The sequence below is a fragment of the Triticum urartu genome, chromosome 6 (assembly GCF_003073215.2).
Source record: "Triticum urartu cultivar G1812 chromosome 6, Tu2.1, whole genome shotgun sequence".
Lineage (NCBI taxonomy): Eukaryota > Viridiplantae > Streptophyta > Magnoliopsida > Poales > Poaceae > Triticum > Triticum urartu.
In genome coordinates this window covers 487,790,253-487,862,341 of record NC_053027.1, presented here as the reverse complement: position 1 = coordinate 487,862,341, position 72,089 = coordinate 487,790,253, and positions in this window count along the sequence as shown.

The window sequence follows — 72,089 nt, the reverse complement described above, 5'->3', positions numbered from 1 at the left end:
GCAACTAGGTTTGCTCTTTCAAAGTTGGTGAGTCAACCCTCGAAGTCGACATGCATTTCGCGGCGACCCTCGTCATGACCCCATCCAGCGAGCCTGCCGAGGTGCCTGTTGACGGGCAGACCAACGGGTTTCTCGATGACTAGATAATTCGTGCAGTAGGAGATGCACTCTTCGGTCAGAAAGCCCCTGGCTATGCTTCCCTCTGGACGTGACATGTTGCGAATGTATCCTTTGATGACACCATTCATCATTTCGAACGGCATCATGCTGTGTAGGAACGTCGGCCCGAGTTGGATGATATCCTCCATGATATGGACAAGCAGATGCACCATAACATCGAAGAATGCAGGTGGGCAGTACATCTCAAGCTCGCATAGTATCACCACGATCTCTTCCTGTAGCCTTCTGAGTTGCCTCACGCCAACCGACTTCCGAGAGATGACGTCGAAAAATTGCATAGGCCAAATAGCGTTTCACGGACGTGCGCATCCATGATCCCATGGATTGGAAGTATCTGCGTCATCAGCACGTGACAATCGTGAGACTTCATCCCGCTGAACTTCTGCTTCGCTGAGTCTAGGTATCTTCTTATCTTCCCCGCGTAACTGTAAGGAAGTTTAACTCCTACGAGGCAGGTGAAAAACTGCTCGATCTCCTCCTGACTTAGAGTGAAGCACATGGGAGGGTAGTCATTTCCGGTCTTCTTGGCCTTTTTTCCTTTGCGATGACTTTCCGTGTCCTGCTTCGCCTCGTTATCATCATCATCATCGTCATTAGCGTGAAGCTCCTCCCTGATGCCCATTGATTTCAAGTCTGCCCTTGCTTTCGGCCCATCTTTGGTCCTCTTTGGCATGTTTTTTTTGAATATTTACTGTGAGGCAAAGCCCCACAGCCCTTTATTAAAATGAAATAACTGTACAAAAGTACAAAAGGAATATATACAAGAGCTAACAAACTAGTCTAGAAAGCTAAAGAACCAGAGTACATTAACCTACCTAGACTAATTAGACTAAAGCATTTATCCAAGCTTTAAGCTTGATGCTGCTATCCTCCTTGAGCCTATGAGATAGAAGTGTGAGATCATGTACAAAGTTAGACCTCCAAGCAGCAAAAGTAGCTCTCTCCCCTCTAAAAGTTCTTCCATTGCTGAGGATCCAAATGTTCCAGGCAGCTGTCAGCATTACTTCAAAGACGAAAGTATGCCTGAAACTTGATCTAGCATGTTGGATACATTGCAAAATGTCCGGCCCTCTTGGCCAATCAATAGAAAGACAGTTCCAAACCCTCCGACTGAAATTGCAGTTGAAGAACAAATGCAGCCTATCCTCATATGAGAGTTCCTAACAGATAACACAAAGATTATCATCCAAAGTGGATCTCCAGTGCCTGCGGATCAGGAGGTCCTTGGTGTTAAGCCTGTCAAAGAAAAGTAACCAGCCAAAGACTTTGATCTTCAATGTGCATATGCTTTTCCACAACCATTTACATGGTTGAATTGTGGGCAAATGTGAGTGCGTTAAGGTGTCGAAACTCTTGGCTGAGAATGCACCAGATTTGCCCGGCCAGACCCAAACATCCGGTATGTTAGTGTCCCTGTCCAAGGCCATTATCCAATTCTCTAGCACATGCAACTCTTGAGCAGCCTCATGAGACAATGGAAAGAAGAACATTGAAAAAATATCCTGTGATATGAGGAATTCATGCACTAAAACCTTGTCATTGTTAACAAAGGAAAATAACCTTGGCAATCTCCAACATAAAGGTCTAGAAGATCCACCAATATGCCAAGCATCAGTCCAGAACAGAGCAGAGTCACCCATGTTGATGTGCACTGAGGCAATAGGTGTGTACGCATCATGGAGATTGAGGATATCTCTCCACCAAAAGGACCCCACCGGGGTTGTAGCATGTGGGACACCATCAGCATAATAACTGTTCCAGATGAGGGACACCCATGGTATGTCAACCTTATTATAGAACTTATGCAAATGCTTGAGTACGAGCCCTTTGTTTTGGATGTTTAAGTTAATCACACCAAGACCTCCTTTATCTTTTGGCCGACAAACTAGATCCCAAGCAGCCAAAGATTGCTTTGGAGCATCAGAACTCCCCCTCCAGAGGCATTGTCTGAAGATTCTGTCCAACTGTTTGATAATCCCATGAGGGATTTGCAAGCTACAAAGAAAGTAAATTGGCATGGAAGTCAGGACCGAAGTTAGGAGCTGTAAGCATGATCCTTGATTGAGCATGCATGAGCTAGCAGTCAAATGTCTCTCGAAAGTATCCACTAAAGGCATCAGATCAACAATCCTGGGTCTAGTGGTTCCAAGGGGCAGCCCTAGATATGTAAAAGGGAGTTGGCCAATCCTGCAGCCAAACAGAGCAGCTAACCGAATTGCTTCACCTTCATCAATGTTGAGTGGGATCATTGAGGACTTTGCAAAATTGACCTTGAGACCAGTAGATTCTTGAAAGGTGAGTAACATGTTCTTGAGAGCCACCAGCTCCTCATCTCTAGCTGATAGAAAGGTAACAGTATCATCAGCATACTGTATAATGGGAAACTCCTGGTCATGGGTGGGGATTGGGAGTGATAAGACACCATGTGTCAGCATTTGATTAATCACAGATTGTAAAAGGTCAGCTGCAATTACAAATAGAAGAGGTGATAAAGGATCCCCTTGTCTGACCCCACATTTGCACTTGAACTGCTTGCCAGGGATGCCATTTAGCAACACAGAAGAAGACCCTGTAGAAAGGATCTCTTTGATCCATCCAATCCATTTATCATCGAAACCTTTGTGTTTGAGCATCAGCAAAATAACCTCATGATTAACAGTATCAAAAGCCTTGGCAAAATCTAATTTCAGAATAACAATAGGCCTCTTGGACTGTTTGCATTGATGTATATACTCAAAACTCCAAGCCAGACAGTCCTGGATTGCTCTACCCTTAAGAAAACCATACTGATTCTTATGGATGCAGTTTAGAATCACCCTTTGCAACCTATTAGCCAGCAACTTGGTGAGAAACTTCAAGCAGGTGTTTGTAAGAGAAATGGGCCTAAAATCATCCGGTCCCTCAGGAGATAACATCTTAGGGATAAGGGTAATGAGAGACCCATTAATGTTTTCCAGAGAAACTTTCCCTTCATAAAAGTCTTTGATCAAACTTAAGAAATATTTCTCAATGATCGGCCAACAACGCTTGACAAACATGCCATTAAAACCATCAGGCCCTGGCGCCCTGTCAGTTGGCAGCTCCTGCAAGACCTTTTTAATCTCAGCATCACAGAAGGGAAGCGACAATTCCTCCAAACCAGGGATAGGCTGGATGAGTGTGCCCAGATCATAGCCCATTGAAATGTCCTGGGCCTGGCCCATTCGGTTTTTGAAGGAAGCCCAGAGGATTCCCGCCATTTGATCATGATCAGAAACAGGATCATCCATCCCCTGCGTTTTTAGACTAGCTATAGAGTTTTTCCTCATGCGCTCAGATGCCATGGCATGGGAATTTTTTGGTTTTCCTCACCCACCTTGATGTACCTAATCGTACACCTCTGCTTCCAATAGATATAGTGGAGCTTCAACAAATGCTCATAATGCAGCTTGACTATTTTCCTGAAATTGAACTCAGATCTAACTAGTGGCCGTAACTCCTCCAACTTATCAAAATAGATAATAACTTTACTGCATTCCATAGTTAACTTCTTAAGGTAAGAGAGGTTTTTAATCCAAACTCTTAAGTCATACCTGAGCTGTTTAAATTTCCTAGTTAAAACTGCGGATGCATAGAGATCAGAAAAAACAGGGGCCTCCCAAGATTTCTTGACACACTCCATAAACCCTGGCATTTCAACCTAGTAATTTTCAAACCTAAAAATCTTGGACTTGGGAATTTTAGTGTCGATTGAAACCACACATGTCACATGATCCGATGAGGTTTTTGCCAAAGGAAAGACAACTGTATTAGGGTAGTGAGAGATCCAATCAGAGGATGTGAAGAACCAATCAAGCTGTTCCAAGAGAGGGATTTGCTGCATATTGGACCAAGTAAAGCTTCTACCCTTTATTGGCAATTCGACAAGTCCAAGACGGCCAATGATTTCATTAAAGAGAAAGATGTCATTTATATCTCCTCTTGGCAGATTTCTATTATCTAGAGAGCGGATGAAGTTAAAATCACCAAGGAGCAACCAATTCTCATCCAAGGGGATAGTTAGGTGATATAACCAACTCACAAAATCGTCTCTAGGTTGACCATCACATGGCCCATACATAGAAACCAGAGTCCATCATTCTAAGTTATGAACAGACTTAAAAGAAACAACAATACTGAAGCGCTAGCTTTCCACTAGCTCCCCCTCAAATACTGAAGAATTCCAAATCACCAAGATTCCACTAGAAGCACCCACAGAAGGAGAGAAAGCAAATTGATCAAAACGCCTAGGGCAGAAGGACCGAATCTTCCTAATGTCGAACTGCTCACACTTAGTTTCCTGCAAACAAATTATGGAGCAGTGGCTCTCCTCTATCTTAGCTCTAATGTCACGCTGTCGAGCATCAGAGTTCAGGCCACGCACATTCCAGCACAACACATTCCAATTACGAAACGATGTAGTCTCCATAGATAACTAACAAAAGACAATAGAGTCGAACTGCGCTGCTTAACAGCTCAGCTATAAGTGCCGCAGAGTAACACACAGCCACAATAGACAAGTTCAGAGCAACATAAGACAAAAGTAAACCAAAAGAACAAACGGCCAGGTGTTTCCATGGTCCCAGCAAATAACTCTGTAGATCACTCATCATGAGAACTGTCGTCTTGTGGAGCTTGTTTAGGAGAAGCCATATGCTTCTCCACTAATAACTCCTCCGGAGCGATCCCAAGTGAAGCACCGATTGCCTGCATTGTAGCGATGGGCGTCGGAGGTGGCAGCGGAGTGTCTTGGCCTGCATCCTTGTCAAGCTTGAGCTTCTTGGCCTTGGGGCGACGGAGAGGAGTAGGCTTCACAGGAATTGCAAAGGTGGGCTTCATGCCAGTCCTTTTTGCACAGCTACGTGTCATCCTTCCGACAGAAAAATCAGTCAACTCCTCAACAATATGAACATCTCGCTTGGAGCGACGAGCTTGTCTTGGTCTCTTTCCCAAGGGCGAGGGAGTGATAGTTGTGAACTGAAAGTCATCCTGGGAATGATGTATTGCTTGAGAGACAGGGTCCTGCAAATCATCTGGTATCTCTTGAAGAACAACAGAGGAGCGTGGCTGTGTGCAGAAATCAGACTTATCATAGGCCAGGGATTGCCAGTGTTGCTCCAAAAGGGGGGAGCTCATCTTAACAGGCACGGGTGGGAAGCAAAGACCTGGCAGGCAGCTTGGAACATTTTTTATGAAGAACTCTGGCATCAAAGACTTGAAGGATCTTTCCCAAATCATTGCTGGCGGTAGCACTGGCCCATAAAATACCCTGACAATGCCCAAATTAATAGGATCTAGAGGGCCTGCTGGATGAACATGGACCAAAGGCTGTTGATCTTCTTCCATGTCAGCATCATCGTTAGAATTCATTGAAGGATTGAGGATCATGGAGTTGTGGTCTTGTACGATTGGGTCGTGTACAGGATCTTGGTCAGGCTGGATAGCATCCTCCCAAGGGCCCCAACCATCGTCATTGTTCAAGTTATGTCCCAGCTTGGCACATCATTGTGTCCTTGCTCATGGCCAGGGGGCACCGCATTCCAACCCAAAGCAGGGTAAGGTGGCATGGCCCAGAAGGGCTAAGGGGGAGCATTAGCCCCTGGCATAGGATATGGGTTGCCATCCAGGGGCATTGAGTCCTCATCGGCGGTAATCAAAGCATCCACAAAGTCACCATCCAGGATATAGTAGCCAGCCGTCCAAGAAACTAGAGTACCGCCCCAAGTGGCAAATTCCCTAAAAGTAACAGAGCGTGGAACCAACACGTTGTGAGGGAACGAAGCGCGAACCAAAGACCTGACCTTCCGACGATATGTACTATTCTAGTAGTGGAACTGACCAAAGGTGCTAACCATATCTGCAATGCACTGTGTATTACGATAATCCAGAGGTATGCCAATAAACATCAACCAACCCTGCATGTGTCCATGTAGAGCTCTAAAACCGTCTCCTTAGTTATGCAAAATAAACCTGACAAAGAACTCCTAACCATCCTCATCTAAACCCAAAGGAAAAGGTGGATGCGAAGTGAAGGAGGCACAGACCACAGGATCTTCCATCTCGAATAAACCAACTCCTTGATACCAAGTTTGAGCAGAGCGGACAGGAACATGCATGGTCTGGATTAAGAAGTTGAGCACCTGCTGTCGACGAGCACCAACCAGATGAGCCGGGGGTGCAGGCTCCACGATTCCCACCATGTACTGCTCGTGCGCTCGGGGGGAGGGATCGCGGGAGTGTAGTGGGTGCACGGCAGACGATCAGCACCACCATCCACAATGTCGAAGCCAGCCGGGATGAAGCGAAAGGGATCGATCTCATACACCGCCATTGGAGGGGGCGGGCTAGGATAAGAGCTTGGTGCTGCTTGGTGATATGTGGTTTGGGGCGGCGGGTGTGTCGATGGCAACGCCATCGGAGTAGCAGGAGGTGTTGTTTTTTTGCTGCTGAGGCATTTGTTCTTAGGAAACCGAAGAGGCCAAAGAGGCAGAGTAAATTTTCTTCCTCTCACGATTTCCAAAGCTAGGTGATGGGACTTTGGGCACCCAAAGGGATAAGTCAGGAGCACGGCCGGTGCAATCTTTTTAAATATGACCAGAACGAAAACAATTTCTACACCATATCAGGTTCGTGCAGGTCTCTGGCGTGTGGCGCATGCCCAAACAATTTTGGCAGTCCCAATAACTTGCGGCTAAATCCTCAATCATCTCATCAAAACTCTACAGATCATCAACAATTTCTTTCGGAGAGGGAAACTGATTCGTCGGCGAAGATGGGCTATCAACTTCATCATCCGATAGGCATATGGGCTGGGCACTAGAGCCCAAAGCCGTGATAAGGCCCAAAGATGCAACTGAAGGCAATACGGGTGGATCTACACTTGCCGTGGCAGGTAACAACAGACCGCCCGAGCATCCAGACGTACCGCATGCATGGGATAAACCCTGCGGGGAAGGCGGTAATGGTCCAAACTGAATGATTGGGCACGCCGGCGGCGAAGATGCCGACGACGGAGAAGATACTGTCACCGGCGAAGATGCCGATGACGTGGAAGGAAGAGCTTCATGCACAGAGACCACGTAACCTGCCTCCCGGACAGTTGTGACCTCATCAGACGTAGGCCCATAATTATAACCTTTTTAGCCGGGTATTGCATGAACGTGGCAAATTGAATATGCTTGGAATGCTTAGATCTAGTTGATTGAGAATGGAGAGAAGATTTCCCCGGGACATGTTGCATGGCTTCCAAGCCTAACCTAGCTCTCCTCTTAGATGGACTGATCAAAGTCCACTCCTGATCACATTCAGATTGCCATAGCCAAAATTCCTTTACCCAATCAGGGCCACCATGACCCCAAAGATGAAAGAAACATTTGAATTGCAGGAAGACAAAACTCCTTTGATGCAAGATAAAAAACCCAACTTCTTTGCACGAAACATTGAAAGAGAAGACACGATCATGCAGTTGAGATACCTTGAGAGCAGAACAATATCCACCAATGGCTGATTCAAGTGCCAAGCCCACATTGTCTTTGTCCAAACGGAAAGAATGCCGTGCAAAAGAGGCCACCATAACGAAATGACCAGATTGGTCTGTGGGATGGACCGTGCGGTGGAACAAGCGACCGATCTCATGCGCCATGTCCATCCCCGCAGAGAAATCCAAACCTAGGGAGATGGAAGCATGTACCGCCATTAAGATGACAACCAAAAGAGGGGGCAGACGACGCCGAACACGATGGCCGGATCCAATGAGCGATCTCACAGTTAGACGTAGAGATCGCCGGCGGTGAGTGGACGAGGGTTTTAGGGTGGCGGCGGGCGGGTGGGTGGGTGTGTCATCATGTATCCTTCTTTGGCATGTTGAGCAGGGTACCAAGCAGACTCTCACACATGTTCTTCGTGATATGCATGACATCAAGGCTGTGAGGCACATGATGGATCTTCCAGTACGGCAAGTCCCAGAAAACAGACATTGTTTTACATACCTTCAGCAGCGGCTCTGGCGCCTTTCGCTTCTTTCCCGGCTCTGGCGCCTTTTGCTTCTTTCCCGGCAGTGGGCAATCTTTTCAATTTTTCAATAGCTCATCTATTTCCTCACCGCTCCTCGTACGCAGGCATCTTCGGGGTTCGGTTTCACCATCGAACAGATCCTTGCGTTTTCTCCATGGGTCATCGTTGTGAAGCCACCTTCGATGTCCCATGAACACGGTTTTCAAAGACCCGGGATCTCTATCTAGCCGGCGATACGTTGTGTCATCCATGCACCTGACGCATCCAGAAAATCCATGGACCACCTGCCCCGCGAGATATCCGTAACCGAGATAGTCGTGCACCTTCGTGAGCAGTGTGGCTCTCATAGGGAAATATTCTTTCTCTACGGCATCCCATGTATTGGCTGGCGTTTTCCACAGCGTGTCTAGCTCCTCTTTCAGCAGCCCCAGATACAGATTGATGTCGTTCCCTGGTTGTTTCGGCCCTTCAATTAGCATACTCATGTGAATGTACTTCCTCTTCATGCACAACCAGGGGGAAGGTTGTACATCCACACAAACACAGGCCAGGTGCTATGTGTGCTTCTCTGGCTGCCAAACGGATTGACTCCATTGGTGCTCTCGCCAAGCATGATGTTCCTTGGATCATCCCCAAATTCTGGGTGTCCGAAGTTTAACGCTTGCCACTGGCTCGCATCCTTAGGGTGACTCAGCATCTTGTCTTTTTTATTTATCTCCTGATCATTTCCGTCATCTTCTCGCTTATTCTCCTCCCTATCCGCGTGCCAATGCAGGAGCTTTGCTAGCTTAGGGTCCGCGAAATACTGCTGCAGATGAGGAGTGATCGGAAAGTACTGTTGGAAATATGCCATAGAGGCAATAATAAAAGGATTATTATTATATTTCCTTGTTCATGATAATTGTCTTTTATTCATGCTATAATTGTGTTATCCGGAAATCGTAGTACATGTGTGAATACATAGACACCAGCATGTCCCTAGTGAGCCTCTAGTTGACTAGCTCGTTGATCAGAAGATAGTCATGATTTCCTGACTATGGACATTGGATGTCATTGATAACGAGATCACATCATTAGGAGAATGATGTGATGGACAAGACCCAATCCTAAACATAGCACAAGATCGTATAGTTCGTTTGCTAGATTTTTTCCAATGTCAAGTATCTTTTCCTTGGACCATGAGATCGTGTAACTCCCGGATGCCGTAGGAGTGCTTTGGGTGTACCAAACGTCACAACGTAACTGGGTGAATATAAAGGTATACTACGGGTATATCCGAAAGTGTCTGTTGGGTTGACACGGATCAAGACTGGGATTTGTCACTCCGTATGACGGAGAGGTATCTCTGGGCCCACTCGGTAATGCATCATCATAATGAGCTCAAAGTGACCAAGTGTCTGGTCACGAGATCATGCATTACGGTACGAGTAAAGTGACTTGCCGGTAACGAGATAGAACGAGCCATGAAATCCGAGATAGGATCCATGTATGAAAACGAAGTGTGGACTTTGACTAACTTGCCCGTTGAGCGGTGAGCCAAAGAAAATAAATGGATCTTTAAGAAGAAGACAGACGCGGATGGTAATGTGACCATCTATAAAGCTCGGCTTGTCGCTAAGGGTTATCACAAGTTCAAGGGGTTGACTACGATGAGACTTTCTCACCGGTAGCGAAGCTGAAGTCGGTCCGAATCATGTTAGCAATTGCCGCATTCTATGATTATGAGATATGGCAAATGGACGTCAAAACGGCATTCCTTAATGGTTTCCTTAAGGAAGAATTGTATATGATGCATCCGGAAGGTTTTGTCGATCCTAAGAATGCTGACAAGGTGTGCAAGCTCCAACGCTCGATTTATGGGCTGGTGCAAGCATCTGGAGTTGGAACATTCTCTTTGATGAGATGATCAAAGCGTTTGGGTTTATGCAGACTTATGGAGAAGCCTGCGTTTACAAGAAAGTGAGTGGGAGCTCTGTAGCATTTCTCATATTATATGTAGATGACATACTTTTGATGGGAAATGATATAGAGCTTTTGGACAGCATTAAGGCCTACTTGAATAAGAGTTTTTCAATGAAGGACCTTGGAGAAGCTGCTTATATATTAGGCATAAAGATCTATAGAGATAGATCAAGACGCCTCATAGGTCTTTCACAAAGCACATACCTTGATAAGATATTGAAGAAGTTCAATATGGATCAGTCTAAGAAGGGGTTCTTGCCTGTGTTGCAAGGTGTTAAATTGAGCTCAGCTCAATGTCCGACCACGGTAGAAGATATAGAAGAGATGAGTGTCATCCCCTATGCCTCGGCCATAGGCTATATTATGTATGCCATGCTGTGTACCAGACCTGATGTAAACCTTGCCGTAAGTTTGGTAGGTAGGTACCAAAGTAATCCCGGCAAGGAACACTGGACAGCGGTCAAGAATATCCTGAAGTACCTGAAAAGGACTAAGGAAATGTTTCTCGTTTATGGAGGTGACGAAGAGCTCGTCGTAAAGGGTTACATCGACGCTAGCTTCGACACAGATCTGGATGACTCTAAGTCACAAACCGGATATGTGTATATTTTGAATGGTGGGGCAGTAAGCTGGTGCAGTTGCAAGCAGAGCGTCATGGCGGGATCTACATGTGAAGCGGAGTACATGGCAGCCTCGGAGGCAGCGCATGAAGCAATTTGGGTGAAGGAGTTCATCACCGACCTAGGAGTCATACCCAATGCGCCGGGGCCGATCAAACTCTTCTGTGACAACACTGGAGCTATTGCACTTGCCAAGGAGCCCAAGTTTCACAAGAAGACCAGGCACATCAAGCGTCGCTTCAACTCCATTCGTGAAAATGTTCAAGGTGGAGACATAGATATTTGTAAAGTACATACGGACCTGAATGTAGCAGATCCGTTGACTAAACCTCTCCCTAGAGCAAAACATGATCAACACTAGAATTCCATGGGTGTTTGATTCATCACAATGTAACTAGATTATTGACTCTAGTGCAAGTGGGAGACTATTGGAAATATGTCCTAGAGGCAATAATAAAAGGATTATTATTATATTTCCTTGTCAATGATAATTGTCTTTTATTCATGATATAATTGTGTTATCCGGAAATCGTAATACATGTGTGAATACATAGACACCAGCATGTCCCTAGTGAGCCTCTAGTTGACTAGATCGTTGATCAAAAGATAGTCATGATTTCCTGACTATGGACATTGGATGTCATTGATAACGAGATCACATCATTAGGAGAATGATGTGATGGACAAGACCCAATCCTAAACATAGCACAAGATCGTATAGTTCGTTTGCTAGAGTTTTTCCAATGTCAAGTATCTTTTCCTTAGACCATGAGATCGTGTAACTCCCGGATGCCGTAGGAGTGCTTTGGGTGTACCAAACGTCACAACATAACTGGGTGACTATAAAGGTATACTATGGGTATCTCCGAAAGTGTCTGTTGGGTTGACACGGATCAAGACTGGGATTTGTCACTCCGTATGACGGAGAGGTATCTCTGGGCCCACTCGGTAATGCATCATCATAATGAGCTCAAAGTGACCAAGTGTCTGGTCACGGGATCATGCATTACGGTACGAGTAAAGTGACTTGCCGGTAACGAGATTGAACGAGGTGTTGGGATACCGACGATCGAATCTCGGGCAAGTAACGTACCGATTGACAAAGGGAATTGTATACGGGGTTGCTTGAATCCTCGACATCGTGGTTCATCCGATGAGATCATCGAGGAGCATGTGGGAGCCAACATGGGTATCCAGATCCCGTTGTTGGTTATTGACCGGAGAGCCATCTCGGTCATGTCTACATGTCTCCCGAACCCGTAGGGTCTACACACTTAAGGTTCGGTGACGCTAGGGTTGTAGGGATATGAATATGCAGTAACCCGAAAGTTCTTCGGAGTCCCGGATGAGATCCCAGACATCAGAGGAGTTCCGGAATGGTCCGGAGGTAAAGAATTATATATAGGAAGTGCTATTTCGGCCATCGGGACAAGTTTCGGGGTCACCGGTATTGTACTGGGACCACCGGAAGGGTCCCGGGGGTCCACCGGGTGGGGCCACCTATCCCGGAGGGCCCCATGGGCTGAAGTGGGAGGGGAACCAGCCCCTAGTGGGCTGGTGCGCCCCCCTTGGGCCTTCCCCCTACGCCTAGGGTTGGAAACCCTAGGGTGGGGGCGCCCCACTTGCCTTGGGGGGCACTCCACCCCCCTTGGCCGCCGCCCCCTTGGGAGATTGGATCTCCAGGGCCGGCGCCCCCCCTGGGGACCCTATATATAGAGGGGGGAGGGAGGGCAGCCGCACCCTTGCCCCTGGCGCCTCCCTCTCCCTTCCAACACCTCCTCCTCTTCCGTAGAGAACGGCGAAGCCCTGCTGCGGTGACTGCTGCATCCACCACCACGCCGTCGTGCCGCTGGATCTTCATCAACCTCTCCTCCCCCCTTGCTGGATCAAGAAGGAGGAGACGTCACGCTGACCGTACGTGTGTTGAACACGGAGGTGCCATCCGTTCGGTGCTAGGATCTCCGGTGATTTGGATCACGTCGAGTACGACTTCCTCATCCCCGTTCTTTGAACGCTTCCGCGCGTGATCTACAAAGGTATGTAGATGCAATCCGATCACTCGTTGCTAGATGAACTCATAGATGGATCTTGGTGAAACCGTAGAAATTTTTTTGTTTTCTGCAACGTTCCCCAACAAGTACCACACCACTTTTCGAGGAGCTTTCTTCCTCTTCGTATATCGAGTGACGCCGCACACCGTACATATGGTAGACTCCGCGTGCTCGTCCCGATAAATGATGCAATTGTTCATGCACACATGGTATTTCATGTGCGGTAAATCCAGAGGATACACGGTTTTCTTCGCCTCCTCGAAACTGGTCGGGCACTTGTTCCCCTTGGGAAGACGTTCGTGCCAGAATGACATGTTCTCGTCGAAGCATGCGTCGGTCATTTTGTGTTTTACCTTCATCTCCAGAGCCATGAGCATTACTTTCAGGCGGGTATCCTCGGGCTTGCATCCTTCATACAATGGAGTAACCGCGTCTATCTCCAGTTGATCCAGCTTGGCTTTCTCTCGGGCGGCAACTCTTGCGTTATCCGTCTGCTTGAGAAGCAGCTCTTGAATATGATTGTCCTGCACCTAGCCCATTGATGGTCCATTGTAGTCTGCTCCGGCATCTTCATCTTCATGATCATGAATTCATCTTGATCTTCCTCATTGAGGGAGTCCTGGATTAGGGGGTGTTCGGGTAGCCGGACTATACCTTCAGCCGGACTCCTGGACTATGAAGATACAAGATTGAAGACTTTGTCCCGTGTCCGGATGGGACTTTCCTTGGCGTGGAAGGCAAGCTTGGCGATGCGGATATTCAAGATCTCCTACCATTGTAACCGACTCTATGTAACCCTAACCCTATCCGGTGTCTATATAAACCGAGGGTTGTTGTCCGTAGGCGATTAACTCCATATACAACAATCATACCGTAGGCTAGCTTCTAGGGTTTAGCCTCCTTGATCTCGTGGTAGATCTACTCTTGTACTACCCATATCATCAATATTAATCAAGCAGGACGTAGGGTTTTACCTCCATCAAGAGGGCCCAAACCTGGGTAAAACATCATGTTCCCTGCCTCCTGTTACCATCCGGCCTAGACGCACAGTTCGGGACCCCCTACCCGAGATCCGCCGGTTTTGACACCGACAGTGGTGCTTTCATTGAGAGTTCCTCTGTGTCGTCGCCTTTAGGCCCGATGGCTCCTTTGATCATCAACAACGATGCGGTCCAGGGTGAGACTTTGCTCCCCGGACAGATCTTCGTCTTCGGCAGCTTCGCTCTGCGGGCCAATTCGCTCGGCCACCTGGAGCAGATCGAAAGCTACGCCCTTGGCCATCAAGTCAGGTTTGGAAGCTTAAACTGCACGGCTGACATCCGCGGAGACTTGATCTTCGACGGGCTCGAGCCACGGCAAGCGCGCCACACTATCTCGAGGGGCATGATCTAGCTCTGCCCCCGGACAGTGTCCTGGTGGCCGCACACGCATCGGTTCCGACCCCTAACTCAGAGCCTATTGCGCCAATCGAGGATGAGTGGTTGGACGTCACCTCGGGGGCTGCGATCCCGAAAGCGATCGAGCCGAACGCTAGCCCCGCACTCTACACGACCCGTGACTCCAAGGATCCGGACTCCTCCCCGGACTCCGAACCCCCCGCGCCCCTACCAATCGAATCCGATTGGGCGCCGATAATGGAGTTCACCGCCGCAGACATCTTTCAGCATTTGCCTTTTGGCGACATCCTGAACTCTCTTAAGTCTCTCTCTTTATCAGGAGAGCCCTGGCCGGACTACGGTCAGCGAGGGTGGGATACGGACGATGAGGAAATTCAAAGCCCACCCACCACCCACTTTGTAGCCACTGTCGACGATCTAACCGACATGCTTGACTTCAGCTCCGAAGACATCGACGGCATGGACGACGATGTAGGAGATGAACAGGAACCAGCACCTGTAGGGCGCTGGAAGGCCACCTCGTCATATGACATATATATGGTGGATACTCCAAAAGATGGAGATGGCGATGGAACAGTGGGGGATGACGCTCCCAAGAAACAGCCAAAGCGCCGGCGTCAGCGACGCCGCTCTAAATCCCGCCAAAGCAAAAACGGTTATTCCGGCACGGGAGATAATACTACCCCGGATAGCGCCGAAGAACACCTACCTCAGCAAGATTCGGCACAGGAAGATGGAGAAGCCAGCCCTCATGAGAGAGCGGCAGACCAAGAGGTCGAGGATGATAACTATATGCCTCCCTCCGAAGACGAGGCAAGCCTCGATGACGATGAATTCGTCATACCATCAGACCCCGCCGAACAAGAGCGTTTTAAACGCAGGCTTTTAGCCATGGCAAGCAGCCTCAAGAAAAAGTAGCAACAGCTTAGAGCTGCTCAAGATTTGCTAGCTGACAGATGGACTGAAGTCCTTGCGGCCGAAGAGTATGAAGTCGAACGCCCCTCCAAGAGTTACCCGAAGCGCAGGCCGCTACCCCGATCAGAGGAGGAAGCACCTACATCACCAGCGCATGACATGGCAGACCGGCCACCTCGCGGCCGCGACAGAGAGGCCTCTCGGCCCTCCACCCAAGCCATGCCCCGACGCCGCTCAACTAAGGCACGGGAAAATGCGCCCGACCTGCGAGACATACTAGAGGATAAGGCAAGACAAACAAGATCGATCTACGGATCGCGCAGGCGCCCTACGGCATGTGACAATGATCTTCACTCCGGATACAATAAATCCGGCCGGGCTGAACACAACAGACATAGCTCTTCCGAGCTGCGTCGTGATATAGCCCAGTACAGAGGCACCGCACACCCGCTATGCTTCAGGAATGAAGTAATGGATCATAAAATCCTAGAGGGTTTCAAACCCGTAAACATCGAATCATACGATGGCACAACAGATCCGGCGGTATGGATCGAGGATTATCTCCTTCACATCCACATGGCACACGGCGATGATCTACACGCCATCAAATACCTCCCACTCAAACTTAAAGGACCGGCCCGACATTGGCTTAACAGCTTGCCAGCAGACTCAATCGGTTCTTGGGAGGACCTGGAAGCCGCATTCCTGGACAACTTCCGGGGCACTTACGTGCGACCGCCGGATGCCGACGACTTAAGCCACATAATTCAGCAGCCAGAGGAATCGGCCAGACAATTCTGGACACGGTTCCTAACAAAGAAAAACCAGATAGTCGACTGTCCGGACGCAGAGGCCCTAGCAGCCTTCAAGCATAACATCCGCGATGAGTGGCTTGCCCGGCACCTGGGACAGGAAAAGCCGAAATCCATGGCAGCCCTCATGACACTCATGACCCGCTTTTGCGCGGGAGAAGACAGCTGGCTAGCTTGCAGTAACAACTTATCAGAGAACCCTGGTAATTCGGATACCAAGGTCAAAAGTGGCAGGACACGTCGGAATAAGCAAAAACGCCACGTTAACAGCGACAGCAATGAAGACATGGCAGTCAATGCCGGATTCAAAGGCTATAAATCCGGTCAGTGGAAAAAGCCATTCAAAAAGAATACTCACGGCCCATTCCAGTTTGGACTGAATACTCGATCGCTTGTGCCAGATACATGGCACCCCCGAAAGGCCAGCCAATCACACTAACAGGGATTGTTGGGTGTTCAAGCAGGCAGGCAAGTTAAGGGCCAAAAACAGAGACAAGGGGCTACACAGCGACGACGAGGAGCCCAAGCTGCCGAACAACAATGGATAGATGGGCTTTCCCCCACAAGTGCGGACGGTGAACATGATATACGCAACCCACATTCCCAAGCGGGAGCGGAAGCGTGCGCTACGGGACGTATACGCGATGGAGCCAGTCGCCCCAAAGTTCAACCCATGGTCCTCCTGCCCGATCACTTTTGATCAAAGGGACCATCCCACTAGCATCCGTCATGGCGGCTTCGCCGCATTGGTTCTCGACCCAATCATCGACGGATTTCATCTCACAAGAGTCCTCATGAACGGCGGCAGTAGCCTGAACCTGCTTTATCAGGATACAGTGCAGAAAATGGGCATAGATCCCTCAAGGATTAAGCCCACAAGAACGACCTTTAAAGGTGTTATACCAGGTGTAGAAGGCAACTGTACAGGCTCAGTAACACTTGACGTGGTCTTCGGATCCCCGGACAATTTCCGAAGCGAAGAGTTAATCTTCGATATAGTCCCGTTTCGCAGTGGCTATCACGCCCTGCTCGGACGAACCGCATTCGCAAAGTTCAATGCGGTGCCGCACTACGCATATCTCAAGCTCAAGATGTCAGGCCCTCGAGGAGTAATTACGGTCAACGGAAACACCAAACGCCCCCTCCGTACAGAGGAGCATACGGCGGCTCTCGCAGCGGAGGTACAAAGTAGCCTTCTCAGGCAATTCTCCAGTCCGGCCATTAAAAAGCCAGACACTGCCAAGCGCGCTCGGAGTAACCCACAGCAGGACCGCCTGGCACACTCTGAGCAAGCATAGCAATGCGGCCCCAACCCTAGCTCTCGCGACATAGCGAAACCAGTACCTCACGTACATAACTACGCCCTTGAAATACCACGGGCACAGGGGAAGGGGCACAATAATGGCAAGCCCAAAATACGGCTTAAAACGTACTAGGGGCTGCCGAATTCTTTTTTTAATTTTTTCTTACTTTCAGGACTCCATACTTCGGACGACCTGTTCGGCAATTCGACTGCCGCACAAACGATGCAAGATCCAGGGAGGCAGACAAGCCATGCCGCATTATGGAACTCCCAGGTGGTCTCTGTTACGAGCGGTATACCTGTTTTAAATACAATTCCGCGGCCTGCGCCTGGTCAGGACATACTGAATAGTCCAATATCTTTTGCTTACCGCACTATTTGTATCGTTCGGCTTTGATAAATAGCCTCTCTATAAACAATGCTTAGCTTCTTGTCTATTTTTTGCATTATCTTCTTTTCACATTTATGTTTATTAAATGGCATGATTGCACCCGTACACCATGGTACGGAAAACACGCCAGGGGCTTCAGTACCCCCCATAATCGTGTGAGAAGTCCGTACACTTTCACAAGTGCGGCACCCCGAACTTATAGCACTATATGCATTGGCTCCGAATCATGATTTGGGTCAATAGTTGGGTTTTCCCGGCTCCTATGTTTTGGTGCCTTACGTTCCGCTCTATCGGCTAAGGTAGCACTAGGAGAACCACTGCGATTGTGCCCCGGTTCAGATGGGTTAAGCACCTCAGTGGAGAAAGCTAAAACTGACTTCATGATGTGGCGAGAGACCGGTCGCTGTTCGAGAGGTTTTTCGAGTCCCTAAAGGCTTATGCCGCTTCGAGCAAGGAGCTGGCTTTGTCCGACCAAGGCGTGGATAGAGCCCCGAACTCGGTCTTCCGAACTAGGAGCTTCGCCGAAATTTAAAATTATAGAGTTCTATGGCTAAGTGAGAGTGTTCAAGCATTATAGTTCGATTGCCTGGTTCGTTGTGCTGAGCGCCTCCCTCGAAGGACCCAACTATGGGAAAAAGAGCGCTCAGGTTTATCCCGAACACCCCAGCACTAGTGGCACGGGGGCAGAAGCCGACGACTGGCCATCTCTCAATTTTTGATAAACGGCCGCACAGAAAGTAATTTTTAAATTCAATAAGCATTGCTTAGAGCATATGAACAAGTTTTTAGTGCACAGGATAAACACGAGCGAGTTCATTCAAATAACACATCCTTGGTACATTCATCCGCCACAAGGCGGGCACCTGCAAGAACATCCTTGTAGTAGTTCTCGGGCTTGCGATGCTCCTTCCCCGGCGGCGGCCCGTTCTTCACAAGCTTCTCACCGTCCAGCTTACCCCAGTGCACCTTTGCATGGGCAAGAGCCCGACGGGCACCTTCGATGCAGACGGAGCGCTTGATGACCTCAAGCCTCGGACAGGCCTCCACCAGCCGCCGCACCAGCCCGAAATAGCTCCCATGCAGGGCCTCTCCGGACCACAGCCGAACTATGAAGCCCTTCATGGCCTGCTCAGCCGCCTTGTGGAGCTCGACCAGCTGTTTCAGCTGGTCACTCAAGGGCACAGGGTGTCCGGCCTCAGAATACTGAGACCAGAACACCTTCTCCGTCGAGCTACCCTCTTCAGCTCGGTAGAATGCGGCGGTGTCGGATACGCTCCGGGGAAGATCTGCGAATGCCCCTGGAGAGCTCCGGATTCGGGTAAGTAACAGGTAGTTCACTTTTATATTTCTGCTTTGCATAAAGAATGCCTTACCCGCTGCTATCTTCCTCATCTCCTCCAACTCTTGGAGGGCCTTTTGGGCTTCGGCCTTGGCAGACTTGGCAGCCTATAGGGCCGTTGCAAGCTCGGATGCTTGCGCCTTTGACTCTAGCTCCAAACTCTCATGTTTTTTCATGAGAGCCTGAAGCTCTTGTTGCACCTCGCCGACCTGAGCCCCAAGTCTGTCTCGCTCGGTGCGCTCCGCGGCTGTTTTATTTTCGGCCTCAGACAACGCCTGCTTAAGGGTCACCACCTCAGTCGTGGCCCCTACAATAAGCAGTACAATCATGTTACTCTTTTTGCAATCAAGCCTTTTTATAGGCACTTTTTCTGTAAGGTATTTCTTACCTTCTTCCTCCTCGAGCCGCCGCTTGGCAAGGCCGAGCTCTTGCTCGGTCCGCTCGAGGTCCTGCTTCAGGACACCCACCTCCGCAGTCAGTGCGGCGGTGGATAGCAGCGAAGCCTGCATACGCATATTGACTCTTTTTTGTTAGACTCCTGCGATATTTAATAGATCCTCTATTCGGCTTTTCTTTCCCAACGCCAAACAGAGCATCAGGGGCTACTATCTATGCGGTAATATTTTTACATATTTTTACTTACCTCGAAGCCTGTTAGAAGGCTAGCGCAAGCTTCAGTCAGTCCGCTCTTGGCGGACTGAACCTTCTGGATCACCGTACTCATAATAGTACGGTGCCCCTCATTGATGGAGGCATCGTCAAGCACCTCCAGCAGATTGTCCGGCACCTCCGGTTGGACGGAGGCCGCCGGCTCAGAAGGCTTGCTCCTCTTGGAAGGAGTTCGCCTACCGCGGTCCGGAACTGTGGAAGATTCCGGCGCGGTGTCCGGCACAAAGCCGGACTGAGAGCCCTAGGGAACCTTATCTCCTTCACCCCTAGAGTCCGGTAGGTTGCCTTGCGACTCCTCCAGGACCACCTCCTCCTGCCCCAGAGCTTGTCGCGACGCCACTTCGGCGTCGTCTGCAGTGCGGGGGGAGACAGCGGGCGGAACTGAGTTCACGTCCGATGAGTCCAGGGAGCCGCCCGATGATTCGTCGAATTTGGCCCGGGGCGGACTGCATAATTACATTCGACATTAGGGAAAGCTGTGCAACAAAGGAACATCATGAGTTATTCTGATATCCAAACTTACGATTTCGCCAGACGCTTGGCCCTGTTTGGCCACTCCTCCTTGCCCTCTTCGACGTTGGGGGTGTAGTCCGGCGGAGGGGTCTTCCTTTTCCTAGACCCCTCGGCCTCCCCCATTGGGGTGGCCTTCCTCTTCTCTCCTCCCTCCGCTGGGGGGGGAGAGTTTTCTTCTTCCTCCTCCTCGTTTTCGCGGGAGGAGGGCGTCTCGGACTCGTCAGATGACGAGGCCGACACCACCATGTTGCGGGCACTCTTTCGAGTCCCCGTGGTCTTCTTCTTCTTGGCCTTCTTCTCCGGCACCACATAAGGCGCTGGAACCAGCAGCTTCGCTAGTAGAGCTGGCGCTGGGTCTTCGGGCAGCGGAGCCGGACAGTTAATCGGTCCGGATATCGCCCGCCAAGCCTGTCAAAGGTAAGGGAGTTTAGATCCCGCATAGATTCAAACTATGAAAAAAGCTTAACATCCTGTAAAAGGTGTTGATGGCATACCTCGCTAGCGTGACGCTGCGAGCTGTATCCGCGGTCCTCGGAAGCGGATGCGGGAGCCTCGGCACCCTTGAATAGCATCTTCCAGGCGTCTTCGTGCGTTGTGTCGAAGAGCCTACTGAGGGTTTGATACTGCGCCGGGTCGAACTCCCACAGATTAAAATCCCGTTGTTGGCACGGGAGGATCCGGCGGACGAGCATAACCTAGATTACATTAACAAGCCGGACTGGCTTGTTCACCAAGGACTGGATGCATGTTTGCAATCCAGTCACCTCTTTTTCGTCACCCCATGACAGGCCCGTCTCTTTCCAGGACATAAGCCGCGTAGGGGGTCCGGATCAGAACTCGGGGGCTGCGGTCCATTTCGGATCGCGCGGCTCGGTGATATAAAACCACCCGGATTGCCATCCCTTTAGGGTCTCCACGAAAGAGCCCTCGAACCATAGGACGTTGGCCATCTTGCCCGCCATGGCGCCTCCGCACTCCGCCTGGCTGTCGCGCACCACCTTGGGCTTGACGTTGAAGGTCTTGAGCGAGAGGCCGAAATGAGGGCGGACGCGGAGAAAAGCCTCGCACACGACGATAAACACCGAGATGTTGAGGATGAAGTTCGGAGCCAGATCGTGGAAATCCAGGCCGTAGTAGAACATGAGCCCCCGGACAAATGGGTGGAGTGGAAAACCCAGTCCGCGGAGGAAGTGGGGGAGAAATACTACCCTCTCATGGGGCCTTGGGGTGGGGAGAAGCTGCCCCTCTTCGGGAAGCCGGTGCGCGATGTCCTTGGACAGGTATCCGGCCTTCCTTAGCTTCTTGACTTTGCCCTCCGTGGCGGAGGAGACCATCCACTTGCCTCCCGCTCCGGACATTGCTGGAGAAGGTTGAGGTGGGAAGTGCGGGCTTGGGCGCTGGAGCTCGGGTGCGCAGGAGATGGATAGGCAAAGGAGGAAGAAGGCGTAGGTAAAAAGGTGGATCCTTGTCCCCTTATATGGGCGGATGCGGTTGTGCGTCCCCACCTGCCTAGTAAAACTCGCTTGCCTCCCAAGCGCCGTGATAAGTGGCGCGGTTGGATTACCCACGTCCGTATTGATGAGAATCCCGTAAAAGGGGGGTACACGATCTCTGCTTTGACAAGACGTGCCAAGGAAACCGCCTCGCAAAACACGCTGAGGTGGAAAAGTGAAAACGATTCAAGTGAAGGACTTGGCTGTAGTGTGATGACGCACTGCGGAATACGTCAGCAGATTTGATTTGTGTTAATATTATTCTCTCTATGGCAATATGTGGAAGCTTATTTTGCAGAGCCGGACACTACTCTTGGTGTTTACAATCTTCTATGAAGGACTTGGAGGAGGAACCCGCCTTGCAATGCCGAAGACAATTTGCGCGCCGGACTCGTCGTCATTGAAGCCTGGTTCAGGGGCTACTGAGGGAGTCCTGGATTAGGGGGTGTTCGGGTAGCCGGACTATACCTTCAGCCGCACTCCTGGACTATGAAGATACAAGATTGAAGACTTCGTCCCGTGTCCGGATGGGACTTTCCTTGGCGTGGAAGGCAAGCTTGGCGATGCGGATATTCAAGATCTCCTACCATTGTAACCGACTCTATGTAACCCTAACCCTATCCGGTGTCTATATAAACCGGAGGGTTGTAGTCCGTAGGCGATTAACTCCATATGCAACAATCATACCGTAGGCTAGCTTCTAGGGTTTAGCCTCCTTGATCTCGTGGTAGATCTAATCTTGTACTACCCATATCATCAATATTAATCAAGCAGGACGTAGGGTTTTACCTCCATCAAGAGGGCCCGAACCTGGGTAAAACATCATGTTCCCTGCCTCCTATTACCATCCGGCCTCGATGCACAGTTCGGGACCCCCTACCCGAGATCCGCCGATTTTGACACCGACACTCATCATCATGTCCGGCATCACCATTGTGATCATGTCCTGGAGATTCTTCATCTTCTCGCCCGCCCTCGCCGCGGTGGTTGTCTTGCTGCCCTTCCTCATTTCTTGCCCGGCCCCCATGGACGACTTCATAGTCATCTTCATCACCTTGCCACCGATAGCCATCCATGAAACCACGCAAGAGCAGGTGGTCCCGCACCTGCCCGGAATTCGGGTCCGCAATAAGGCTCTTCAGCTTGCATCTTCGACACAGACATCTTATCTCCGTCTTGTTCTTTTAAAGCATCTCGGCCTTCACGGAGCTCAAAAACCTATTCACGATGCCTTCGGTCATCGTGCGGACCATGGTCGCCTGCGGGGTAGAGCAAAACAATATTTTAGAACCAAGAAAAAATTTGGCATGACTTTGCCTAAAAATAGGACCAAAAAGAATGCATAGTGCCAAATTCTCGCCGAAACAGAAATGAATCAACATTCCGGCAAAATAATGGCAACTATCACATTTCAAATACCGGTACCTGCAAACAGAAACATATAGGCAACACCACAAACATATGCAACACCACAAACATACGTAGATCTAGCTAGGCCATAAAAAGTGCATGTGCACGTTGTTGGAGGGAGAAAAAAGTAGATCTACAACATAAAGAAAGCTTTCCCCTTACTTACCAATAAAAAAGGTAATTTACCCACTTAATTTGGGTGAATCTATGGTGCAAATGAGGTGAGGAGGAGGAGGCAGTCGAGACAAGCTTGGAGGAGGAGGAGTAGGAGAGAATGAAGTCGGGAAAGTGAGTGTGGTAGGTGGCTGTCCAAAATATCTAGCTGGTCTCAGGTTACTAATGGCGCACCACCTACAAATGCGCCATTAGTAACCCACCTGCCAGGGGTGCGCCATTACTAGTTTTGCAAAAAAATATAATTCTCAGTAGTGGCGCACCATGGGTGTGCTGCGCCATTACTAGTTTGAGCTAGTAATGGCGCACTTCGCCCAGGTGCGCCATTACTACTTTTGAAAAAAGAGTAAAAAAATTGTCAGTAGTGGCGCACCGAGCGTGTGGTGCGCCATTACTAGTTAAAACTAGTGCGCACTGTGCCCTGGTGCGCCATTAATAGTTTTAAAAAAATTGCTAGTAATGGCGCACGGTGTGTCTGGTGTGCCATTAGTAATGAGGACACTAATGGCACACCCGTATCTGGTGCGCCACTGCTATATAGTAGTGGTGCACCACATACATGGTGCGCCATTAATGTCCATATCAGCTATAGCCCTTTTCCTAGTAGTGTTGCAATATCTCAAATAAACGGAGATTTCGATGCTAAAGATCCGAAGATGGCAGCGTATCGTAGCACAGTCATAAAAATGTCGGCCCGGTTCGAGGGGCTCGAGTTCCATCATGTGGCTCGAGAAAGTAATCAAGCGGCAGATGTCCTTACTCATATCGGCGCTAAGCGCGACCCTGTCCCACCTAATATTTTCCTAGAAAGGCTCTTTAAGCCATCCGTGGTGTGGCAGGGGGGAAACGGCAATACTAGTCTGGAACCAAACATAGTCCAAGATCCCAGAAACACCGACGTCATCGGGGGCTCAGCCATCGAAATAACACCGTCGGCGCATCTCATCATGGCAGTCATTGCCCCATGGACCGAACCCTTCCTGGCCTACCTCAACAGGAAAGAGCTTCCTGAGGACCAGAATGAGGCCCGCTGCATAGTCCGGCGTTCAAAGGCCTACAAGGTTCCTGATGGAGAGCTCTACAAGAAAATCGCCACCGGAGTCCTTCAACGATGTATATCCGAGGAAGAGGGGCGGCAGCTCTTGGCTGAAATTCATGCCGGACTCGGCGGTCACCACGCCGCAGCTCGGGCCCTTGTTAGCAACGCCATCCATACAGGGTTTTATTGGACGACGGCCTGAGCAAATGCACAAGACCTTGTCCAACATTGCGTCAGATGCCAACTCTTCGCCAATCAAAGCCATATGCCCCCCATCGCCTTACAAACAATCCCCATCACTTGGCCTTTTGCGGTCTGGGGACTCGATATGGTTGGACCCCTGCTACCTCTTGGGCTTGCGTTGGTTTTCCCCGAAGAGGAAGGGATGATGCAGCAAAGTAGCGTAAGTATTTCCCTCAGTTTTTGAGAACCAAGGTATCAATCCAGAAGGAGGCCACGCTCAAGTCCCTTGTACCTGCACAAAATGATAGCTACTCGCAACCAACGCGATTAGGGGTTGTCAATCCCTTCACGGTCACTTACGAGAGTGAGATCTGGTAGATATAATATTTTTGGTATTTTTGGTATAAAGATGCAAAGTAAAAGGTAAAGGCAAAGTAAAAAGCAAAACAAGATTAAAGTGATGGAGATTGATATGATGAGAATAGACTCGGGGGCCATAGGTTTCACTAGTGGCTTCTCTCAAGAGCATAAGTATTCTACGGTGGGTGAACAAATTTCTGTTGAGTAATTGACAGAATTGAGCATAGTTATGAGAATATCTAGGCATGATCATGTATATAGGCATCACGTCCGTGACAAGTAGACCGAAACGATTCTGCATCTACTACTATTACTCCACTCATTGACCGCTATCCAGCATGCATCTAGAGTATTAAGCTAAAAACAAAGTAATGCCTTAAGCAAGATGACATGATGTAGAGAGATAAATTCATGCAATATGAAATAAACCCCATCTTGTTATCCTCGATGGCAATGATGCAATACATGCCTTGCTGCCCCTTCTGTCACTGGGAAAGGACACCGCAAGATCGAACCCAAAGCTAAGCATTTCTCCCATGGCAAGAACTACCAATCTAGTTGGCCAAACCAAACGGATAATTTGAAGAGACTTGCAAAGATAACCAATCATACATAAAAGAATTCAGAGAAGATTAAAATATTATGCATAGATAGACTTGATCATAAACCCACAATTCATCGGTCTCAACAAACACACCACAAAAAGAAGATTACATCGAATAGATCTCCACAAGAGAGGGGGAGAACTTTGTATTGAGAACCAAAAAGAGAGAAGAAGCCATCTAGCTACTAACTATGGACCCGAAGGTCTGAGGTAAACTACTCACACTTCATCGGAGAGGCTATGATGATGTAGAAGCCCTCCGTGATGACGGCCCTCTCCGATGGAGCTCCGGAACAGGCCCTAAGATAGGATCTCATGGATACAGAAAGTTGCGGCGGTGGAATTAGGTTTTGGCTCCTCCTATGTTCGTTTGGGGGTACGTAGGTATATATAGGAGGAAGGAGTACGTCGGTGGAGCATCGAGGGGCCCACGAGGCAGGGGGCGTGCCCTAGGGGGGCGCCCCCCACCCTCGTGACCGCCTTTTTGATTCCTTGGAGTAGGGTCCAAGTCTCCTGGATCACGTTCGGTGAGAAAATCACGTTCCCGAAGGTTTTATTCCATTTGGACTCCGTTTGATATTCCGTTTCTTCGAAACACTAAAATAGGCAAAAAACAGCAATTCTGGGCTGGGCCTCCGGTTAATAGGTTAGTCCCAAAAATAATATAAAAGTGGAAAATGAAGCCCAATATAGTCCAAAACAGTAGATAATATAGCATGGAGCAATCAAAAGTTATAGATACATTGGAGACGTATCAACCCCTTAAAGGGGGAAGCCATAAGAAAAAATATCTGCTGGTTATGGTGGACAAATTCACTTAGTGGATAGCCTAAGCCGGTCAAAATGGCTAAGTCCGGCCCGGTGATAGACTTCATATCCGGTGTTGTGCACCGTTATGGTGTCCCACATAGCATCATCACTGACAACGGCTCAAATTTCACAGCCGACGAGGTAAAAACCTGGTGTACTAATCTGGGTATTAAACTCGATTACGCCTCCGTCTACCACCCACAAACCAACGGTCAAGTCGAACGAGCCAACGGTCTTATTATGAGCGGCATCAAGCCCAGACTAGTGGGGTCTTTGAAAGAATCAAACAAGCACTGGGTCGAGGAGCTCGACTCTGTACTATGGGGGCTGCGGACCACGCCCAACCGCTCTACCGGATACACACCTTTCTTCATGGTGTATGGCGCGGAGGCCGTATTGCCCTGCGATATTATTCACGACTCGCCTTGAGTGCGTATGTACGAAGAGAGAGAAGTCGAGCTTGATCGGCAGGATGGCCTGGATGCCCTGGAGGAGGAACGCGATGACGCAAATGCCCGTTCAGCATTTTACCAACAGCAGGCTCGAAGATATCAAAGCAGAGAAGTACGGGCCAAGACTTACATCGTTGGCGAACTCGTTCTACGCCTGATGGAGAAGAAAAAGGACAAACTCAAGCCCAAATGGGAAGGTCCCTTCATAATTGACGAAGTTCACACCGGAGGAGCGTACCATTTTCGCGATGCATCAGACAATCGCCTCGAGCCGAACCCCTAGAACGCGGCCAGACTCTGGAGATTCTATGCCTAGCGCCAAACCCCTTGTTCCTCTCCTCCTCCCCTGTAGTTTCCATTATTTTTTCTCTCTTTTCCGATTATTTTCTTCTCTCTTGCTTTAACGCTTTGGTACGGCTGGACCACACCCCATCGACACATACATCTCTAAATATGTATGTCACTGGTACCTGGGGGCATATCGGACAGAAGTTCTTGTCATTCCTTGAGCATTAACCTCCTCACATATGAGTTTTTCCATATGTACATTTTATTTGCCACTATATGATCGATATGACTTAAGTTTTGGCCAAGCTGGGTTGCCTGGCTCCTGTGCTTATGCCCTACGTTCCCGTTAGTACGGCTAGGGCATAAAGGGAGCACCTCTGCGATTGTTACTGCCGGGTCATCCGTATGTGTTCCTCAGATTGGGTGAAGCCGAAAGCTAGCATTCTTAAGGGAATATTAGGTCGGTGAATTAAAGATGTTTTCTAAACTCACTCCATTGTGCACCCCCAGAAGTTATACAAACTGTGGTGCTTGCATCACAATTCGGACATGTACAATAAATGCATGCACACCCAGGGAAAGGAACCCTTAACGGAACTATTATCTCTGGAAGATGTTTCTTACGATATCAATGTAATATAAAATAGCTAGCCGAATACAACTTGTCTGTTCAAGCAACTATGACCCCTACGCCTAGTTTTCCAGGCATACCCCGGCCTATTCGGCCACGACGGTATTCGGAAACACTCCGCACCTTCGGGTCCGGAGGCTGAAGCGAAAAGGTCCGCCATGACAAATGATATTCAATTCAGCTAGATGAGGAAAGTACACAGTCACTTGGACTCGAACACCTCTTCCTCTACACCTCCCAACAGGCAGTCTAACTTACAATCTTGTTGGGAATATTTGGCGGCCACCTCTACTTGGTCATATACTATACTAACGGGAATTTCTTCCCCATTCGGCCCTACCGGCCTGACACGAGCCATGTGATTAGGATCTAGCTTGGTATATCGCGTCTTCACCATGGCCCAGGCCTCTCGCGCACCCTCTCGGCAGGCAGATATCTTCCACAGCCGGATACGCCGCCGCGCTCCCTTGAACAGCTCTACCAACTTCTCCATGCTTCCTGGAGGGGAGTCGGATGGCCATAAAGCCTTGGCTACACTCCGCATAGCCTGCCGAGCTTGCTCGTACAATTGCGACAGCCCTTGCAGAAGATCATTTGATGATCCGGACACTTCCTCTTTGGGGCGGTTCGTCAACACACCTACAATTATAGCTATATCAGCTACTGTTACCTCCAAAGTTCTATAAGATAAAAGCGGCCACGTACTAAATATGCCGCCTCCAAGATTCTTGTTCTCCTTCACAGAGTCGGCTAGCTGCGCTCGCACATCTTTCAGCTCTTCGCCCAGTTTGCTGTTCGAATCCTGGAGTTTCTTTTTCTCTTCAACGACTTTTGTCAATACACGCTTGCCCGCTGCTAGTAGCTTTTTGGCTCCATGTTCTTCGCTTCGAGCGGCGTCCAGCTGCTGTCGTACTTGGTCTAACGACCCAACACAAAGATTAGAACCCAGATTCACACTATTGGTGTATCATTATGAATTTTTGATAGAGGAAAATGTTACCTGGAGATGCCTTCTATTTCTCCAGTTCGGCATTGGCGGGAAGCAGCTGGCGCTGACACTTTTCTAGTTCCTGAGCTAGCTGGGTATTCTTCTCCATAAGCACCTGGTTGTACATTGATCCTTAAATCAGTTGTTTCAACTCCTTTAAGTCTTAGGGGCTACTAGCATATGGTTATCATAGTCAGTCAAAGCTAATTTACATGCACATCTTTCAAATGTTGCTTTGTGGCCCTATTAATCCCATCTCGAGCAGCCCGGATGTATGCATCTGCTGAGGTGAAGGCGTTAAACGACTCTTCTGAAAAGTCCTGGTCTTGTAAAATAACCCGGCGACGCCGATGATTCATGGCACTCTCCACTTCTGAGTTGGTGATGGATACATCATCCGAGTCCTCGGCTGGAGACAGTCCGGCGTCGCCCCTGCATCAGCCCTCGTGTACACGGCAGGATTTGAATCCTGACTGTGGGAAGTGTGGCCGCTCGAACCTCTGGATATAGTCCGGCGCACCTTCCTCCTGACACATGGAAAACGGGAAGGTCACGGTTGGACGTGACTACTCAGGTGCGGAGTGCGAATTCATACCTCTTCGATGAAGGCATAGGCATGTCTTCGTTTGCATTCCTCTTGGAAGGCTTGCCCGGCGCGGGAGCCGATCTCTTCAAAATCGCCGAATGTCTCCCTTCTGAAGCACGATACAGTGCGGTGGGTGAGGCATAATAAGAGCACTCTTTTAGAGAAGGTGTTTCTTAATTATTTACATGTGAAGCAGGAAGGAGGCCAGGGTAGTCGGAGGTGATGGCCACTTCTGTCCCGTCATAGCTTGTCTGGTAAAACACTCCCCTCGCAAGCACCACGAATATATCCGGATCCTCTTCAAACCCAGGATCTAGCTCCCGGTTTTGGATCTCCGGCTGTGGGGTAGGACTATGAAGTCCTTCAGTGACCTTCCGCCAGTGCTGTCATAAACAGACTTGAAATTTATCAAAAGTAATCCGGAAGGGGAAAGAGTGGAATAGAGGGATTGAAGCTTACCCAACTGGGAGGATTATACATAGAATACCCATCTCTGCTCTTAATGCGAAGAAATTCCTCTTCCTCCCCTTTTAACAGCTCGGCCAATATTTTGTCCAGAGCGGCAGGGGTATCCGGACCCTTCTGGCCATAGCGGGAGGCGTCATCCTCTCCATTATAGTGCCACATGGGCTGCCCTCTGTATTGTAGCGGCTGAACCCCACGCACTACGGAGATCGGCATTACCTTGATTATTGTGAGTCCGGACTGAGCGAGCGTCTTTATCTTGCTCATAAGCTGGCAAACTTCTGCGTTGTCATTCTCTTCAAGACTCTGAGGACGCCAACTGTGGCGTTTCTTCAGCAGAACGCTCACAAATTCAGGAAGACCCTTTCGAACTGGGTCGGGAAGTGCGACATCCGCAATATAGAACCATTCGGAAGGCCATTCTTTGGATGCCTTCCTTGGTGTGCCGGACAGATATCCGGTATCAGCGATATGCCACACTTCGGCTCTGCACACTTCAAATATTGACCACTCATGATTACGCAGGACAAGACAGAACAACTTCCTCCATAGCTTGAAATGAGCATCGATACCCAGTAATAGTTCACATAAAGCGACGTAACCTGCAATGTGCAGAATGGAGGCAGGGGTGAAGTTGTGCAGCTGGAGGCCATAGTATTCCAGAAGCCCTCGGAGTAACGAATGAATGGGAAATCCAATGCCCCTTAGCAGGTAGGGGACGAAACATATTCGCTCTCCCCCGGATGGATTGGGGAAGTCCTCTGCCTGAATCTCACCGTTGAAGGAATCTAGCCCCGCTCGAACAGGAACTAGATCTGCGGGGGGGGGGGGGGGGGAATCCCTACATCTGTAGCTTCATCAATTGACCGTGGGACATTGAACACCTCTCCCACTGGCCTTTCTCTGGGCCGGAACGGGTGGAGGAGCTGGGAGCGCTAGCCATGATGGAATGGATTCTCCTAAGCAGTTTTCAGGGATTTCCTCTGTGTGGTGCCGAATGGATCGGGGATCCAATCTCTTTAATAGGCGCTCTTCCTTGCATGGACGGGGTGTTATCTGCAAAAATACCCTGACCTTCCGCCTTCGCTTGACATGTGAGAGGTGAAGTTATTTAACACGCAGAAGCCGAGGGAAGCGACATGGAACCGATGGCCGAATACATCACTTGGAGATCATTAAAGGAGGAACCCGCCTTGCAATGCCGAAGACAATTTGTGTGCCGAACACCTCGCTATTGAAGACTGGTTCGGGGGCTACTGAGGGAGTCCTGGACTAAGGGGTCCTCGGGCGTCCGGCCTGTTATCTATTGGGCCGTACTGATGGGCTATGAAGACATGAAGGCCGAAGACTGTACCTGTGTCCGGATTGGACTCTCCTTGGCGTGGAAGGCAAGCTTGGCGACCGAATATGAAGATTCCTTCTTATGTAACCGACTCTATGTAAACCCTAGATCCCCGATACATCTCCAACATATCTATAATTTTTGATTGCTCCATGCTATATTATCTACTGTTTTGGACTATATTGGGCTTTATTTTCCACTTTTATATTATTTTTGGGACTAACCTATTAACCGGAGGCCCAACCCAGAATTGCTATTTTTTGCCTATTTCAGTGTTTTGGAGAAACAGAATATCAAACAGAGTCCAAACGGAATAAAACCTTCAGGAACGTGATTTTCTCACCGAACGTGATCCAGCAGACTTGGACCCTACTCCAAGGAGTCAAAGAGGAGGTCACAAGGGTGGGGGGCGCCCCCCCTAGGGCGCACCCCCTGCCTCGTGGGCCCCTCAGTGCTCCACCGACGTACTCCTTCCTCCTATATATACATACGTACCCCCAAACAATCAGAACAGGAGCCAAAAACCTAATTCCACTGCCACAACTTTCTGTGTCCACGAGATCCCATCTTGGGGCCTGTTCCGGAGCTCCGCCGGAGAGGGCCGTCATCACGGAGGGCTTCAACATCATCCTAGCCCCTCCGATGAAGTGTGAGTAGTTTACCTCAGACCTTCGGGTCCATAGTTAGTAGCTAGATGTCTTCTTCTCTCTTTTTGGATCTCAATACAAAGTTCTCCCCCTCTCTTGTGGAGATCTATTCGATGTAATCTTCTTTTTGCGGTGTGTTTGTTGAGACCGATGAATTGTGGGTTTATGATCAAGTCTATCTATGAATAATATTTGAATCTTCTCTGAATTGTTTTATGTATGATTGGTTATCTTTGCAAGTCTCTTCGAATTATCCGTTTGGTTTGGCCAACTAGATTGGTAGTTCTTGCCATGGGAGAAGTGCTTAGCTTTGAGATCGATCTTGCGGTGTCCTTTCCCAGTGACAGAAGGGGCAGCAAGGCACGTATTGCATCGTTGCCATCGAGGATAACAAGATGGGGTTTATTTCATATTGCATGAATTTATCTCTCTACATCATGTCATCTTGCTTAAGGTGTTACTCTGTTTTTAACTTAATACTCTAGATGCATGCTGGATAGCGGTCGATGAGTGGAGTAATAGTAGTAGATGCAGAATCGTTTCGGTCTACTTGTCACGAATGTGATGCCTATATACATGATCATGCCTAGATATTCTCATAATATGCTCAATTCTGTCAATTGCTCAACAGTAATTTGTTCACCCACCGTAGAATACTTATGCTCTTGAGAGAAGCCACTAGTGAAACCTGTGGCCCCCGGGTCTATTCTCATCATATCAATCTCCATCACTTTAATCTTGCTTTGCTTTTTACTTTGATTTTACTTTTTACTTTGCATCTTTATACCAAAAATACCAAAAATATTATATCTATCAGATCTCACTCTCGTAAGTGACCATGAAGGGATTGACAACCCCTAATCGCGTTGGTTGCGAGTAGCTATCATTTTGTGCAGGTACGAGGGACTTGAGCGTGGCCTCCTACTGGATTGATACCTTGGTTCTCAAAAACTGAGGGAAATACTTACGCTACTCTGCTGCATCATCCCTTCCTCTTCGGGGAAAACCAACGCAAGCTCAAGACGTAGCAATCCCCTCGGTGTCTATACAAACCGGAGGGGTTAGTCCAGAAAGGATATACAAATTACCCTAGTCATACAGGCTAGGCTTCTAGGGTTTAGTCATTACGATCTCATGGTAGATCAACTCTTGTAACATTAATATTCATGAATATCAATCAAGCAGGACGCAGGGTATTACCTCCATAGAGAGGGCCCGATCCTGGGTAAACATCGTGTCCCCCATCTCCTATTACCATCGATCCTAGATGCACAGTTCGAGACCCCCTACCCGAGATCCACCGGTTTTGACACCAGCATCCATCTCCATGAGTAGTAAGTAAACCTATTTTTTGGTATTTCGTGTTCCATATCCATAACTAAAGATAGAAAACAATAGCACAAAATAAAAACTACTTAGTGATAAAGCAAACAAGCACACACGAGAATATTCTCCCCACGCTATAACTCCCCGGCGACGGCGCCAGAAAAAGGTCTTGATAACCCACAAGTATAGGGGATCAATTGTAGTCTCTTTCGATAAGTAAGAGTGTCGAACCCAATGAGGAGCTAAAGGTAGAACAAATATTCCCTCAAGTTCTATCGACCACCGATACAACTCTATGCACGCTTAACGTTTGCTTTACCTAGAACAAGTATGAAACTAGAAGTACTTTGTAGGTGTAACGAGATAGGTTTGCAAGAATATAAAGAGCACGTAAATAAAAACTAGGGGCTGTTTTAGGTAAAGAAGGAATAAAGTAAGTATAGCGAATGTGTAAAAGTGATGGTAGGAGTTGCGAAATTGTACCTAAGTAATTGACTACATTACTAGACCGATAGCAAGTTTTATGTGGGAGAGGCCACTGCTAGCATGTCATCCCTGACTTGGAAATCTATGCACTTATGATTGGAACTATTAGCAAGCATCCGCAACTACTAACATTCATTAAGGTAAAACCCAACCATAGCATTAAGATATATTGGTCCCCCTTCAATCCCGTATGCATCAATTTCTATGCTAGGTTGAAGCTTCTGTCACTCTTGCCCTCCAATACATAGTCCTATCAACATACAACTAACCATATGGTGTGATCCACGCGCACACTCATATGATGGGAACCAAAGGACAGAAACATAAACACAAGCAAATTAAACCAATCATAGCAATTCACCAATTACCGATAGGACAACGAAAATCTACTCAGACATCATAGGATGGCAACACATCATTGGATAATAATATGAAGCATAAGGCACCATGTTCAAGTAGAGGGTACAGCGGGTTGCGGGAGAGTGGACCACTGTAGATAGATGGGGAAAGGTGATGAAGATGTTGGTGAATATGACGGAGGTGTTGGTGTACATTACGGTGATGATGATGGCCCCGGCGGCGTTCCAGCGCCACCGGGAGAGAGGAGGAGAGAGCCCCCCTTCTGCTTCTTCTTCCTTGACCTTCTCCCTAGATGGGAGAAGGGTTTCCCTCTGGTCCATGGCCTCCATGGCGGCGGAGGGGCGAGAGCCCCTCCAAGATTGGATATGTCTCTGTGTCTCTCTTTGTTTCTGCGTTCCAGATTCTGGCCTTTCACCATTTCTTATATTGCCGGAGATCCGTAACACCGATTGGGCTGAAATTTTAACACGATTTCTATCCGTATATTGGCTTTATTGCAGAGAAATAAGCACACCAACTACCAAACGGGGTGGCCACGAGGGCCCGGGGCGCACCCCCTGCCTCGTGGCCCCCTCGGGCATCATCTCGCATTGATTCTTCTTCCCAAAAATCACATATATTCCAAAAAAATCTCCGTCGGTTTTTACCCTGTTTGGACTCCGTTTTGAACGGATTTTCTGCGAAACAAAAAATGGAACAAACAAGAACTGGCACTGGGCACTGGATCAATATGTTAGTCCCAAAAATAGTATAAAAAGTTGCTAAAAGTATGTAAAAGTTGTTGAATATTGGCATGGAACAATCAAAAATTATAGATATGACGGAGACGTATCATTGTCCTATGGTGCTTTCCGTGTCACGCAAGCGTGAGTGATCCCCGCTGTAGGTTTTGCAATATGTTCATGATTTGCTTATTGTTTGTGTAGCGTGAGTGATAGAAACACAAACACAGATAAGTGCGTTATGGCGTATGGGAATAAAGAGGACTTGATACTTTAATGCTAAGGTTGGGTTTTACCTTAATGATCTTTAGTACTTGCGGATGCTTGCTAGAGTTCCAATCATAAGTGCATATGATCCTAGAAGAGAAAGTATGTTATCTTATGCCTCTCTAAAATTGCAATAATGATTACCGGTCTAGTTATCGATTGTCTAGGGACAAATAACTTTCTTGTGATAAAAGCACTCTACTAAAACTAACTTAGTTGTGTCTTTATCTAAACATACCCTAGTTTTTATTTATGTGCTCTTTATTATCTTGCAAACCTATCCTACAACACCTTCAAAGTACTTCTAGTTTCATATTTGTTCTAGGTAAAGCGAACGTTAAGCGTTCGTAGAGTTGTATCGGTGGTCGGTAGAACTTGAGGGAATATTTGTTCTACCTTTAGCTCCTCGTTGGGTTTGACACTCTTACTTATCGAAAGAGGCTACAACTGATCCCCTATACTTGTGGGTTATCAAGACCTTTTGCTGGCGCCGTTGTCGGGGAGCAATAATGTGGGGTGAATATTATCGTGCGTGCTTGTTTGCTTTCTCACTAATTAGTTTTATTTTTATGTTCTAAGTTGTTTCCTATCTTTAGTTATGCGTAGAAAACGCAAAATACCAAAAAAAAATAGTTGTGCCTACTAAACCGATGGTTGAAGAACCACCCAAAACCTATCATACAACTAAAGCTTTCTACTTGGATCATCTTCAATCCCTATATGCTCGTGCTGAAACCCCAACTAGCTTAGTCGAGGGCAAATCTTTAGATGAGCATGCTTGTTATGTGCAACACCGCTTATCTCAAAAAGGGAAACTTTTACTAGATCAAATTCATCGTTTGCAATGTTATGCTTGGAATTTATGTGAAATATATGATGTTAATTGTTTTTCTGAAGACCCTAAGAAACACCTTCCCTGCCAATGTGAGTTTAGTGATAATGGAATCGTATCTTCGTATGCTAAGGGTGTTTATAATTACTATGATGTTCAACAAATTGAAGAATTTGTTGCTTTTAAGGGTGCTTATGAAATTGCTTCTTTGATTGAAAAGTATGAAGGTACTCTTTACAAATTTGAAATTTTTTCCATACTTAAATATTGTTATGATAATTATGCTTCTAATGTCTATGTTAAACCATATATTAAGGACTCCTTCGCTATCCAAGAAGAGACTAACATTTTTCAGGAGTCTATGGAAGAAGAAATTTATGAAATTATGCGCTCATTGGATGGAAGAGATGACGAGGAGAGCGAAGAACAAAAGGAGGAAGAGCGGATTAGCTACCCGTGCCCACCTTCTAATGAGAGTAACCCTCCAACTCATACATTGTTTAATGTCCCTTCGTTCGTACCGGAGGATGAATGCTATGACAATTGCTATGATCTCGTTGATTCATTTGAAATAGTCCCTTTCTGATGAACTTGATAGTTGCTATGCTTGTGGCCAAGATGCCAATATGAATTATGCTTATGGAGATGAACTTGGTATAGTTCCTTATGTTAAGAATGAAATTGTTGCTATTGCACCCACACATGATAGTCCTATTATCTTTTTGAATTCTCCAAACTACACTATATCGGAGAAGTTTGTTCTTATTAAGGATTATATTGATGGGTTGCCTTTTATCGTTGCACATGATAATTTTGATGAATGTTATATGCATGTGCTTGCTGCTCCTACTTGCAATTATTATGAGAGAGGAAGTACCTCTCCACCTCTCTATATTTCCAACATGATAAAATTGCAAGAAATTGCTTATACTATGCATTGGCCTTTACTTGATGTGCATGAATTGTTCTTGTACGACATGCCGATGCATATGAAGATAGTTAGACTTCGTCATTGCATGATATATGTTGCTTTGTGCTCATTACTAAATGCCAAATCATTGTTAATTAAAATTGGCTTTGATATACCTTGGGATTCGGGTGGATTCATTACTTTAGCACTTTATGCCTAGCTTAATGGCTTTAAAGAAAGGCTGCCAGGGAGAAAACCCGGAAGTTTGGAGAGTCACTTCTTTCTATTGAGTGCTTTTATAAAGTTCAAAAACAAAAAAATATAGAGAGGAACTTTAAAAAAAAGTTCACAAAAGAGAAGCGATTGGAAGTTATGCATTGGAGAAGTGAGGGTCGACCTTGAACACTTGTGTTCATGCTCATGGAAACAATGTAGAATTTTTCATGAAGATTCTCAAAAAAATAATTATCCCCTTGTACAATTCCATCGTATTATGAAAATAATGTGCCAAGATTTTCCTTTAGGATGATTAGATTGCTTGTTTGGTTTGTCCGGTGCAAAAACAGAAACTTTGGCTATAGTGAGTGATTTTACATTTTTTACTGGAAAGTCAAATACTTCTGAAACTTTTTGCACAGTACTTATATACAAAAATTTTATTGTTTTCCTAATTTGCAGAATTTTTGGAGTTACATAAGTATGGTTGATGTTTAGATTACTACAGACTGTCCTATTTAAGACAGATTCTGTTTTTGATGCATTGTTTTGCTAGTTTTGCTGAAACTATCAATTTTATTTGTGGTATAAGCCATAAAGAAGTTATAATACAGTAGATACAATGCAAATCTAAAATATGAATGATTTTGCAACAGTACTTGAAGTGGCGATTTTTTTTATTATACTAACGGATCTCACGAGGGTTTTGTTAGGTTTTGTGTGATTGAAGTTTTCAAGTTTTGGGTGAGATCACGATGGATGAAGGAATAAGGAGTGGCAAGAGCCTAAGCTTGGGGATGCCCGATTCACCCCAAGGTAATATTCAAGGACTCCCAAGCAACTAATCTTGGGGATGCCCCGGAAGGCATCCCCTCTTTCTTCTAACGATCATCGGTAATTTTACTTGGAGCTATATTTTTATTCGTAACATGATATGCGTAAATCTTGGAGCGTCATGTGATTTTTATTTTTATTTTAATAATGCACCATGATGGTATGAGATAGTCCTTGGTTGATTTATAGAATGCTCATTGCACTTCACTTATATCTTTTGAGTATGGCTTTTATAGAATGCTTCATGTGCTTCACTTATATCATTTGAAGTTTGGATTGCCTGTTTCTCTACACATAGAAAACCGCCATTTGTAGAATGCTCTTTTTCTTCACTTATATTTGTTAGAGCATGGGCATATTTTTGTAGAAATAATTATACTCTCTTGCTTCACTTATATCTATTTAGAGAGTCATCAGGAATTGGTCATTCACATGGTTAGCCATAAAATCCTACATAAAACTTGTAGATCACTAAATATGATATGTGTGATTCCTTGCAATAGTTTTGCGATATAAAGATGGTGATATCAGAGTCATGCTAGTAAGTAATTGTGGATTCGTAGAAATACTTGTGTTAAGGTTTGTGATTCCCGTAGCATGCACGTATGGTGAACCGTTATGTGATGAAGTTGGAGCATGATTTATTTTTTGATTGTCTTCCTTATGAGTGGTGGTCGGGGACGAGCGATGGTCTTTTCCTACCAATCTACCCCCCTAGGAGCACGCACATAGTACTTTGTTTCAATATCTAATAGACGTTTGCAATAAGTATGTGAATTCTTTATGAATAATGTTGAGTCCATGGAGTATACGCACTCTCACCCTTCCATCATTGCTAGCCTCTTTGGTGCCATGCATTGCCCTTTCTCACCTCGAGAGTTGGTGCAAACTTCTCCAGTGCATCCAAACCCCGTGATATGATACGCTCTATCACACATAAGCCTCCTTATATCTTCCTCAAAACAGCCACCATACCTACCTATCATGGCATTTCCATAGCCATTCCTAGATATATTGCCATGCAAACATCATCATATACATGACTTGAGCGTTCATTGGCATATTGCTTTGCATGATTGTAAGATAGCTAGCTTGATATTTCCATGGCTTGTCCCTTTTGATATCTTTGCTATGCTAGATCATTGCACATCCTGGTACACTGCCACACTACAAAAAAAGACACATCCATGACATTTTGGGCCGAACGAATTTTTTTTCTGTCATACATATGACACTTCTATGACGATAATTGTGACAAAACTCGGTATCATCATAGATGTGGTGGGCTCCTACTTCTATGACAAAATATGGGCTTTTCGTTCTAGGTGGGCCGGAGACGCAGCTGCATGACATTCTTTGGGCCGTCCATGACGGAAAAAACCATGGTAGAAGCGAGGGGGAGGAAAATTTCGGGGAGTTCCAGGTTACGGTGGGAGGTCGGGGGCCGAGGGATGCGCGCTTCTCTCGTACACGTACGCGCGTGTGTGCGAGGCGTTGGCTCTAACTGAACCCGAGCGAGGCGTTGGGCTCTAACTGAACCCGAGTGATTGCACTGCAGGCTACGCGTTACCGAACCCGAGCGATCGATCGATGGCTGTTAACTGAACCCGATCGAGCGATTCCTTCGCTACTGCTGCTAACTGAAGCCGATCGATGCTGCCTCTAGATGAACAGTGGGTGTTGCGGGGGGGTTGGATGAACAGTTCCCGGTGGGGGTGGATGAACAGGACCCCGTGGTGTTGCCTCTGGATGAGCAGGACCCCGATCGATCGAGCCAGTTGGGGCTGGATGAACAGGACCCCGTGGAGGGCTGGATGAACAGGACCACCCCGTGGAGGGCTGGATGAACAGTAGACAGTGGAGGGTAGGATGAACAGTAGCCCATGGAGGGGTGGTTGAACAGGAGCCCGTGGAGAGGGCTGGTTGAACAGTAGCCGGTGGAGTAGCACGCGGTGGAGGCTGGATGAACAGGAGCTCGTGGATGAACAGTCGCAGGTGGAGGCTGGAGGAGGTCGATGCTGGATGAACAGTAGCTCGTGGAGGCTGGAGGGGGTCGATGGTGGAGATGAACAGTATCTCGTGGAGTCCCGGTTTGCGGTACGCCACACCCCTCCCGATGAACAGGACCCCCATTTCGACCATGGCGCTCCAACACAAGTCTGTTTCCTCCGTTTTGCGGTACGCCACACCCCTCCTGATCAACAGGACCCCTGTTTTGACCGTAGGAGGTCCGTTTCCTCCGTTTTGCGGTACGCCAGACCCCTCCCGATGAACAGGATCCCGTTTCGAACGTGGCCGGTCGAACATAAGGTTGTTTCCTCCGTTTTGCGGTACGCCAGGCCTCATTTCCATCGCCTGTTCCGTCCAAGCCCTCCCGATGAACACGACCACGCATTCCGTTCCGACCCAGCCGGTTGGCTCCCACGCGTTTCGTTGCCTGCCCATGAACACGACGCATTCCGTTGCCTCCCCATGAACACAACACATTCCGTTGCCTCCCCATGAACACGACGACGGCGCTGTTTCTCCGTTCCGACCCAGCCATGTACACGAGCCCTGGCCGTACGTATGCGCGAGTAGGCGTTCGAGACCCCGCCCGTATGTACACATACATGGCCGTATTTTCTTTCTTGCACCCTGGTCGTTGTACGTACGTGTACATGCTATGTGCGCGCCTCTACATCGACCAGTATGTATGCACACGTTCGCGACCAGAATGACAACGCTACGTACGCTTTGACCAGGTGGGTCCCGACTGTCAGGCACTTCCTTGCCTGCGAAGATGTAGCTGGTGGGTCCCAATAGTCAGGGGCGAATCATTTTTTTGCCCAGATGCACTTCCTTGCATGCGAAGATGTAGGTGGTGGGTCCCAGCAGTCGGGGGGAATGTTTTTTCGTGAAATACAGTGGCCCGTCCGGTGGGTCCCAGCTGTCAGGTGGAGGAATCATTATTTTCCGCGTAATAAGGAGGCACTTCCTTGCTGCGGCCGTGGACCCAGCTGTCAGCCTCTCCACGTGCAGTCCACGTCCGATGGAAGTCATTCCTTGACCACGTTGACCACGCCACGCCGAGAGCACCAGGGCGGTGGACGACAGCGAGGCCTAGGGAGGGGACGACACGGAGGCAGGGAAGACTCGGCAGTTGTTTCCCACGCGGAGGGGAGTACGACTGTATGAGGCTTTACTGGTTCGTCTGCCGTCGCTGGAGAATACCAACAGGTGTGGGTGAGTAGAGGGATGGCTAGGCCAGCGATGGGAGTACGGTCGGGCGGTGAGGCCTGCGCGGCAGCACAGCCGGCCGCGAGGAGGAGGGAGCAGATAGTCCCGCCGGCGCTTGTTTGAGCGGCTGGAGCAGGAAGAGCAGAGATTGAAGAAGCACGACGGCCGTTGGATGGACATCCAACAGTCAGTGCTTGTGCGTCAACCTTTTTTTAGGAAAACCTCAAATCTGTGGAAAACAGCATAAAACCCATCTTCCATTATTTCTAATAATTTACAGCCCATTTGCTAATTCTTAAGGTTTTTTTTGGAGCCCATATTCTTTTTGTTAGCATTACAGCCCATATTGTGGCAATGGTGAAAAAATTATACGAAATTTTGCATATTTCGGTGGGGTCCGAACTGTTTATAATCCTGAAATTTTGACTCACATTCAAACTGATTTTAGAAATAAATGTATATCAATATAAAATCCAACAAATTCTCCACTCATAAAAATTAATGTAATTTAAAATCTTGAAATGGTAAAAAAGATATTTGAAACTAATTGTCGGTTTGATGTGTTTTAAAAATGTACAGCCCATTTCTCATTACTGATGGGCCATTTTCTCGGCCAGCCGAATGAAAGCTCTCCTCGTCTTGAAAGATTTGCAGCCCAACAGGCCTGACAAAGCGACTTACTTGGCAAATAACAAAAAAACTGGGCTGTGGCCGTGGACCCAGCTGTCAGCCTCTCCACGTACAGTACTCTTCCGATGGAAGTCGTTCCTTGACCACGTTGACCACGCCGCACGGAGAGCACCACGGCGGTGGACGACGGTGAGGCCTAGGAAGGGGACGAAACGGCAGTGGAAGCCCGCGCGGAGAGGACTACGAGGGTTCACTGGTTCGGCTGTGGTGTGAGGCTGCCGTCGCTGCAGGGCCTGGCCAGCGATGGGAATAGTAGGGGCGGTGAGGCCTCTGCGGCAGCACAGCCGGCCACGGGAGGCAGGAGCATGCGGCACGACCGGCGCTGCTTTGGGCGGCTGGAGCAAGAAGACCAGAGGTTGAAGAAGCACTACGGCCGTTGGATGGACATCGTACGGTCACTGGAGCTAGAATTGATCATATTGACTTAGTTGACACAGCCCTTCGTCCCCGTCAACTTAGTAGGCCCACAAGTCAGCCTCCCAGCAAGGTGGGTCCCAGCTAGCCGGAGGAGTATTCATTTTTTTCTGCGTAATAAGGAGGCACTTCCGGTGGGTCCGAGCTGACAGCGGGGGGAACGTTTTTTTCGCGAAATACGATGGCTCGTCCGGTGGGTCCCAGCAGTCATGGGGAAACGATTTTTTTGCAAAATACTGGTGGCCCGTCCGGTGGGTCCCTGCTGTCAGGTGGAGGAATCATTATTTTCCGCGTAATAAGGAGGCACTTCCTTGCTGCTGCCGTGGACCCAGCTGTCAGCCTCTCCACGTACAGTCCACATCCGATGGAAGTCGTTCCTTGACCATGTTGACCACGCCGCGCCGAGAGCACCAGGGCGGTGGACGACGGCGAGGCCTAGGAAGGGGACGACGCGGAGCCGGTGAAGACGCGGCAGTGGATGCCCACGCGGAGAGGAGTATGAGGGTTCACTCGTTCGGCTGTGGTGTGAGGCTGCTGCCGCCGCAGGGCTTGGCCAGCGGTGGGAATGGTAGGGGGCGGTGAGGCCTCCGCGGCAGCACAGCCGGCCACGGGAGGCAGGAGCAGGCGGCACGACCGACGCTGCTTTGGGAGGCTGGAGCAAGAAGACCAGAGGTTGAAGAAGCACTACGGCCGTTGGATGGACATCGTACGGTCACTATAGCTAGAATCATTTATATTGACTAAGTTGACAAAGCCCTTGGTATGTCAACTTAGTAGGCCCATAGGTCAGCTTCCAAAATGGTGCGCCCCAGATGTCAGGGGGAGGAATCATTTTTTGGGCGGGTGAAGCTAGAATATCCGAGATTGAAGAAGAAGCACGGCATCCGTTGGATGGACATCCAACGGCCACTGTTGCTAGAACCATGTGTTGACTATAAGTTGACAAAGCCTTGCATATGCGTCAACTCTGTTTTTTTAGGGGACACACCAACTTAGTAAGGCCAGAAGTGTGTGGCAGAGAACTTATAGCCCATTTGAGATTTGTAAGAATGTGTAGCCAATTTTTGAATTCTAATGGAATTTACTACATCCCATTTATAGTTTGTTAAAAGTACAGCCCATTTCAACCAACCGTTCAAAATAGAATTCAATAAAATTTCCCACATTTTGATGGGATCCGAAATATTTTTATCTCGAAATTTCTAGTCAGGTTAAATATAATTTCAATATAAATTTATATTACGTAAAAATCCAACGAAACATTGCGCTCGCAACAATTAATGAAATTAAAATTTTCAATATCCAAAAATAATATTTTATACAGTAATCACGTGTTTGGTGCATTTTTTATAGTTACTGCCCAGTTTTTATAATTACATCCCATTTATTATTTCTTAAAGCCCATTTTCTTGTTAAGCCTAATGCATCCCTCCTAGGAAAGATTTGCAGCCCAGCGGGGCGGAGAATAACAACTTGACCTTGCCTGGGTATTCCTAAAAAAAGTATAGCTGGGCTAGCCATTTTAAGCTTGAAAAAAATTAATATCTGGGCTGGATATCTGGCCTGGGCTAGACGGGCCACAGCCCACCTAGTTAATACCTGCAGCGATGTTTTCGTTGTTGTTCAAAGGAGAAAAATTAATATCTGGGCTAAACATCGAAAAACTCTGCAGTGCTCACACCTCAAAAACACAAATACTGCTCGAGCTGCTTGGTCCCAGCTGTCGGCCGCTTCTTGTGCAATTCTCTCTTTTATTGACTACTACATAGGTTGACAATGGTGTGGGACCGTGATGTCAGGAAACCAGGGGGAAGCAAAATAAATTACTCTAGCGAGCGCTTCCACCATTGCCTCGTTGTCTCCCATGGAAACCCCTTTCCTCCCTTTTTTTTGCTCGGGCAAGGACCAATGCATGCAGCACGTCCATGCGGTTATTAGGCAAGAAATAAAAGCGCTTTGCATGCTATGAATTACGATGGCCTGCATGGGTAGCTAATAAGGCATCGTCTTAACTGCTGTGATTAAATGTTGTGTTTAGAAGAGAGAAATATTCTTCTTTTCCACCAATCTGCTTGCACCTAGGTCGTGATGCACCTTCTAATACGACTTATTCACCTAGACGGAGGGAGTATAGTTTTATACATATATATATAATAAGGAGGCACTTGCGTACATGAGGCTATGGACCTGATGGGTCCCCATTATCATCCTCTCCAAGTAAAGTCATCTCCTCCCCGCGTGCGCTTTCTGCCCGAAACAGTCAGCGCCGCCCGCCCCGCTTCTCGGTGCAGGCAATTGCTCCGCCTTTAAACGACACAAGTGTCGTCCGTCCGTCCATCTGCCGCCCACATTAATGATACGCGGTTGCCGAGGCGGCTACTCCGGCGCCACACGTCCGTCCCTCCGCCCGCCCACCATTGCTATATAAACTGCTGCGCCGGCCATAGCTGCAGTCATCCGCATCTGTTCCCTTTCTCCTGTCCACACCACTACTGCCACCATGGCTTCCTCACGCTCCAGCGCTCTTCGGGACGAGCAGACAACGGACCACAAGGAGATGGCAGCCATTGCTGCCGACCGGCTGGCCGGCAGGCAACCGGAGGACGACGACGTCCCAATGGAGAACATGGTAGTCGACGATCCGGCGCCAACCCCCTCCTCCGCGCCATCCTCGCCGGTTGCTTTGCAGCATGACCATCGGCGAGGCCCGTGCCCAATATATGGACAGTGTGAGGCAGATGCGTCGGGAGCAGTTCCGGGAGGCGCAGGCCAACACCGCCTACAACCACCATCTCCTCCAGGAGCACCTGCAAGCGGAGGAGCAGATCGCCACGGAGCAGGCGGAGCAGGAGGCGCTGCTCGACTCGTACCGCTCCGCCCGCAAGAGCCGCCTCGAGCGCTGGCGGTACCGCATGCAGGTGGCGGAGGCTGCGGCCGCCTACAAAGAGGCTAGAAAAGAGGGTGATGAAGCGGGCGAGGCGCTATTTGGCGAGACCGAGGACGAGGCAGAGGACAATGCCAGCTCCGACGAGTCCCCGCTCCGTTGGCGTCGATGAGGCCCTGCTCCGCCGAGGCCCTGCGGCGCCAACAACGAGGCAGAGGACACCGGCGGCTCTGCTGAGGCCCCGCCCCGCCAACAACGAGGCAGAGGACATCGCCGGCTCAGCCGAGGCCCCACCCTGCCGGCAACGCGGGGGAGGATTTCCACCGCTCCGCTGAGGCGCCGCCCCGCTGCCAACGAGGCCTCGAGGATGAGGCAGAGGACATCGCCGGCTCCGCCGAGGCCCCGCCCCGCTGCCAACGAGGCCGCGCCACACAGAAAACGATGAAGAGTAGAACACGGTAGGTCGTCGCCGCTCGGGTCCAAGTAAGGCCACCGCTGCTACCCTCCTATTGAAACCAAGCTAGGCGGGTTGACCATTGACGGCCGGTTAGCTTCTTGGCGGCGACGTGGAGTCCGGGAGTTCTGCTGGAGAATAACGCTGCTTCTACTTAACTGCTGGTGCATTTGGCTAACTAACACGTGGGCCCAACATGCCACATGTCAGTTACGCAACTGCACCTGCAGTTAAGTCACTGAAGCTTCTGTTCGGCTCAGCGGGACACAGGTGGGTAGCTTCGGTTAATTAATTATACCTCCAGCGCACCCCCTTTTAGTTGAAGAATGTATGAAATGTAATGAAATCTGGCATGTTTATATGAAATCCGACCGTGTATGAATGAATTTATTTCGATTAGTTTGAATTCCTGTATCACTGGCATTGGATGAACATGCAAAACAATATGTACTAGCATTATTCCCAGGGTGATCACCTCGTTTGCAGTAGTTTCACATGTACTCCCTCTGGTCCTTTCAAGTTAGCATGCAAGTTTTGTCTGCAGTCAAAGTATCTCTACTTTGACCAATCTTATACAAAAAAGTATGCACTTTCACAATGTGCGAAGTAAAAAGGAACAGAAGGAGTACAAAGAGTTTGAGCAGCTTTTTAGCGTTTCTGTACATTGCAATCAAACACACAGGATTGGCAATTCATATAGAACATTCAAAACAATCGATGATTATGCATCTCAGCGACTCAAATGTCAGAGGCAATATTTACTTCACAACTAAAGAATAAAGAAAAAATTGATCGACGCTGCTGACAGCAAAGGGCGTCCCATTCGAAAATATCAAACCCATGTCTTGCTAAAATCAATGAGCAAAATTTGACAAGGTTGTACCATTCCAAAATATCAAATGCCTACGATTGTGGAATGGGCAGGGTTTGCCATCAGTTCGGACATTGACATGGCACCTCGTGCTAAATAAACTAGTTGTTCTTTTTTTGCAGTTCCACCAAAATCAACCAAATTCGCGCGTAGCTTGTATGATTTCGCCCTTATATGTTGCAACGCCTTGAACTTATCAGCACCTCCTTTCTTGTGGTGGAAATGAATGATTTGATGTATTCATGAACATTTTGTGCAGCTCCCATTGAAATCAAGCTGAGCACCCCTGTTTGCACAAATACAAAAAAGTGATTAGTATAGAGCAAACTGTACTATGAATTGACAGTTTCAACAGGCACATACATGGTCCATGTAGAGCACACTTTTAGAAAAATGGAACTCACCAGAAAGAATCCTAGAACAACATTGTACTCGCGCATCACAACAAAAAAATGGAGATTTTGTCAGTCCTTCTGAGCTGAAGTTAGTTTGGTCTTGTGGGGAGTAATGTAACCATCCTTCAACTGCTCCTTCTGATGATAAGATAGACAGGGCTTCTTCATCCTGGCATAATCGGAACTAGTCACTTCACGTACTCCATATTCTTCTTCAGAGGAAGATGATCCTGTTGTGCAAAGACAAGAGGACTACTAAATGCTAGCATCACTGTTGCTCGAAAAAAGGAAAGGAAATATTTAAAACAGCACAGATGAAGCACTTCTCAAGGACAATAGCACTTTTTCATGACAGTATCTAAACAGTAGCACAACACCAATAGAGATGACAAAGCTCAATCATATGGATGAAATCAGTGGGCGAGTACCAACCTTTGTCAGGAGGCTTATTGTGTAGAGCATACAGATGAAGCAATTCTCCAGAACCATCTGTTGCTATCTACGTTGGTGGCCATGCTTACTATATACTCCTCGATTAGTTTTATGTTTCCAACATCTTCTTGTGCAGTTCCACTAAAATATATGGTATCTTCAAAGAAGATCCCTATTTGCACAAGTAGAGATAATTACATATTACATTAAGAGTGGCATCAAATCAGTGGCAAAACAATTGCTCGTTCCAGCCATAGCAATAAACTAAGATGCAAAACTATATCATTACTTGTGTCATCACAGTTCCAGTGCTTCATTACAGCACCAGGAGTTGATTTTTGTTTTTCTTCCCCTTGTTCTTCCCCTTCATCACTTGGTTCAATAACAAACAAGCTTCGCCTTCAATGTAAGATTTGGCATGTCAATTAGGAGCACAAGTATAGTACTAAACTTAATTTTCTGATGGAAGTGGCAAAATACAAGCCAGCAGTTGTGAAATATCCTTATCTTACCTCAATGGGATATTACGGTGCACATACAGATTGGAAGTCTTGTCTCCATTTGTGCAGTTCACTAAAATCAAGCAACATTATCGTACAAGTAGCACAACATATGAATGCACACTGCAGAATCATGTGATAGAAGGCTAGTACTGACCTCTCATGATGCGGAATTCAAACAACTCACAAGAAGAAGATCTGAGCCAAATTCGCCTTAACGGATAGGAAGTAAGATCTCCTCTTGTGCAGTTCCACTAAGATCAAGCAATCAAGCAACGTTGTCGGTGTGACATTTTGGTTGAACTGCACAAAACACTCTTAAAACAAAAGTGTTTTGTGCAGTGCAACAAAAGGTCACAATGGCAATGAGGTGAAGCAGATAACCCTGTTTACACAGAGGTGCAAAGGAAACAATTAGTGGTCAATAACGGTGGATGACACAGAAGCCAACAAAAAGAAGCATCTACCTTATCTAAATGGGAAAGAAAGCAAGACAGTAGCATTTCTCAAAGGGTGGCATTGATTAATATTAACATAGAGATTATATTAACAATAAAATTCGTTAAACATGTAATTTGCTTTCAACTGTGGCATTGCATCAATTTTCCAGCGGCATTATTAGAGGGCGTTTGTTTACAGGGACATTTTGGTGTAGGGACTAAAAAAACTCCATGTCAGTCCCATCTAAACCAAGGAGGAGGGACTTTTAGGGACTAAAAGTGGGCATTTGGGACTAAAGAAAGAAGACCCCAGGGGAGTCTTTTTGGGACTTTTTCCAATAGTTGCCCCTGCCACGCATCGCACCTTGTCTCTATTAGTTCATTACTAGGGGTAACATGGTCTTTTAGCATGTCATTTAATAACCTCTAGTCCATGTTTAGTCCCTGGAACCCAGCAGGTAGGGACTAGGGAGTTTTTAACCAAACAGGGCCTTAGATTAACAACAGCTAATGAGTTGCACGGGACAGTGGACGCACCAGCACCATGTGCATCCACCAATGTACTGTGGTCATGCACAGTCTGTTGCAACAAAGAACAAACAATCAAGGAGCATATTTGTGTTGGTCCCAGTTTTGTTATCTTTAGACGCTTTTCCCTATGTGAGCGCAGCAAATCTAGTCCTGCTCAAACTCTACAGCCTTGTCCCTTCCTTTCCTTTTTGAACTAGTACTTTCGTCCCTTCCTTTCCTCTTTGAACCACGTCCTAGATTTATGCGATACAACTTTCCCCAGTACTTTCCCCCATTCCTTTCCTCTTTGAACCACGTCCTAGATTAATTCTATACAACTTTCCCCCTTCATTTCCTCTTTGAACCATGTCCTAGATTCATCCTATATACAACTTTTCCCACTACTTTCCCCCACTCCTTTCCTCTTTGAACCACGTCCTAGATTCATGGTATACATGCAGCTAGAGCAATGCATGTGGAGTAAGTAAATTATACCTTAAGGTTCATGGGGCGTGGTTCGGTGGGTGACGGGACGGCGGCGAAGAAGAAGGGGTCGGAGGCCCTCCCGCGCCACCGCTGGGTGGAAAGTAAACAGTTGCACCGGTAGTCCCTCGCCGACGGTGACATCGTTAAGCCTCCTTCCCTTCCCGGCGGACGGATCCTTCCGGCTCTTTGAGAAGCAGTGAGGGGAGAGAGAGGCCAACGAAGTCTTGTTTAGATCTGGAGATGGCGAGAGAGTGTGAAGAGAGCAACTACAAGCGCTGAGGCTCCAACGGGAGAGGGCGAGAGAGTGTGAAGAGAGAAACTACAAGCGCTGAGGCTCCCGCGTGTATATATATATATTGGAGAGAGAGTGTGAAGCGTGCAAACCCTAGAAAACATTTCGACCAGTCAAAGAATCCTCCTGGCACAAATTATGCTCAAGTGTAGTTATCGAACCCGAGACCTCAAGTTTGATGAGCGAACAGGCTAACCAGCTACACAACCCTTCCGTTATGTTCAACGAGAGGGAAATAACCTTTTATACATTCCTGCATTCGTGTGACAAGCATGCCGTGTTTTTTTGTGTGTGTGTGTGGGAGTCATTGGGATTTCAATCATAATCGTGTCATGTGGCTTTGGTGGTAAGACTATCCACAGTGGTGCAGAAATAATGCAGCCTTAGTCACCTTACCTCTCTCCACATAGTACGTTGGGTCCCACCAGTCAGAGGGTGAAACAAACAAATTAATAAGAAAAATTAAAAGCGTCAGTGGTGTATCTTACCTCACACATCTCACTACTGCTCGGGAACACTGTCCAATTGATCCCTCTGTTCGCTCACATACTATTTTAAGTGAATACTTATTATAACATGCACACAAATTTTGGGCACTTGTATTCGACTTAAGTCAGTGTGCCACCGTATCTCGTATACTTACTACTCCCTCCGTCTAGGTGTAATACGTCTCGTTAGAAGGTGCAACAGGACCAAGGTCCGTGTGTGTGTGTGTGTTTAACACCATGTGTGTGTTAGAGAGAGCGACAGATCGACCTACTCCTACAGAGAGATGTTCTATAGTGTACGATTTTAGCCGCGAGAATCGGTGCATCCTCTCGTTTCTGGGCGTGTCCGATAGGGACATGCGGACAGCTGCCACGCCCGCTCCTGACCAGCCTGGCCCACCCAAAGCCCCTCCATCGTCCACGCGCGCTTCCTGCCCGAAACGGTCAGCGCCACTCCAAAGAATCGGTGCCGCATTCATGCCCGGGCAGAGCGGACGCGACCTCTCACTAGTGCAAGAGTGATGGTTGCTTCATCCGTCCAACTTACTGCTGGGTCTATGTGATTTGACGGCTCATTGGTCTTTATTACTGAGGTGGTAGGAGTGCTGGATGTCCCATGCTTTCGGCGAAAGGAGGTATACTACTACTAGATTACAATTTTCTCCATTCTCACAGCGGAGGCGTGCAAGAGCAGTGAAAACACGCAGGCTCAGTGATTACATGGCCCACCTCACACTATCACCATGCGACACCTAACTCTTTACATAGTACTCCCTCCGTTCCTAAATATTACTAGATGAGTCCCCGCGCGTTGGCGCGGAACAGCGGTATATCTCTCTGCACAAAATTATCGATTTCATAGAACAAAAAAAACTCTATAACCGCATGACAAATGTGGTAGCCAAACTAAATAAACTCCCATCATTATTTAGATCATCCCACGCAAGGAAAAAAGATCAGCCAACTCCTACTGCATAATGGGATTATATTTTTCTTTTTGACATGTTAATGGGACTTAAAAGCTCACTTACATGCATGCTACCGGTGCATGCTTGCATGCAGACATGTTGATGTGATTTAAAACCCACTCACATGCACGTGGCATGGTATTTCTGCATGCTTGCATGTGGCTTAGTGCAGAGCCTCTCAACGTCAAGATCAGACGGCTATTATGGACTGATTTACTTCATCTAACGGCTACATCAATTTTGATGACGTGGCTCAAGGAGAGGATAGAGAATTCCTAGTAGTGGGGGCTAGCTATTACTAGTAGATATAAGTCTTTGTAGAGATTCCACTACGTACGGAACAAAATGAATGAATCTGCATTTAAAATGCATCTATATACATCCGCATGTGGTTCATGGTGAAATCTCTACAAATACTTATATTTAGAAATAGAGGAAGTACTAGTATAGTACGTACTGTAATTTATCAGCGAGATAAATTTGTACAATGCTATGAAGCTTCCAGCTTCTGTTACATGTATCTTGCGTCCAAGGTTGCCCGTTGCAACATTTCATCAAATACAAAGGAGACTAACATGCATGCTATTGCATCTCAATGATTGACAGATCATAGCAAATATGTACTCCCTCCATTCCAAAATAAGTTTCTCAACTTTGTGAAAACTTTAGTACAAAGTTGTACTACTACTAAAGTTGACACTTATTTTGGAACAGAGGCAGCTAAAGAAAAAATGATCCATGCAGTCCCTAGCCCTTGAACCGTGAACCCTGACCAGGCTTCAATTTGCTGGCAACGTTCGAGCTTCCTAATAAATGAAGTTTGCAACCTTTTGACCATCGGATCATTTTGTGCAGTTTCACCAAAATCGAGATGAGCATCCCTGTGGCAAAGAAATTGAACAAGCGTGATTAGAATAAGATTACTGGGACTAGTTGATGAGACATAAACTCATCACAAATACAGTACGTAGAAGCTAGTAGAGGTATGTGCGGGCCAAAGAAGTAGAGAAATATCCATAGGGAGTGATGTGGGCAGCTGGAGCAGTGGTGCAAGCCGGCTATAAAGGGAGTTGTACCTGAGGGACGTAGCTCAACCTTGAGGAGGGCGCCGGGAGGCGGCAACTGCCCACATCGCGGCAGTGAGCAAGGGACGAAGGCAACCTCACCGGCTTTGTGAGAGAGAACGGCGGGGACCCCTGATCGGGACGTGCCGACAGTGGGTTTTCACCGTCGGCGACGACCACCACATCTACACTAAGCATCCACCCCTTCCCCAAGCGGGTGTGATCCGCCGGGATGTTAGAGATGTGGCCACAGTCATTTTGTGCGAGAGAGTGTGAAGAGAGCAACCCCAGCAAGCAACCGTGTAGGCTGGCCCGTCCTGACTATGTATATAGTGGAGCGGTTTCATTTTCCCTCCATATGAACCTATCATATTGCGTACGTGCCACTGAAGAAAAAAAACTTTATTTATAAATGACGCGGCACCTACTACTCGTTCTCCTATAACCTTGCGCTTGGCATCTCCAAAATATTAACCTTGCGATTGGCTCTTCGCCTCTTCGGGAAGTCGAGCAATAACGGTAGTGCAGTATATATCGTTCTGGCTATATGAGACTGAATGAATTGCTGCACATCCACCACGTGGGCGAGGGTCGAGGGGCGACGGAGAGTGCTACATACGGAGCAAAATGAGTGAATCTATACTCTAAAATACGTCTATATACATTAGTGTTTGGAGTATGTACTAGTAGTTCATATTGAAATCTACTAAAGGACATATATATATTCCAAACAATATGATATAATCTCTATAACCAAGGTAGTAGGGACGAGGAGTAAACGAAGGGAGTAGTAAATTTTTCTCCTCGTCCTACGAGCCACCGCGCGCATGGGCGAGGGAGCGGCCGTAAGGCGTAGTAAGCAAGCTTCACCTCATCCTGCGAGCCACCGCGCCCGTGGGCGGGGGAGATGGCATACTAAGAAAGCTTCTCCTCGTTCTGCAAGTTGACAGGACACATCAAAAGTACTCCAATGTATAGAGCCTTGCCTTTAAGGTAGGCCCCACATGGCTTGCCTCTTTTTTTAACATAACACGTCAAGTCGCAATTTGTTTGTTCACCCATGGTAGACGATCCTCCCTCCACCAAGTGGACAACCAGTACACGTGCCAAATTACCACGTGGGCTGCCTTTTTCATACAGAAATGAGCTCCATCATGTACCCGCGCGGGTGTGGTTGGGAAAGAGACGGGAGTACGTGCGCCGTGCATGCACCTCTTCTCTTCGTGCACGTCCCCCACCTACGTGGGTGTGTGTGTGAGATACAAACCGCATTCATGAGTGTTTTTTGTTTTGGGGTGGGGGTGGGGTGGGGGCTGATTTCGTGAATTATTTGTGGGAATATGTGTCGATGACATCTCAAACAAAATTTTGCATGCAATGTGTGTGAAATGGAGGCCTATCCATATCATACATAGAGGGTCGGGAAATCCACGAGAAGAGAGGGAGGGGTCATAGCTATCGATAGAGTCGAAGAGGGGATCAACTGGGTGGGTGCGAGATCGATGAAGAGAGCCATCGAAATTGTGTGTGTGTACAAGTCAAAGATATAGGGCGACTGGCCTACCGGAACGTTAGAGGGCACACGTCAAGTTTGTGTGTGGCAGGGAGACATGACTACAGCGCTCGATGTATCGGTGTGTGGGGGGGGAGGGGGTGGTGGGAGGGGTAGGCAGAGGCCTAACTATAGAGGTAGAACGACTCGTATATGTGTTGAGAAGGAGAGACCCAGCTATGTCTTGAGGGAGATCGGTCAACATCCATACATAACTGAAGGACGGGAAATATGATGGGAGAGAGAGAGGAGAGAGAGAGATGGAGGGATAGGGAGGGAGAGGGGTAGAGTGTTGGATGGGTGATGGAGTTGCTTCTCGAAGATGGTGGGAGAGGCCTACTAGACAAACTAAGGGTGGAACTGCAATGTTATCAATAAGAGTGGGGATGTGTTTCTGTGTGTTCCTGTGCATGATAGATCTGTCGGGACGCATCCATGGATGATGAAGGGGAACCATGTGTTTGGTAAGCAAACCTAACTAGATCGGTAGATCAATTGTTGTTTGTCAGAGGAAGGGAGAGACACAACTAATGAGGTAGATCGATTGACGTGTGGGTAAAAACGAGTTATAAGGACCTAGCTAGCTATATGTATAGCAAGAGATCGGTCGGTGTACGTCCGTTTGTTAGAGGCAAATAAGGCCCAGCGAGACGGATAGACAGAGGGAATGGAGCTAGGAGGTGGTGCGAGAGGCCCAACTACTAGCTAGATAGGGGGAGGAGTATGCGGTTGTGAGAGCAATGAAAAGAGGGGCGAGAGTTTACACGTGTGTCTGACCGTGTGAGAGACACGAGGCAAGGACACATAAAGGAGGAGATTGAAGGTGTGTTTGTATGTTGTAGGCAGGCATCGCTGGAGAGGTTTATCGATCGGTGTGTGTCGGAAAGGAGTTGTGGATACTCTGGGAGAATGACCTAAAGAAAAAAATGAATGTGCCCGGTGGATAGAATGCCGAGGGAGGGGGAGGGCGAGGAGGGCGTGTGCATGCACGAGAGAAAGTTAGTGTTAGCTACAAAGGTTAGAGGATTGTGTGGGTGTAAGAGACTAACAAAGATCATAATTTGATATGAAAGTGGATTCATATATTTGAATAGGAGATCATAGTGTTTTAAACATTGCATGCATGAATATAGCGGTGATACACGTGTTGTGCACATGCTATACCATAATGTGATAATGCATGGCGTTTGCAACTCACAGCTAAATGCTGAACAATCTAAACCATACTATACATCAAACAATCTCACATTTTATTTGAATTTGTGATAATGTGTGGCATTTTCAGCTTACAACTAAATATCGAACAATCTAAACAATACTATATATCGAACATTCTCACATTTTATTTGAATTTGTGGTAATGTGTGGTGTTTGCAACTCACATCTAAATACTTGTAGGCGTAGGGGGGCGAGGCACCATACATAATGTGATAAACACATTATACATATGAGACATGGTTTAGATTATGAAGATCTAGCTAGATCTAGAAATGTAATGTGATTTGAAATCAAAATAAAGTGGATTCAAAAAATCTAGTTCAAGTTCATATAGTACACATAGTTCATATGTAACTCAAGACTAATCATGTGGTGTGCTGTGAAGATAATACACAAACGATGGTTTAACTTGACAATAATGATGATTGTAGATCTTATTAAAACAAAGAAACGAATTCAAATGCTTTGACTTCACAGCAATCATTACTGTAGATCTTATTCTAATAGAGAAACGAATTCAAATTTAGTTCATATTGAAGCAGTAGTATATACGTTTGGAATGCACTAAAACGTTCATTTGAGTAGTAGGTTGCATGCATTATACATGTAGCAAAATATTTTAATTGAACATAACATGAATTCAAAGTTTCGAATGACATTTTTAGGGCGCATTGATTTGGTACAGTACACGTTAGGCTTGTCCAGAAATTTCAACCCGCGCCTTGTTAGCCCGAAATATTTAAGATATATCTTTGTCTCGTTGTGCTCCGACAACTTCCTCCATCTCAACCCACTCCTTGCTATTCCGAAATTACAACGCGCGCGAAAACTCCCACCTCCTGTGAAATCCCGACACGCGAAATGCCCGTGGTACCCCCGAACCGAAAGAACCGCCTCAATCGGTGGGGGTACTTTCGTAACTTACCCCACATTTCGGACAAGCGCGTCTCTAAGCCATGGTTCCCCACTGCCATCCCATCTGCCCACCCATTCGTACACCGAGGCCGCGAAAACCCGCGACAAAACCCCACACCCTGCTCCGTCCGCCACCCAGCCGGAGCCTCTTCCCCGACGACGTCGTCCACAGCAACACCTCGACGTCCCTCATCCACCATACCGGATGAGGATCCGTCGTCGATCTCATCGTCCCGCCGGTTCAACCACCCCATCCTCCACCTCCAAGGAGCTGCCCCGACATTCCCCTCGTCTTTCGCACTACCTCCATTCCCACACCACCGTCTTCACCTGCACCACCGGAAGAGCATCATCACCGTTTCCTCGGATGAAGCTGCGACCTAATCGGCGCCACCAAAGAGGTTGTACACTAATCGACGCATTTTCTTCTTGATTTGATCTCACGGTGATGTCAGCGCTCGGTCCCGAGCCGACACAGCGCGGCTCCAGCCACGGCGGCGTCGCCGGCCACTTCCTCCACGGCATCGCTCCCTCGGCGGCGACGTCCACATCAGTAGGACCTACTGCTGCTTTAGCTCTCGCTCGCGCTGCTGCTCTCGCTCTTGCTCTTGCTTGCGATGCTGCTCCGATTTAGCTACACTTCACTCTGATGCCGCCGGGGTGAAGGAAGAACCAGCCGTAGCGGGGAGGGGGGCTCGCCGGAGAGGTACCCCACTATCTATATTAGGGTTCAGGATGGGGGCGGTGGTCGCCGGCGGTGGCGGGGCGTTGGCGGGGCGGTGGTGTGGGGATCACCGGAGAAAAAGCTCGGCACGGGGGGGGCTAGAGGGACAACCGGGGCGGCGGTGGACCGGTGGTGGGGAGTGTTTTCGGGGCGGGCGGGGCGGGGCACCGCCGGCCGCGGGCGACGGGGAGCTGCTATTTGGCCGGCTCAGGGGGTGGAGGTTGAATATGAACTGCAGGCCCTTGATTTCGTATCCAACGGCTGCAAAATCGACTGACTAGAGATGAAAAAGTCAGTCGACCAACGTGTAGCCTCACCTTGCTAGTGCGTTCAGTTTCGACAGCAAAACTCAGTTTCGACAGCAAAATTCAGTTTCGACAGTTAAGTTCAGTTTCGACAGTTAAGTTCAGTTTCGAGAGTTAAGTTCAGAGATGAGCGGCTGATGTATTTTACATCTAGCACTTTGTATTTATGTATTTTACATCATGTATTGGAGATGCTATTAGAATTCCACTCAGGTTAACGTTGTTCGTTGTCTCTCTTGTCCTGCTTCAGCCTCGGCGTCGTACAACTCACCGGAGCTACTCCAATGACGAAACCCTCCATCACAGCAGAGCAGTACCTCGGGATCCATCTCCAGACGCCTAAGATCTTCTTCCCCTCCTCCGATAGCCAAGTCAGCCGGAGCATCCTCACCGGCCAACCCAATCACGCTGAGATCGACATGGCTTCGCCAAAGAGGTTGTACACTTGTTGCATCTCTTTTTTACTCTACATGTTATATATATTGTCCACTGAGCTCACAGATTTGTTCCTTTAGTGTCTCCTTGAAAGAAAAAACGTAGGAATTTTAATTTTCACTTGTACTCCTTTTCAAATTCCTATTCATGAAGAACAAGACTAAGAGATAGTAGCATAATAGCATTATAACCGTACATTTTCTTGTGGTTTGACTTAATCTCACCATGCTTCTTTGCATCCTGTGATCTTCCAATTGTTGTGAATCAAACACCCAGATTGGCAGAAATCCTGTGTTTTTAAATTCTCTGTTTTGCACGTGCATTCCTATCCTACTCCTGTCTATTTCCTATCCCTGCATTGTTGGAATCCTCCAATTCAAATGAGCCCTTACAGAATTACTTCTCTTACAGATAGTTGTCAAGAAAAACTTGCGTGGTTTGTCCCGCTCCTACTGCGCCATCGTCCACCCCAGCTCAGCTGCTCCAACGACAGAAGGGTCCAGCACAGCAGGGATCCGGCCTCCAGACTGTCTTTCGCCGCCTCAGATCTTCTTCCCCGCCGCTGGCATCCATGAAAACTGCACTACCATCATCAACCGAGCAGATGACCTCGAGGACTACACGGGTCCGCAAGAGAGGTCGCACTCTTTCGTGTCTGCTTACGTTATGCATCACTTAATATTGCATGCTACTTTATCGTCCTGTTCACCGATTAGACTCTGAGTCAGCTCTAAACTAATGGTCAAACTTGAGTTTTTAAATGGTTGTGGGATACATATCGGGGCCGCTATCAATAGTATCTATCTACTATCTGGTTAATCTCCGGTGTCTACTATGAGTTTCATGTTGGGTGGGAAACAAATAGTAAAGAATCCATTATCTGTATTTTTTAACTGGAGCCATTATCTGCCTGCTATTATTAGTTTTGGGTCTATCCACAGGTTGCTACCATCACTCTGGATTTCTGCATGCACTCCTTACAAAATCTCACTATGTTTTATTCCTATGCATGATAGTTATTGTAAACAATGGAACTGAACATGCAGAGCAAAAGAGATGAGCCTTGCGTGGCAATAAAATTTCATGCAGACGTTGCTCCATGGTAGGCGCAAAGGTAGCCCCCCTCCACGCATTTCGGATTGTAATCGAGAGGAAGATATCTGTTCTGAGGGCGATTCAGAAGGAGAAGACAACTCCTATTTACCCCCTGAGGTCTTCGCTCTAACTTGGCATGCTGATGTTGGTTATATCATGCATATGGTGTCTTGCATTGCTTACTTTATACATCAAATATGTCATCTGCTTAGTTTAGACATCCTTTGTGCGAATGCCATTTGTTTAGTTTATTCATCGTTTATGTGAATTATGCAATGCCATCTTGTTTAGCCAGGCATCATATATGTGAATTTTGCAATGCCATCCTGCTTAGCCAGTCATCTTATATGTAAATTATATCAGGCCATCCTTTTTTTCGTTACATATTACATTTGTCAACAATGTTATTACATTCAACTGCTCTTCGTGTGCATCAGCCATTTGACACAGTGATGGCAAATTCTGGAGTGAAAACAAGGTCTTCAGAGCAGACTATGCTATCTGACGAAGCGTATATCTCGCTGGTTACGGATAGCTCCTCAGAGGAGGATTCAGAGACAGATGACCAGTCGTATCCCCCCCAAGGTGTATGCTCTAACTTGGCAGGGTTATGTTGCTCATATCGTGCGTATGGTGTCTCGCATTGCTATGTCATTTGATTAGTTTAGACATGCTTTGTGTGAATGCCACCTGTTTAGTGTCTAATTACCATATATGTGAATTATGCATTGCCATCTTGTTGCAAGACATTATATATGTGAATTATACAATGCTATCTTGTTGCAAAGGCATTATATATGTGAATTATGCAATGCCATGCTGTTTAGCCAATCATCATGTATGTGAATTATATCATGCTATCATTTTTTGTATTACATGTTCCATTTGTCGACAATGTTTGTATATTCAACTACTCTTCCTGTGCATCAGCCATTTGAAGCGGTGATGGAAGTATCTGGAGTGAAAACAAGGTATTCAGAGCAGACAATGCTACCTGCTGAAGCATACATCTTGCTAGTTACAGAGAGCTCCTCGGAGGAGGATTCAGAGACTGATGACCAGTCCTATTTTCCCCCTGAGGTCTATGCTCAAACTTGGCAGGGTTATATTACCCATGTCATGCATGTTGTCTTGCATTGCTTAGTTTTTACATCATATATGGATTGCCATTTGCTTACTTGCTTACTATATAAATCATATATTTGAATTATATCATGCCATCATGTTTACATAGTACATACACATCATCTACCTGAATTATGGCATAGCAACCCATTTAATAAAGACATCATATAGTTATATCATCTCATCCTGTTTAGTGTTTACAGTCATCATATTTTGAATTATGGCATTCTATCCGTGAATGTATGTGAATTATGGCATGCCAACCTATTTAATAAACACATTATATAGTTATGTCATGTCATCCTGTTTACATAGTCTCATATTTTGAACTATGTCTTTCCATCTTTTTTAGTTAGCCATCATAATGTGAAATTGTGTCATGCTATCCTGTTTAGTTAGCCATCATATATGTGAAATTGTGTCATGCTATCCTGTTTGGTTAGACAACATAAATATGAATTATTTCATGCCCTCTTTTATTCCCCACTATCCATTGAACATGTCTATCATACAATGTCTATACTTTCAATTACTTTTCTTGTTTATCAGCCATTTGAATTGGAGAGCGTGATGGCGGTATCTAAGGAAGTAACAACACGGTCTTTAGAAAAGATAGTGCTACCAGTTGATGCAGGTAGAACCACGGTTGTACTTGCCCAATTACCAGATCCACCACACATAGCCCAGACTCTCGCAGATTGTACCCCTACCCAGTTGGACAGAGAACCAGCTACACCCGTTCTAGCCCCAACCCCGGCAGATAGTAACCCAGTTCCAGTTGACACAGCACCGTCTCCACCACAGAGCACCCAAACACGAGCAGTTAGTAAGGGAACTGCAGTGCCCAAAGCACGAGGACCACCACTCCGAATCCCAACTCAACGCTTAAAGGAGAAGAAGATTTGTTCTCAGGTCAGGTTCTGTAGCTATGGTTCATACTCCTTTGCTCTTGCATGACTGTATTTACTCATACCAACTATTTTCAAATTTGAAGGATGGAATTGAAACTCCAATGGCGCAACAGGTATGTTTTAAACCTATTTCTTTAACTGGTTTGCTATTGTAACCTGCTCTATGTTGATTTCAGTTTCAATTGAATAAACAGTTATGTTCTCATGTCATGCACATTACAAGTGTTGTTATTGCTCTATAGTTACCCACACTTATATTATGTCTATTCTGCTTTGTCTTGAACAAATATTATTTGAACTGTGTCTCTATCTTGATTTGGCAACAAAAACTAGAATGATATAGACCATAAAGTGACCATGGTACATAGATATATGTTTGTTTCATGCTGTTATCATGTCCACTTTACTACTGAACTCATTTACCAAAATGAGTTTCATATACAACATGGTAAACATGTGATGTGTCTGCTTGTTTCTCTTTTAGAATGCAGACAAAATATTGGAGAACAGTACCGCGTTATCCAATGGTAAAGGAAGTAATGCAGATAAGGTTCAAGATAGTGAGACATCCCTGTTGGTCTCCAAGAAAGCTGATAAAAACTATCTTGACGACAGTGAGGGAACCCAAAAGTCCTGTCTTGATGTAGTGTTCGAGTTACTGGCCACTACTGCTGGCACAAGCTCTTCGAACTCGCTACCTGAATCAGTTCGTCTTCTTGAGTCTCAACTTCAAGTTGAAAGACATCGATCAGATGTGCTGCGACAGGAAGTTGAAGGACTGAGGAAGTCCCTGCATAATTCAGATGCATATTTTCTGGTGCAACAGCAAGCGCTGGAGGATTTAAGCGCCAAACAAGAGAAAGTTAATAAGCTTGCTAAGCATCTTGCCAGCATTATGGGTACCCAGGATATTGTTTCTTGAGATCTTCTAAAGTGGTTTCAGTTCTGGATTTGTTTTGCTGCGGCATTTATTTGCGCTGGTCGCCAACTTTGACAACCAGTGTATATGATATGCTGCTTTGTTCCCTATATTTGCACTGGTGGCAAACTTTGATGCCCAGTGGATGTAATATGTCTAATAGCCGTGATAGCCTAGCGTTAGTTGCTTGCTTATTTATTTCCTTGTTGTCTTGTTTATTTGTTTGCTTGTAGTCATTGCAGTTCTTTTTCCGCGGTTAGCTAGTGGCTGCAATAACCTATTTTTTAAAACTAGGCCACAATAACCATGGGCTAATATTTACTGTAGTGACACTGGGCCTCCTACTGGCCGTAAAAACAGTGGGCCTTCTACGGGCCGTAGAAACAATGGGCCTTCTATGAGCCGTAGAAACAATGGACCTTCTACGGGCCGTATTATCAATGGGCCTTATACGGTCCGTATAATCGATTGACCAAACATGGGCAAAACAGACCGCATTATGGCCGTAAACGGGCTAGACTTGGAATCGTCCGTTCATGGGCCAACCATAACGGGCCATCGTTAATAGGCCGTATTTGATGACGCTATGAAATCGGCCCAACGTATGAACGGACCACAAATGGGCCGACTGTAACCACGGGCTGAATTTGGCCCAAAAGTAGAAAATGACAGTAACGGGCCGTAAGTAAACGAATGCTGGAAATGAGGCCAAGAACAAATGGGCTCTGAGAAGGCCGAAAGATAACATGGGCTGCAAACGGCCCAACGGAATAACGGGCCGTTAATGGGTACAAAGTGATACACTGTTCATTACGAGCTAGTTTCACCACGGGCCGTTAATGGGTGTAAAGTGATACACTGTTCATTACGGGCCAGTTTCACCACGGGCCGTTAGTAGGCCAAGAGTTACATAGGGCCTCATATGGGCCGAAAGACGTCATGGGCCATACATGGGCCAGAAGTGAAAACAGGCTGGAATCATATTGGATGGCCCAGATGACGCTACTGGGCCTAATTCGGATAGGGTGTAACGGGCCTTGGGTTAGCGGGCTGTAAATAAGCTATATCCGAACAGGCCGTTAACAGGCTTTCCATGGGCCGGCCCGCCAGCTTTTGACCAAGTCAAACGGGCCGGCCTTTTCACAGGAATGGGCCTCTGTTGGGCTGTGCCACATGTCGACGTATCATAGGCACCTTCCGTCCAATGAGTGGTTGACATCTGTCCCAACGATGAGCCGACACGTGTTTCCTCCAGCCAATGATGATTTTACACATGGAAAATCCCCATTGGTCGGGGCTGTTAACGGGTTATCGGATCCAAAACCCAACCCGATAGCTTAACGGCGTTCCGTTATGGTGGATGCCACGTGTCGGTCACCCTTGACGAAAGCACTTCTGTGACACGTGATTTATCGTCATGGAAGTGGACACTTCCGTGATGATAATTTTGGTAATGTCATGGAACACTTCTACGATAGCACATGTATGACTATCTTGATTCTGTCATAAATTTGTCATGGATGTACATGCATGACAAAAAAAGTGACCTATTGTGACAAACACGTATCATCACGGAAGTGTATTTTTTTGTAGTGCCAGACGCATTCATATAGAGTCATACTTTGTTCTAGATATCGAGTTGTAATATTGAGTTGTAAGTAAATAAAAGTGTGATGATCATCATTACTAGAGCATTGTCCCAGTGAGGAAAGGATGATGGAGACTATGATTCCCCCACAAGTCGGGATGAGACTCCGGACGAAAAAAATAAAAATAAAATAAAATAAGAGGCCAAAAAAGAGAGGACCCAAAAAACAAAAAAATGAGAGAAAAAAGATAGAAGGGGCAATGCTACTATCCTTTTACCACACTTGTGCTTCAAAGTAGCACCATGTTCTTCATACAGAGAGTCTCCTATGCTGTCACTTTCATATACTAGTGGGAATTTTTCATTATGGAACTTGGCTTGTATATTCCAATGATGGGTTGCCTCAAAATGCCCTAGGTCTTCATGAGCAAGCAAGTTGGATGCACAGCCACTTAGTTTCTTTTTGAGCTTTCATAAACTTATAGCTCTAGTGCATTCATTGCATGGCAATCCCTACTCACTCACATTGATATCTATTAATGGGCACCTCCATAGCCCGTTGATACGCCTAGTTGATGTGAGATTATCTCCTTCTTTTTGTCTTCTCCACAACCACCATATTCTATTCCACCTATAGTGCTATATCCATGGCTCACGCTCATGTATTGCATGAAAGTTGAAAAGGCTTCAGAACATTAAAAGTATGAAACAATTGCTTGGCTTGTCATCGGTGTTGTGCATGATGAAATACTTTGTGTGATCAAGATGGAGCATAGCCAGACTATATGATTTTGTAGGGATAACTTTCTTTGGCCATGTTATTTTGGAAAGACATGATTGCTTTATTAGTATGCTTGAAATATTATTGTCTTAATGTAAAATGATAGACTATTGCTTTGAATCACTCATGTCTTAATATTCATGCCATGATTAGATTATATGATCAAGATTATGCTAGGTAGCATTCCACATCAAAAATTATCTTTTTTATCATTTACCTACTCGAGAACGAGCAGGAATTAATCTTGGGGATGCTGATACGTCTCTGTCGTATCTATAATTTTTTATTGTTCCATGCCAATATTCTACAACTTTTACATACTTTTGGCAATTTTTATACTATTTTTTGGGACTAGCATATTGATCTAGTGCCCAGTGCCAGTTCCGATCTATTGCTTGTTTTTTGTTTCACAGAAAATCCATGACAAATGGAGCCCAAACAGGATAAATACTTACGAAGATTTTTTGGAATATATGTGATTTTTTGGAAAAAGAATCAACGCGAGACGATGCACAAGGGGCCCACAAGGATGGAGGGCGTGCCCTAGGGGGTAGGGCGCGCCCCTGGTCCTTGTGGACACTTTGTAAGGCGGTTGGTGCCCTTCTTCTGGCGCAAGAAAGCTAATATTCGAAAAAAATTGTTTTAAAATTTCAGCCCAATCAGAGTTATGAATCTCCGGGAATTTAAGAAACGGTGAAAGGCCAGAATCTGGGAGTGTAGAAAGAGAAGGAAACCGCCACCATGGAAGCCAAGGACCAGAGGGGAAACCCTTCTCCCATCGAGGGGGGTAGTCAAGGAAGAAGAAGAAGAAGAAGAAGAAGAACGGGCAACGTGACCCACCCCGGGAAGTGGTGCTGGCAAAGCACACCAAGGACCTGGTTGGGCCTGCGGACACCATTTGCGTGTATCCAACCCCTGTAGTATGACAAGGCCAACACATTAGATATTAATTTGAAGAAACATGACGGACAAAGGTTAAAAGATAGTAAATGCACTTACTTCCTCCCGTTAGGCTCAATCAACCACCTCTGATCGCGGGTCGCCGGCATGGCCGAGAGCTTCGTACCACCATGCTGGTAGACCTTCTTACCCTGCTCGACCGGCTCGCCCTCGCTAAAACTATCGTCAGACCAGGTCTCCTCGCCATCAGCATGGCCACTAGTCTCTGGAGTCACGTGGGACGAAGACTTCGGGACCGGAGTCTCGTGGGACGAAGACTCTGGGGCCCGAGTCTCGTGGGATGAAGGCTCGGCGAGCCAAGGCTCATGGATCGGAGTTAGAGACGGGTCCAAGTCTGACGGGTCCACTTGAGACGGAGCACTCCGGTGGTCTGGAGAATCAGCTGGGGGTGGCGGCAACGAAGGCGCAGCAGCCTTCGTACCTCTCCCGCCGCCACGTCCACCTTTAGCTGCACCGCTCTTCATCTTCCCCCGACCTTTCCCGGCCGAAGAAGAAGCGCCCGCCGGTGTGTGCATGCTATCTACTAGCGCTCTCCGAAGGTGCTGGGGTGGAATAACAGCACCCCTCCTAGCACGCGCCAAGGAAGGAGGCTCGGAGCGCTCTCGACCAGCGCCCACCATCTGTCAACACCTGCAATGATAAATAGTAAACGAAATTAGTACAACATAAACATAATAAAAAATTAATAACATGAACTAATTAATAATATATATTCCCCTCAATCCTCGACCCCTCGACCTAGCTAGCACTCACCTAAACTTCTTCTTTCCTTATCCTCCTCCTCCTCCTCTTCTTCTTCTTCTTCTTCTTCTTCTTCTTATTTTTCTTCTTTCTTTTTTTTCCTTTTTTCTCTTTTCTTCTCATCATCTCCTCTTCTTCTTCTTCCTCTTCCTATTCTTCTTCTTCTTATTATTCTTCTTATTCTTCTCCTCCTCCTCCTCTTATTCTTCTTCTTCTTCTTCTTCCTCCCACTTCTACTTATTCTACTTTTCTTCTTCTTTTTTCATCTTTTTTCACCTCCTTTCATTATGACTATTTAACTAAAACCTAACACTAATCTAATATAATCTAATCTAATCAAGCTAACTATATATCTAATATATCTATTATCTAAAACAGAAAAGAAAAAAGAAAACTCTTCTTCTTATTTTTCTTCTTCCTTCTTTTTCTTTTTCCTCTTTTATTCTCCTCCTCTTCTTCTTCTTCTTCTTCTCCTCCTCCTCCTCCTCCTCCTCCTCCTCTTCTTCTTCTTCTTCCCCTTTCTACTTATTCTACTTTTCTTCTTTTTTTCATCTTTTTTACTTCCTTTAATTATGACTATTTAACTAAAACATAACACTAATCTAATACTCCCTCTATTCATAAATATAGGGTGTATAGTTTTTGGCACGAAAATTAAAGAACGCATGTGGAGGGAAAATTTCACAAGTTTTGGGCAAGATTACACCTGACTAATTGACATGAGAAAATAGAGGAGCTTGACTAATATAAGGAAATGTAGTCAAATCCCTAAAAAATATCCAAATGAGTGGTGCAACGCAATACACCTTATATTTTGAGTTTTTTTCTAAAAAAATCTATACACCTTATATAAAGGAACGGAGGGAGTATAATCTAATCTAATCTAGCTAACTATATAACATAAACTAATTAAATATAAACCAATTAAACTAAATAACCTAAACTAATTAAACCTAAACTATTTGAACTAAATAACCTAAACTAATAAAAATAAATAACCTAAACTAACTAAACTGAAAAAACTTAAACTAAACAGAAAAGAAAAACAGAAAAAATAGAAAAGAAAACAGGAGAGGGGTGGCACGGGCTCACGTGGGGGGCGGCGACGGGTCGGGGAGGTCGCGGTGACGGGGCGGCGGCGAGGCAGGGTGGCGATGGGGTGGGGAGGGGCGGTGATGGGCGGCGCTCCTCGGGGGCTGTCGACCCGCGGCTGCAGCAGGGAGGCGGCGGCAGGGAGTCTCAGGAGGGGAGTGGGGAGGCAGGGAGGGGGCCGGCAACGGGGTGGGGAGGGGCGGCGACAGGGCGGGGAGGGGCGGTGACGGTGCGGGGAGGGTGCGGCGACGACGGCGCGGGGTGGCTCGAGGGAGGAAGAAAGAGGAGAGGAGACAGAGAGAGAGGGCGACGGCGGGGGCGCGTCCGTTAAGTCAATTTTGGAGCTTTGTCGTCCGCCCCACCTTTGCTGTCTGCTAGCGGACGGCAAAGAAAGCTTTGCCGTCTACTAGCGGACGGCAAAGAGGGGGCCCATTAGGGTTTGACAGCCAGTGGGCCAAACCACCTCTTTGTCGTCTGCTAGCTGACGACAAAGCTTCTTTGCCGTCTGCTAGCAGACAGCGAAGAGTTGGCTCACGGCAAAGCCAACCTTTGTCATCCGCTGCTTCTTTTCCATCTTCTTTCTGTTGGCTTATGGAAAAGCCTACCTTTGCCGTCCGCTAGCGGACGGAAAAGAGTGGACAGACGGCAAATCTGCCGATTCCAGTAGTGAGGTTCATCGGAAAGTTTGACAAGGGGCAAGATAGCTCAAGAGCGGGATTTGCTCCTCCGACGATGGAGGGATATGCTTAGGGCCCTCTCGCTGTGACGGCATCCATCATCTTCTGGCCAGACACAGATGACTAGGTCACATGGATGTCGAAACATGTCAACAAGAAAGAAGAACAAAACCAGCAACGAGAAGACTAGTATAGTGAGCATGAGAATGACTTAAGAGGATATCGATATATCTCACCTTGGGTTTCGTGTAGTACCGTCAAGCAAAGGGAATATCTCATGAAAAACAAACTCGAATATCATTTGTGTATTCATAGGGATCAATATGGATGTCCATGGTTCTGCTATTGGTCACTGAACAAAAGGGGTTTTATGCATGTCTATGTTTTACCGAACCTACAGAGTCACAAGCTTAATGGAAACCGATCTGTTGAGTATTACTGGCGTAAGAGTTACGAGAAAATGTTCAAGAATAGTTTCACAAATATTAGAAATATTCGAGAGAAACCAGAAGCATTTCATGGTTACTGGAAGAGTTTCGGGGTTTACCGGGTAATACTGAGAATTAATATATAGGTAAAATGTTTTCAGATATGTTAAATTGATAATAAAAGGTTATAATATTGATTAGGAGGTTTTTAGAATTAATTTAAAATCAACGCGCCAAAGAAAATATAAAAGGTCCAAGTGGTGGAGTTATTTGGCCCTAGGGCCCAGTAACAAAGTGAGGCACCCCCTAGCTTGTATCGCAAGCTAGAGGGGCTGATTTGGAGGTGGAGGAGGACTCCTCTAACCCCTAGGGCTGGCACAAGGGGGAGCAGTCCTCCTCCTCCGTTAGGCGCACCTCCCTCTCCCCTCTAACCTATATTATACTAGAGGATTTTGCCCTTGGGGGATACAAGTTTTGGAGCCTCCTTTAATTCACCAGTTCTAGTTCTAAATCGGAGTTGATCTAATTAGAGCTAGATCTAGATCTCTCTAATCCTCATAATAGAGAAGCCTTGTGTTGTTCTTTCTGAAGGAAATATGCCCTAGAGGCAATAATAAAGTTATTATTTATTTCCTCATATCATGATAAATGTTTATTATTCATGCTAGAATTGTATTAACCGAAAACTTAGTACATGTGTGAATACATAGACAAACAGAGTGTCACTAGTATGCCTCTACTTGACTAGCTCATTAATCAAAGATGGTTAAGTTTCCTAACCATAGACATGAGTTGTCATTTGATTAATGGGATCACATCATTAGGAGAATGATGTGATTGACTTGACCCATTCCGTTAGCTTAGCACTTGATGTTTCAGTTTACTGCTATTGCTTTATTCATGACTTATACATGTTCCTATAACTATGATATTATGCAACTCCCGATTACCGGAGGAACACTTTGTGTGCTACCAAACATCACAACGTAACTGGGTGATTATAAAGGTGCTCTACAAGTGTCTCCGATGGTACTTGTTGAGTTGGCATAGATCAAGATTAGGATTTGTCACTCCGATTGTCGGAGAGGTATCTCTGGGCCCATTCGGTAATGCACATCACTATAAGCCTTGCAAGCATTGTAACTAATGAGTTAGTTGCGGGATGATGTATTACGGAACGAGTAAAGAGACTTGCCGGTAACGAGATTGAACTAGGTATTGAGATACCAACGATCGAATCTCGGGCAAGTAACATACCGATGACAAAGGGAACAACGTATGTTATTATGCGGTTTGACCGATAAACATCTTCGTAGAATATGTAGGAGCCAATATAAGCATCCAGGTTCCGCTATTGGTTATTGACTGGAGACATGTCTCGGTCATGTCTAAATAGTTCTCGAACCCGTAGGGTCCGCACGCTTAACGTTCGGTGACGATCGATATTATGATTTTTTTGTGTTTTGATGTACCGAAGGTAGTTCGGAGTCCCGGATATGATCACGGACATGAGGAGTCTCGAAATGGTGGAGACGTAAAGATCGATATATTGGACGACTATATTCGGACACCGGAAGTGTTTCGGGTGGTTTTGGAGAAAACTGGAGTGCCGGAGGGTTACCGGAACCCCCCGGGAGAAATAGTGGGCCTTATGGGCCTTAGTGGAGAGAGAGGGCTGGCCTAGGGCAGTCCGCGTGCCCCCCCCCCTCTGGTCCGAATTGGACTAGGAGAGGGGGCGGCGCCCCCCCCCCCTTTCCTTCTCCCTCTCCCCCTTCCTTTCCCCCTCCTAGTAGGAGTAGGAAAGAGGGGAGTCCTACTCCTACTAGAAGGAGGACTCCTCCTCTTGGCGTGCCTACAGGGGCCGGCCGGCCTCCCCCCCTGCTCCATTATATACGGGGGCAAGGGCACCTGTAGACACACAAGTTGATCTGTTGATCTCTCCCAGCTGTGTGCGGTGCCACCCTCCACCATAATCCACCTCGATCATATCGTAGCGGTGCTTAGGAGAAGCCCTGCATCGGTAGCATCATCATCACCGTCATCACACCGTCGTGCTGACGAAACTCTCCCGTGAAGCTCTGCTGGATCAGAGTTCGTGGGACGTCATCGAGCTGAACGTGTGCTGAACTCGGAGGTGCCGTACATTCGGTACTTGGATCGGTCGGATCGTAAAGACGTACGACTACATCAACCGCGTTGTGCTAACGCTTCCGCTTTCGGTCTACGAGGTTACGTGGACACACTCTCCCATCTCGTTGCTATGCATCACCATGATTCTGTGTGTGGGTAGGAAACTTTTGAAATTACTACGTTCCCCAAAAGTGGCATCCGAGCCTGGTTTGTGCGCAGATGTTATATGCACGAGTAGAACACAAGTGAGTTGTGGACAATACAAGTCATACTGCTTACGAGCATGTCACACTTTGGTTCGGCGGTATTGTTGGATGAAACGGCCTGGACCGACATTACGCATATGCTTACACGAGACTGGTTCTACCGAAGTGCTTTGCACACAGGTGGCTGGCGGGTGTCAGTTTCTCCAACTTTAGTTGAATCGAGTGTGGCTACGCCCGGTCCTTGAGAAGGTTAAAACAGCACCAACTTGACAAACTATCATTCTGGTTTTGATGCGTAGGTAAGAACGGTTCTTGCTCAGCCCGTAGCGGCCACGTAAAACTTGCAACAACAAAGTACAGGACGTCTAACTTGTTTTTGCAGCGCATGTTGTGATGTGATATGGTCAAGACGTAATGCTATATTTTATTGTATGAGATGATCATGTTTTGTAATCGAGTTATCGGCAACTGGCAGGAGCCATATGGTTGTCACTTTATTGTATGCAATGCAATCGCCCAGTAATGGCTTCACTTTATCACTAAGCGGTAGCGATAGTCGTAGAAGCAATATTTGGCGAGACGACTGTCGGTGACAAAACCGGCGGATCTCGGGTAGGGGGTCCCGAACTGTTCGTCTAGGATCGATGGTAACAGGAGACAGGGGACACGGTGTTTACCCAGGTTCGGGCCCTCTCTATGGAGGTAATACCCTACGCCGTGCTTGATTGATATTGATGAATATGAGTGTTACAAGAGTTGATCTACCACGAGATCGTAATGGCTAAATGCTAGGAGTCTAACCTATATGACTATGGTAATGAGTATATGTTTTCCGGATTAACCCATGTAGTTTATATAGACACCGAGAGGATCTAGGGTTTACATAGAGTCGGTTACATAAGAAGGAATCTTCATAGTCGGTCGCCAAGCTTGCCTTCCACGCCAAGGAGAGTCCAATCCGAACATAGGTACAGTCTTCGACCTTCATGTCTTCACAGCCCATCAGTCCGGCCCATGGATAACAGGCCGGATGACCGAGGACCCCTTAGTCCAGGACTCCCTCAACAACAACGATGCTACGATGGAGATCAAGGTGTCGTGCCGGTGACGATGGTGATCATGACAGTGCTTCGGAGATGGAGATCACAAGCACAAGATGATGATGGCCATATCATATCACATATATTGATTGCATGTGATGTTTATCTTTTATGCATCTTATTTTGCTTAGATCGACGGTAGCATTATAAGATGATCTCTCACTAAATTTCAAGGTACAAGTGTTCTCCCTGAGTATGCACCATTGTGAAAGTTCGTCATGCCGAGACACCACGTGATGATCGGGTGTGATAAGCTCTACGCTCACATACAATGGGTGCAAGCCAGTTTTGCACATGCAGAATACTCGGGTTAAACTTGATGAGCCTAGCATATGCAGATATGGCCTCGGAACACTGGAGACCGAAAGGTCGAGCGTGAATCATATAGAAGATATAATCAACATAGTGATGTTCACCATTGAAAACTACTCCATCTTACGTGATGATCGGACATGGTTTAGTTGATATGGATCACATGATCACTTAGATGATTAGAGGGATGTCTATCTAAGTGGGAGTTCTTTAATAATTTGATTAACTGAACTTTAATTTATCATGAACTTAGTACCTGATAGTATTTTGCATGTCTATGTTGTTGTAGATATATGGCCCATGTTGTTGTTCCATTGAATTTTAATGCGTTCCTTAAGAAACCAAAGTTGTTGTTTCTTAAAGTTTGGGGCTGCGACGCTTATGTGAAAAAGCTTCAACCCGATAAGCTTGAACCCAAATCGGGGAAATGTGTCTTCATAGGATACCCAAAAGAAACAATTGGGTACACCTTCTATCACAGATCCGAAGGCAAGACTTTTGTTGCTAAGAATGGATCCTTTCTATAGAAGGAGTTTCTCTCGAAAGAAGTGAGTGGGACGAAAGTAGAACTTGATGAGGTAACTGTACCTTCTCCCTTATTGGAAAGTAGTTCATCACAGAAACTGGTTCCTGTGACACCTACACCAATTAGTGAGGAAGCTAATGATGATGATCATGAAACTTAGGATCAAGTTACTACCAAACATCGTAGGTCAACCAGAGTAAGATCCGCACCAGAGTGGTACGGTAATCCTGTTCTGGAGGTCATGTTACTAGACCATGATGAACCTATGAACTATGAGGAAGCGATGATGAGCCCAGATTCCGCAAAATGGCTTGAGGCCATTAAATCTGAGATGGGATCCATGTATGAGAACAAAGTGTGGACTTTGGTTGACTTGCCCAATGATCCGCAAGCCATCGAGAATAAATGGATCTTCAAGAAGAAGACAGACGCTGGTGGTAATGTTACTGTCTACAAAGCTCGACTTGTTGCGAAAGGTTTTCGACAAGTTCAAGGAGTTGACTATGATGAGACCTTCTCACCCGTAGCGATGCTTAAGTCTGTCCGAATCATGTTAGCTATTCCCGCATTTTGTGATTATGAAATTTGGCAAATGGATGTAAAGACTGCATTCCTGAATGGATTTCTGGAAGAA